The sequence below is a fragment of the Apodemus sylvaticus genome, unplaced genomic scaffold (genome assembly GCF_947179515.1).
Source record: "Apodemus sylvaticus unplaced genomic scaffold, mApoSyl1.1 scaffold_231, whole genome shotgun sequence".
Lineage (NCBI taxonomy): Eukaryota > Metazoa > Chordata > Mammalia > Rodentia > Muridae > Apodemus > Apodemus sylvaticus.
Window position 1 is genome coordinate 54,540 of NW_026263205.1, and position 72,089 is coordinate 126,628.

General features: G+C 42.3%; 1 protein-coding gene across 4 annotated transcripts; it reads right to left on the bottom strand.

The window, feature by feature from the left end:
* Nucleotides 1-1,113: 1,113 nt before the first annotated feature.
* On the bottom strand, nucleotides 1,114-30,447 carry LOC127676129 (cytoplasmic protein NCK2-like). 4 transcript variants are annotated; one of them, XR_007975672.1, is made up of 5 exons: nucleotides 30,289-30,447; nucleotides 12,819-13,060; nucleotides 2,272-2,415; nucleotides 1,840-1,966; nucleotides 1,114-1,625 (listed from the first exon to the last, which is right to left on the bottom strand). XR_007975672.1 is itself a non-coding variant. In XM_052172046.1 (3 exons), the coding sequence occupies exons 2-3, from the start codon at nucleotides 13,042-13,044 to the stop codon at nucleotides 2,408-2,410; spliced, it is 234 nt and encodes a 77-aa protein (XP_052028006.1). In that variant the 5' UTR covers nucleotides 13,045-13,060; nucleotides 30,289-30,447; the 3' UTR covers nucleotides 2,197-2,407. The 4 variants fall into 4 exon arrangements, 1 of the variants encoding a protein (XP_052028006.1); XR_007975670.1 differs by having other exon boundaries at nucleotides 1,840-1,996; XR_007975671.1 differs by lacking the exon at nucleotides 2,272-2,415.
* Between the last annotated feature and the right edge of the window lie 41,642 nt (nucleotides 30,448-72,089).

Here is a 72,089-nt window from a genome sequence, read left to right on the forward strand (position 1 = left end):
TTCTTTATTGTATCTATTTCCATTTTTAGATCCCGGAAGGTTTTGTTCAATTCCTTCCCCTTTTTATTTGCCTTTTTCTGAAAACCATTAAGGGATTTTTGTGTGCCCTCATTAAGGGGTACTGGATGTTTTCCTGTGTTCTGTATTTCTTTAATAGAGTTATTTATGCTCTTCTTAAAGTCCCCTATCGTCATCATGAGATATGATTTTAAATCAGAGGCTTCCTTTTCTTGTGTGTTGGGGCATCCAGGGCTTGCTCTGGTGGGAGAACTAGATGTTGATGATACCAATTTGCCATGGGTTCTGTTGCTTATGATCTCTGCCCTCGTGTCCTGCTCTCTGGTTATCTCTGATCTTAGCTGATCTGTCTCTGATTGAGGCTTGTCTCTCCTGTGAGTCTGTGAGTCAGTACTCCTGAGAGAACAGTTCTCTCCAGGAGAAATTTTTGTATGGAAATAATTGGCACATAATCAGCTACCTCCAAGGTGCAGACAGAATCCAGAAGGATCCTGACCCCAGCTGTCCCTTGGTTCCAGGGTTCTGATATCTCTGTGTGGCTCTCTCATGGTCCGGGGATTTGAGCAGAAGTGGAGCTTACAGGTGTGATGGGATTTCTGGGAGATCAACTCTCTCCACACAGAATTTGGATGTGGAGCACTGAGGCAGGGGATCAGCTCTGGATGCAGGCAGAGAATAAAAGGATCATGGCCCAGGCAGCTGCTCAGTTCTTGCGAACTGAGTGCTCTGTCGGGGTCCCTTTGAGCAGACGTGGTATTCTTCCCTCTACTCACAGGCTTGTCAGAACTAGAATTGTGATGACTGAGGAGGACAGAGATAAGAAGCCTAGAATTTCTGAATTCCTAGTACCCATAAAGGTGTTCTACAGTAAGAGTTTGGGTTATTCCCAGGAAAATGACAAAACAAATTAATTGCAATCTTCTATGATATTCAGAAAGTCTATCAAAGGTGGAATATGACATATCTTTTCATTGTTTTGAAACAGAAAGATGTATGTTGCTTTTTTAAATATTCCTATGTTCACTTGGCTTTTATCCATTGTGACATATAATATACATAATAAAAAATAACAAAAGAAAGATTTCCACAACTGCATTCACTCTTTTTGAATTTTTATTTCTTATAACATGTAGTATATAGATTAATATTTATCCAAAACAACATTCTTGAGTCTCATAAACTGCGCTCTCAACAAATTTAAAAATGCCCCTACAAGAATATTAGCATCACCAACTTTATCATGGACTTTTTGCTTATTAGAAGGTTTTTGATATATATTTATTACTATTCAATGTCAATATGATATCTAAGTAATTTGAGACTGTACAGATTAGCAGTTCCACAGCATGGCTCTAATGGAGCTACACAGCAAATGGATACACAACTCTGATAACTGATTTTGAGGTCCATGGTTTTGTTAGACAATTTTAATCATAGCTACACTTAAAGGACAGATATTTTACCCTCTTGCTTTTCTTTAGAGTTTTAAGAACACATTAAAATTTCCTCAGAGATATATTTGTATCAGCTGGCACAAGAAAATTACCTTTTAAATCTTCTAGAATTTTCAAAATGTTCTTCAATATCATGGTCTTCCCAATTAGAGCCTAAAACACAGTACCAGAAAATTAATGATATACTATTGAAAAACAGGCACAATTCAAGATATTGTGAATTTTCACAGCTCTATGAAAGCTACAGTGGAAATTCAAAGAATCTGATTTATTTAGCTCATTCCTCATTGTTCTCAATTAAAATAACAGAAGATCTTCAATAACCAAGAAATATTTTTTCCTTACTTGAAAAAATTCACAGTCTTACCTAGAGCGTTGAGGTTCAGGAAGGTCGCCAACATCACATTTTTGTAGAGATTCTTCTGGGATGGATCCAACGATTCCCACTCTTCCTCAGTGAAGTTCACTTGCGCATCATCAAAAGTCACTGCTCCCTAAAGCAGTGTACAACCCAAAGCATGATACTGAAATCAATGTAAAGTAAATGTATACTTCATTTACTCGATACTCATACATTTCTGGTGCTTCCTTCACTCATTTTCTGATTCAGAAGTTATTATCTAATTACCATGTCATTTTAGAAGGAACTTGAATTGAAAGATTCACCAATGTTGCTTCTGAACACTTTACACTTTGAACTTCTTCTTGCAAGAGAAATGCCAATGAAGAGGGGGATGCGGGAGAAGCAGATCTACAGAACTGAGCCCACATCTGAAAAGTTGTACAAACAATTACTAACTATAAAAATGCTCGGCAAGCTGGGTGTATTTCCTCATGTCTTTAATCACAGGGTTTCCAGCAGGTGTATGTCGTTGAGCCGGACACCAGCATGGTCTATGTAATGCGGTCCAGGATAGCAGAAGGGATTAAAACCCTCAATCCCCTGAGGAAATCAACCAAGGAAACAACAATGATAGAGAACTCACTGGTCTTTACTAAAGTTCCTACAAAGAATTATACATGCATTGCAGTTCTTTATTCATCTTGTAGAAACATGAAGTCAAAGAGTAAAAACTGCAGCATTAATAAAATTTTACTAAAAGGGAATACATGCTTAAATAGCTACAAATGGACAGACGAAAATAATAGTAATATGAATGTTGATCATAAATAAGCAATTTAGGGCAAGAGAGAGAGAGAGAGCTCAGCATTGAAAAACTCTTGCTGGTCTTCCATATAATGGTGGACAATTTCTCGCAAAGACTTGGGGACCAACAACAACTCATAACTTCAAGATCAGGAGTTCTGAGGCCATCTTCTGACAACAGTAAAGATGAAGCACACATGATATTCATATTCATGCACACAGGCAAAATATTTCTATTCATTCAAACATTTCAGAACAAACACAAGACCGAGACTGAATGTCATACATCTGAAACCCAATGATCCTGAAACCTCAGATAATATTGATGTCATAAACATATGCCATCCTGAGAAATAGAATATAGTTTATATATTTGGCCAAATTTCAATATTAAAGATATGGATGAAAAACAGCACAAAAATATGCTATATTACAAATACAAGACACGTGTCTTTTTTGGTTTCTCTACCTACTTTAAGGACAGACAAAGCTTCACAGAGAAATTTGGTTTAGAAAAGAAAAGCAAAAATAAAAAAATTGAAAAATATAAAGCCACAAGACTTTTACAATAGTTTATTATTGACTAGCAAATGTATCTATTGTATTTTATATGATTTAAGGAAAGAGATTGTAGTGAATGTATGGGAGCATGAGAAGAAAGCTGAAAGGTCAGTTTCAACCACAAAACAGTAGACACCAAGAATACGATGTTTCCACTCTAAAAGAAATGCAGGAGTAAATATGGAGTAGCGACTGAGGAAAGAGCCAATGAAAGTTTCCCAACATGAGTGCCATCCTGTGGACAAACTCCAATTCATGACATTACTAATAATAATACTGTGTTATGCTCCCACAAGGAAGTCTTGAGTCCATGGAGAGGCTCCACAAAGTCTGACTGAAAAAGCTGCAGAGATCCAGAGTCAAACCTTGCATGGACTTTGGGGACTCTTATGGAAGAGTTGGTGGGGAGATTGAAATCCCTGAAGAGGATGGATACTCCATAGGAAGAACAACAGACTCAACTAACAAGGACCCTTGTGGACACTCAGGGACTGAGCCACAAACCAGATACAATACACAGGCTGGACTAAGGCCCCTGGCACATTAGAAGCAGATACTCAGCTCCCTCTTGATGAAGGTCATTCAACAACCGAAGCAGCTTTCCCTATAGCTGCCAGGGGAACAGAACCTTTGGACTCTGTTCTCCTAACTGGGCTGCCACATCTGGACTCAGTGGGGGAGGATGCATTTAACTCATAAGCGACTAGATGCACCATTTTGGGGGGATACATGGGGGCCAAAAAAACTTCTCAAAAAGAAACAAAGGAGACTCTGTTATAGCAAGGGATCTATAATAGTGACAGTGTTCAGGGTGATAATGAATGTATAAATTATTGGAGAAACAAAAATAAAAGAGAAAAATAAAAAGTTTCAGTCTATAAACACTCTCCTCTTCTCTAAAAGCTTTCTGGAAAGGCTCCTCCTACATGATCTTCCACAAGCACCACAAAGAGAATCCGACAGGACAGACAAGTGGCCCAAAACATCATCTTATCTAGAAAGTTTTGATTCAATCAACTGCATCCTGAACCTTGACACGAAAGTCTCATGCTGATCCTGTGATGAAAATGCATTCAGTCTACACTGATCCCAACAGTTTGTAGGAGCTCCTCCACTGTTCAGATGTCTGAAGTCTCTTTTGACACTCAGGCCAAATCTTGAAAGTCACATCTTGTAATGTCAGACTGCAAGTTATATCTTTCTAACTTACAATGGCACAGAATACTCGTTCCCATTCCAATGTACGGATGTGCACATAGGTAGAGAGAATATTAGTCCAGGCAAGAAGCAGAGTGGGGTAAACATCAAATCCTATGGCTTTGTCTGAGACACAGTGGACCTCACTTTCTGAAGGCTTTGATGGCCCTGTTCCTGTAACTTCTCATACATTTCTCAGTCCGGGTACTTCCTCTCCCTGTATGCATCTCTCCATAGGAGATTTTTCAATGCCTCGGGCATCTAACCAAGTTGTGGTCACAAAATGCTACTCAAGCATCATTCTCATAACTTCACTGCAATGAACTCTCACTGAGGCTTCCCTGGGGCTCTGACTCTGCCAAACTGAAACCATAGAGGAAGAAACCATGACCTTAAATTATTAATCTATCAATTTTCGGAAGCAGCACCGTATTAATGATCCTCCTAAGTTTGGCTTCTTAGGTAATGGACTCTGCCTCACTTGGATCATAGTTGCAGCAGGTTTCATTCATAGTTCCTTTTTGGAACTAGGAAACACTTTGCCTACTCCTTCCGTTAATTTATGATCCATCAGGAGGAAGTGTTATACTTAGTGTACACTGAGGGCATCTACCCACTAGAGCATGTGCTTCACTAAGTTCATATCTGTTTTATTTTTAACAGCTAGAAACCGAAAAATATCAAGATGTCCCTCAACCAAAATCTGTATACAGAATCGGTGGATCCCTTACAAAATGGAATAATATTTAGTCTATAAAAACAAGGACATTAGGAATTTTCCAGGCAAATGGAGACGTCAAGATACTATCATCCAGTGTTAGGTATCCCATTACCCAAAGGACATAGATGTATGTACTCACTTACAAATGGATAATAACCATAAGGTACAGGATATCCACACTACATTTCTTGGCCATGAAGAAACTAAACAAGAAGGAAGGCAAAGGAGCTGTATAGATAGCTCAGCTGGTAAGAGCACTAACTGCTCTCATGAAGGTCCTGAGTTCAAATCCCAGCAAGAACATGGTGGCTCACCACCTCCCATAAGTAAATTTGAAACCCTCTTCTGCTGTGTCTGAAGACACCTACAGTGTGCTTATATTTAATAAATAAATACATCTTTAAAAAGAACAAGGAAGGCTAAAATGACCATGGCTGAATCTCACTCAGAAGTGAAAATAAACCAGTCATAGAAGGTAGATGAATGACAGACAACTGGAAGGACAGGTGGTTAAGAAAGGGGAGGAGAGGTAAGGAGCAGGTGTGGTGAGAGAAAAGAAAGGGTCAGAGGGTGAGGAAAATGAATTGAATTCTGCAGCTGTCAGGGAGATAGTTGCAGGCACCTTTAGGATGTGCTACAGACCAGGAATGGGAGGGAAACCAGGAGTCTATGGTTGTGATCTTAGCTGAGATGCATAGCAGTGAGATATGGACCCAGAGGAGGCCAAATCCTGCAGCCACACAGTCCCCCCTGTGGAGAGTTAAGGACACAAACAGAACCAACAACATTTCCACCCAAAATTTATACTGTCTAAAAGAAATGCAGGCAAAAAGATGGAACAGAGAATGAGGGAATGGCCAAATTATACCAGGCCCAACTGGTGACACATCCCGTGGGCAAGCACCAATCCCTGATATTTCTGAGGATATACTTTGTTATACTTCCAGAGAGTAGCTTAGCATATGTCCTCTGATCGTCTCCATCCAGCATGTGACTGAAGCAGATGCAGACACCCACATTCTAACATAGGACAGAGTTCACGGAGTTTTTTAAGCATGGGGGAAAGGACTGAGGGATCTGAAGGAACAGGAAGTTCATAAGAAGACCCACAGTCTCAACTAACATGGACACTACAAGACTCTCAGAGACTGAGTCACCATCTAAAGAGCATGTTCAGGATGGTCTGAGTCCCCTACCATATATGTACTATGTGAGCTACTTAGTCTTCATGTGCTTCCCCCAACAAATGGAGTGGGAGACATTTTTTTTTTATGCTGTGGGCTGTCTGTCAAAACTGTTCCCCTACCGTGACTTCCTATCTTTATCTCAGTAAGAGACATATGCCTAAACATGCAGAGACTTGAAGTGCCATGTTTGATGGATACTCCAGTGGTTTCCAAGCTCCATGGACAGATAGTAGGAGTTACGAATGAAGGGCTCTGTAAGGTGGAAAGAAAACATGGGAGAACGTGGAATTTAAATTAAATAAATAAGTGATAAATAAGTGGGGAAAATGAACAAATACATATAAATAGAACAAAAATATAGAAGGAAGATCAGTATTTTTAAATTTTACTCCACTCAATAATTCAGGGTGTAAGCAAAGGAGAAGAGTTTTTTTTTTTTTGCCAAAATTTCACAGAATCAGACTCTCACTAAAATTTACACTGTCTATTTTCCTCTGAAATGCAATGATTTCAATTTCCTCTGTCTGTGTTCTGTCAACACTCCATTCTCCTAAGTCCTATGAGAACAACTGTTTAAGATCCATGAACAGCTTTCTAGAAATTTTGCCATCTCAATTTCTGATAATCTAAACATTCCTTCAAAAGAGAACACAGATTCTGTGTAGTAGCAAAATCCCGTGTTGATAATTCTTTTGTGCATTTTCTCTTTATCTGGTTGTTGCTCTAAGTTGTTACTCTGCTGCTGAGATGGAATCCTCTGAGCAAAAACATCTCAAGTAATAATCATTTGCTGTGAATGATTCTTCAGACATGTCACAGTTCATCACTATGGGAACTTAGAGTAGAAACCGAAGCTACAAACTGAAGGTAAAAGCATGGGCAACATTGTCTCCTGGCTTGCTCTCCTGCTTGGTCAGTGTCCCATGCTCAGGTAGCTCTCTCATCCAGCCCAGGCCCATTTGCTTATGAATATTGTCACCCTCAGTGGAAGAGCCTTCCCACAACAATCTTGAACACTATTTCACACAGACATAGCAACCAGCCATTCTGATGAGAGCACACACTCAACAGAGTATCCTTCAAATAACTGTAGCTCTGAAATGTTGAAATGTTGACTGATTCACTTCATTCCTTATTATTACTCATTGTGGTTTGCTAAGATTATCTCTTACTGCCCATCTCCTCTCTTAGCTTTCAAAATTAGCTAGCATTCCATCTTGAATATAAATACCAAACAGGTCAGCAAGAGGGCATCACTCAGTCAACACTCTCTGAAAATCTAGACAGCAAACAATAACCCAGGAATAAACACTAAGCCAAACAAGACAAACTGAGAAACCTGTACTTAGAACTATACTCACCACAAACACTGATGCCTAGACACCAGCATAGAAAGATAAGGAATATCATCCAGGAAAATAAGTCACTTCTTAGGACATGTTAGACAAGTAGATAGAAGAAGAAGAGGAGTAGGAGAAGGACGAAGAGGAGGAGGAGGAGGAAAGGAGGACGAGGAGGAAGAGGAGGAAGAAGAAGAACAAGACGATCAATCCGCATAAAGGTCTAGAATATATTTCAAAGGAAACCATAAATGAAAACTTTCCCAAACTAAAGAAGGTGTAAATTTGGTTTTGTCATGGAATGTCTTGCTTTCTCCATCTATTGTGATTGAAACTGGGGAAGACCCTTGAGGACATCGGTACAGGGGGAAAGTTCCTGAACAGAACACCAATAGCGTATGCTCTAAGAGCAAGAATTGACAAATGGGACCTCATAAAATTACAGAGTTTCTGTACGGCAAAGGACACCATCAAGAGGACAAATCGGCAACCAACAAATTGGGAAAAGATCTTCACCAACCCTACATCAGATAGAGGGCTAATATCCAATATATATAAAGAACTCAAGAAGTTAGACTCCAGAAAACCAAACAACCCTATTAAAAAATGGGGTACAGAGTTAAACAAAGAATTCTCACCTGAAGAACTTCGGATGGCGGAGAAGCATCTTAAAAAATGCTCAACTTCATTAGTCATTAGGGAAATGCAAATCAAAACAACCCTAAGATTTCATCTTACACCAGTCAGAATGGCTAAGATTAAAAATTCAGGAGACAGCAGGTGTTGGAGAGGGTGCGGAGAAAGAGGAACACTCCTCCACTGCTGGTGGGGTTGCAAATTGGTACAACCACTCTGGAAATCAGTCTGGTGGTTCCTCAGAAAACTGGGCACCTCACTTCCAGAAGATCCTGCTATACCACTCCTGGGCATATACCCAGAGGATTCCCCACCATGTAATAAGGATACATGCTCTACTATGTTCATAGCAGCCCTATTTATAATTGCCAGATGCTGGAAAGAACCCAGGTATCCCTCAACAGAAGAGTGGATGCAAAAAATGTGGTATATCTACACGAGGGAGTACTATTCAGCCATTAGAAACAATGAGTTCATGAAATTCTTAGGCAAATGGATGGAGCTAGAGAACATCATACTAAGTGAGGTAACCCAGACTCAAAAGATCAATCATGGTATGCACTCACTAATAAGTGGATATTAACCTAGAAACCTGGAATACCCAAAACATAATCCACACATCAAATGAGGTCCAAGGAGAAAGGAGGAGTGGCCCCTGGTTCTGGAAAGACTCAGTGAAGCAGTATAGGGCAAAACCAGAACAGGGAAGTGGGAAGGGTTGGGTGGGAAAACAGGGGGGGGGGAAGGGGGCTTATGGGACTTTGGGGATGTGGGGGTCTAGAAAATGCGAAATCATTTGAAATGTAAATAAAAAATATATCGAATTAAAAAAAATAAAGAAGGTGCGTGTTAGTGAACAACAAGCATCAAAAATACAAAACAGATAGGGAAAGAGTCCGTTTGCCACTTTAATACTCAACACACTACACATATGTATTAAAGAAATATAAAAAAAACTACAGCAGACAAATATTAAATAAACTAAACAAAAAGTTGTAATGTATGAAATCAGAACTATTAGATTCAAAACTGCCTTCTTTTTTAAGGAATCCATTAATTACTTATACAATGTTTTCCCTGCAGGTATTCCTACAGACCAGAAGAGGGCACCAGATCACATTACATATAGATGTGAGCCACCATGTGATTGCTAAGAATTGAACTCTCATGACCTGTCTAAGAACAGCCAGAGTTCTTAACCTGTGAGCTGTGTGTCAAGGCCTATTCCTGCCATATTAATGTATATTATAAAAGACACACAGATCTGGGCACAGGCACTGCATAGTCCCAGAAACCACCCATGCACCTACAACAAAGCAACTGGTCCAGATGTTTTGGACAGAATTACAATCAGCAATGATACTGAAGTTATTAAGAGGTCATTGTCTGAACTAACAAGTAAGAAGCACATCTGGAAACCTCACATGTAGTCACATCTCGCTGATGTTTCCCATCCAACTCCATAGAGGACCCAGCAACGCAGTGCACACAGCTCAGCAGTGTGCTCCTCCCGACTGTGGGCAGGTATCCTGTGCTCCGCCCGATTGTGGGCAGGTATCCTGTGCTCCTCCCGATTGTGGGCAGGTATCCTGTGCTCCGCCCGACTGTGGGCAGGTATCCTGTGCTCATGAGGTCTTGATTTCAGAGCTTCCCTGAGGTCCCCTCACAGCACCCCACAGTAGAGCTCAGAGCAGCATGCGGAGAACAGTTCAAGCTGCACAGCCACAGTGAAGACACAGAAAGCCTCCCGGAAGACCTCACCTCTTTGTCTGACTCTGCCAGCAGACTTGATTGGCCAGGGAGTCTTACCCCTCCTCAGGTTAAAGTGTGCTTCTGGTCTAGGCCCGCCCTTTTCCAGATTTCAGGAGTGGATTGCACTCCATTAGCAACTGAAAGAAGATTCCAAGACAAATCTTACCCTACCCAGTCCTTTGGTAGGACACACCATTCCAGCTCTGGCCAGTTAGCTGCCTGTTCTTTCCCTCTGTGAACCAAGATGTTACCAGGACCTGACTTCTGACATTGCCTGAGCTCTTCTCAAAGCAGTTGTCTTCTTCCCATATTCAAGAAGAATAGCTGGCAATGACTATTACTCAATATGCAATGGTGGTATCTCTCTGACCGACTAATGGATGACCCAATGCTTGACCCAGGGTATTAACATTAAAGATGGAGTTGTAATGACAAGAGTTTTACCCAGGCAGTGGTGGTACATGCCTATAATCCTAGCTCTTGACAAGCAGAGGCAGGTGAATTTCTGAGTTCCAAGCCATCCTGGTAAACAGAGTGACATCCAGGAAAGCAAGGGCCATACAGAGAAAACCTGTCTCTAAAAAGAAACCAAGAAATAAGAAAGAAACAGAAAACAATTGAAGAGTTTTGTTTATGGCTAAATGCTGAGATCAGGAAAACTGAAGCTTCCTTCAACAGAGGATAGGTTGCCAACAACCACAGGAGAAAAGCAAGAAACATAAGGGGATCTCTGTTGAGTACTATTACTAGTCAGCACATTTTCATCCATGTCAAAGGAAAGAAAGAACACAGTTGGATTAGAACAGATTTTAGAGATAAGCCTATATCAGATCATAGAGAAAGTGAGTCTTTCTATGTATATAGAAAGGGTCGTTAATAGAATGTCCCAATAAAGTCTGTAAGCGAAGGAAAGCTAGAAATATCAGATCTTTTTTATTTCATGTTGCAGGATATTACAGCTGATCTTCAGTATATACCAGAATACTTAAGAAATAAGTACTTCCAATGTGAGTTTTAAAATAAAATAATAAAACAAATCACCTTTGTTTTGTAAAATAAAGTAGTACAAATAGAAAAAACAAAAATGACCTTTCCACTTGAAGGTTGCAAAAAGCATCTACAGCCTAGATCAAAGGTGGATCTCAACATCTCAAAAGATCAAGATTAAGAAAGGGCTTTTACTCCCAAAGGTATAATTAAGAAATATTCCCCACAGTAAACAGGGTTAGAGTTAGGGTTAGGGGAGTAGAGTGTTATGGCGAAAATCAGGACAAGGGTTGTTAGGGTTGGGATGCTTAGGAAATTAAGGAGTTAATATAGGATTAGAGATTTAGGATAAGGCCCAGGATTAGGCTCAGGTTTAGGGTTAATGTGGCCATCATTATTCTTGATGGTTTCACTGAATCAATAGAATCCCTATTACACAAAGAATGTGATTTTCTTTTCAGTTTTCACTATTTCCCTCACCCTGCCCCCTCCAATGAAAGGAATCCTCTCCCAGTAACACACAAAAAAGCCGACATACACTTAGCCCAGGTGATGATACTGGCTCACTTCCATGACAGACCCTAAGTGGCAAGCTGGTATTGTTGCCGATATACAACTTTATACTTACCGAAGGAGGCAACAATTGTAAATTATCAGCTCAGTTCAGGTTTCCTTCCACAGAGACCTCCCAGTTATATTCCTAGATAATCTGAAGTAGTAACCATGTTGGTGAGCACAATATGCACACACTCAGGTATGGTTGCCCATCACGGTGGTGGCAATTATCTCCTGTCTGACCAGGTGCTATGGATTAATGTAGCTGAATGCATTTCCTTACCTTGCGATGAATTTAATCCCCACAGAGGCAGGAACAAGAAAAAAAAATGGTTCCTAGCACAGTGGTTAGAGGTGGGGCCTTTGGGTGATAGAAGTTGCATAAATACTGGTGTTTATAGAGGGAAACGTATCAGAAAACACACACACAATACTCGAAATTCTCTATCTCCCCTAGGCTCTTGCTATATGGTAGTTACACCACATTGAAAATCAGCCAAGAAGGCAAATGTGCATACAGTCACTTAACTTTGGGCCATGAGTGTAAACCAAATTAAGTCTTAATCTTTATAAAGTAACCAAACCTCAAGCAGTTTGTTACAGTGACAGGAAATGAACTAATATGACAGAGGAAGAAAAGAGGCACATCTGTGAAGAACGAGATAACCAAACAGAGCTGATGGAGGTGTCCATTTGAGAGGCTTCTGATGTCATGTTGCTAATCACCCCGAGTATACACTTACTGTCTGAAATTGTGGAATAAAATATCCTATCACCTAAGAGGAAGGGAAAAGTGCTTTCTGCTTCTGTGTACACGGAGGTCAGTGCATGGGAGTTTGTGAGATAAAAGGCTGGTACACTGACAGGAAAGGCTGGCGAGCTTGTCATAATTCTAAGTCAGGGTCCTCTACAGTTTGGACACAAGGAGACAGACAACTGTGTAGGGGTCCCTAGCACACAGAAGAGTTGATTTACCCCAGATCCCAAACTGTATAACTTATCCAGAAAAGGAGGAGAGACTTTATCTCGATCTCAATGTAAAACCCAAGTAGGAGGCTATCAACATCAACCCCTGGCCCCAAAATGCACACTACACACACACACACCATATACATATATACACACAGCATGCGTAAACACACACACACACACACACACACACACACACACACACACACACACACAGAAGCTGAAGCAGCAGTACTACCCCCTGGCTGTTCCTGTGGCGTGACCTCCTGTTTCAGGTCAGGTATGGACACTCACCTAGCGTGTCCTTGAGATTCTTCACCAGGGAGCCCTTCTTCAGGCTGTTCTTACGCTCCACGCAGTTGGAAGGCACATAGCCTGTCCTGTTGGCTGCATTTCTCACCCGCCACCAAGTCTTGGAGTCATCCAGCAGCCACAACCGCTCACTCTTCCTGATGTCGAGCTCCTGGTCCTGCTGGGCAGTGTAGTCCCACTTGGCTATGACAATGGCTTCTTCTGTCATCTTTCATGGAGTCCTTCTGCCAGCAAAACATTTGAAGATGCTCATTAGCTACCTGAACACCTCTCCTCTGACAGATTTGAAAGATTGTCGATGACAGCTCCTATTGCCACCAGTTTCCTTCCAGCCTCTTGAAACACTTGCCCTTAAAATGACCTACGCGTAAGCTCTAATGCTGCTGAGAAACAACATCTTGTAATCAAAGCCTGCAGCCCCTCTCAGTGCACTAAACACACTGCACATTTTACGGAAGCTAGATGTAAACTTGGGGGGGGGGAACATTCAAAATAACAATCTCATAACTAGAGTGATCTTTTGACAAGTGACACCATCCCCTTATAGCTGACAAGTTTACACTACTATTCTCAGCATATGCTGGGGATTTTGAAGATATTTAATAAATATAACATACCCAAACTACTCCCATAAGCTCAAATTCAATTAGTGTACTACTAATGCACAGTGGTATCCTGAGTTGGACCGTAAACTACACAAAGGAAATTTGTGACGACACTGTTGAAATGTAAACAAAGCCTAGGCAACAGCAATGTGCCCTGTCAATTAGTTCTGACAATTCAATGTAATATGACAACACTGGAGAAATTAGCTAAGGGCTAATTTTCTGCACAAATAACTACAGCTTTCCTGTAAATATAAAATTACTGTTGAAAACAAAGCAATACTTAGATATTTACCACATCATTCATAATTCCCCAAACTGGAAAATAAACAAAGATATTCTTCAGTAGGTGAACTGATAAACCAACTGTGTACCTGACAGTGGAATATTTAAGTGTTAGGGACAGAGTAGGAGGAAATGAAGATGCTTCCTATGATTGAAGGCAGACAGCAAGGCTACAAAGGCGAGGCGTGTGGATTTGGACATGGGGGGTCTCCTGGGAGCAACCTTTACTGACATCCTGCAGCCCTGTTCTCTGTAGCTTTTGTGCCCATCACTGGGTCACACTGGGTCACACTGGGTCACTCAGTGTTAGCAAGAATCATCCGCCCTGACACCTGCCCAGGCTCCAGGAATCCCACCATGCTGCACGTGATGGCTGGCCGCCTGGCCTCCTCCAGCGAGAACCCTGTTAGGTGGCCTCACCCAGGATCCTCCACAGCGCGGTCCTCCTCTCCTCGGGCTGTGAACTCCCGCTTATCCTCACATGGGGAGCTGAACTCTGTCTTCCTGATTGTAGAATTCTGTCGTAGGACCAGTCTGCCTTGCTGTCTCCTAACTAGCTCTTGAATAGCAATTTCATCATATGACATGCTAAGAAAGGCAAAGATCTATGGAGACACAGGACCAGTGGACACAGAGGAGGGGGAGAAGCACGCAATGCAGAGAGATGGTGAGCACGTGTAATTGCAAATATATATCAAGACGTGTTGTGTAGACCAAAATACATAATAAAACTACTCCAAAATACAGCTTATTAAAACAAATGGCACAAATCTGATGAAGTCAGTCTGGGACGTACTAGATAGGAAAGAACACAAAACACACAGGTTCACCTATTTCAGCAACTGTACCCTTCTCAGGTACAAAATGCACAAGTGTTCTTGAAGTGCAAAAATCACACCCAGCCCCTCTACTGACTGGATATGCCCCTCAGTTATAAAAGGAGTGATGACAAGATACTTGACCCAAACTCCTCTTGACAGAGTTCTTATGATCTTACTTCATGAGTTCAGAGTCACAGGAAACCCATGCATCTGACCCATGGAGGCACGAATATGACATGTTGTACTGTATTTGGGCACATGAATAAAGAATAATACATGTCTTCTCACTTATGAGTTACCACATTAGATAAAAATCATTTGGGAAAAAGAATATGCTTGTAAATTGTACACATAATGCACATAATATCCACGAAGGTAGAGTTTACACAAAGGTCTTCTCAAAGCCAGAGACGATAGCTAACTGCCGTCAGAAGGCCACAGCTTGTAGCTCAGACACCTGATTTCTCTACCAGATTAGACCCAAAAAGCAACGAGATAGGCATCTCTTTTAAAGTCAGGGAGAGGAACAAAAGTAGTAATAAAAATGAGGTTCAGAGGGGATTCCATTTAAATTCCATGCCTGCTGCCGAGTTATATAATTTCCAAAATGAATTTCAATAGGATCAGATCATCATTTAAATCAGTTGATATCCAGCCAACCAAAGCTCTCTACTGAATTTCCTTCTGCATCAACAACAGTTATGAGAGGACTTGGATGCATTTATTACAGTGCACGCTGAAAGCATGAGGCTTACAAAAACACAGCTTCCTGCTAAGCCACAGAGCAGGGTGTTGGAGAGGCCACAGTGTGCAGCTAAGGGATGCAGCAGGCACCAAGTGCATCTGGCCAAGAAAAAGCCACATGCACTGCAGGAAGCCAGACTGGGGGCAGAGGAACCAGATACCCCAGATGCAGGATATGGAGGCTTGGTGTTTTTCTGGCTAGGAATCAGTCTTGTTTTAGTGGATCTTTCCTTGTTATGCCCTAAGATTTGCCTCAGGTCTTGGAAAAGACTTTGGACTTCTAACACTCTTGAGATAAAGAGTAAGAAATCTTTCAAAGTTATAATGAATGCAATTTGCATTAAGAGGTGGCCACAACCCTCTGGGGACCAGGGGTAAAATGTTACAGTTCAAGTGCTGTGTTTGGATGTCTTGTGGTGTTTGTCAACCTGACTGGAATAAAAAACCCTCAGGGCATTAATGAGACACAAGAATGTAGTGGGTATATTTATGCGGGTGCTTCCAGAGAGGTTTAGTTGAGGAACAATTTATCTTAAATATGGGTAGCACTGCTCTATGGGCGAGCACCCTGGACTAAATACAGAGAAAAAAAGGAGTAAGGTAGCTAAACCCCAGTATTCCCCTTCTTCCTTCCTGATCTGGCCACAAACCAAGTTGCTTCCAGTGCCCTTCCTTCCCTGCCATGGTGAACCACCTTCTTCTGAACTACAAGGTCAAACAAATCCTTCCTTCCTTTATGGGCGTTGGCACTGCTTGGGAGCACGTCCTCTACCAATCATATCAGAACCTCCAGGAAAGGGCCAGGTCCCAGGACCCCTCTTATCTTCTCTGGTGCTCCCACCCGGTTCAAATCTGTGAACACAGCAAAAACCAAAGCAAAAATCTTCTATCTAGGACCCAAGTTTTAAAACTATCAGTTGGAAACATAAGAGAGACTGCATAAAGTATGAAGGTCATGACCCATCTGGCAACAATAAAAGATTTATGAATGTGTAAGCAAAGAGTAATTCAGAATCAATGACTCACAGCTCCCTGCAGGAAACTGTATGTGCAACACACTATACAAACCCAAACACCTCAGCTCAGATTCCAGACTAGACTTGGATCCTCCTGTCTACACAAAATCTTCTGCTTTTGAAGTAATAGAATGGAATAATTATGGGGCAGAAGCCTTAACAGTTTCCTGCAGTTGGTTTTCTCTCTCCACGAAGTTCCAAATTAGTACAAATATGAGTTTCATAGAAGTGTTAAAAACTCAGACTTCGTAATCCCAACAGAATCTCAAGCAATTTCAGACATGGCCCTACATACCCTTCTGCGATTTTGTACAATGTATGTCAAGCACGGAGCTCAGCACTGATGATTATAAAACAAAAATATCAACTTTGAAAAATGTTCTTTATCAAAGGATGATCTTTATCATGTAGAAACAAACACTAAGTAGAGATTTAATTCGTGAGAAACAAAGGAGCTTATCTCATCAGTATGCAGACTTACTCTCCGGGGCAGGAGGCTATAAATGGACATGTTTAGAAGCCTTGGTATGAGAACTAAATTCTGATATGGGATGGGCACATGATGCCATCATTTAACACAGAGAACAGACACCATTCTGGGAAGCATCTTTTAGGAGACTGAGAGTCAGGGAGAGTGGTATGTGTAGCTACAGAGCCAGGATCTTCACCAGGACTATGATTACCATATTTGTCAAACAAAACAAATTGAAATCCATGGGTAAAGAGGAGCAGGAAGAGGAGGAGGAAGAAGAGGATAAAAGAGAAGAAGGAAGAAGGGGGAGAGAAGGAAGAAGAGGAGGAGGAGGAGAAGAAGGAGGAAGAAAGCTGGAAGTTACATGAGAAAGGACTGGGGGATGGAAAGGGTTGCTGGGGTGGGAGTGACTATATTCTGAACATATATGAAAATCTGAAAGAAAAAATAATTAAAAAAATAATAACATTGATTTAGTTTGTTTCAATGATTAATAAAGGTCTTAATAAAGATTAACTATTGGAGGACTGTCAATCTAAATGTGAGAAGGAAGACATAGAATTTCACAAACAAAATTAAAAATATTCACACAGACAAGCAGGAGGGAAAAGCAAGCCTACCACTTTTACTGGCAAAAAATGCATCTATGTGCATGTGTCTACACCCATACCAGAATGTGTGTCTGTGAGTAAGACAGAGAAAAGAGGGTGGAGGATGCAAACTGAGACCAAATGGGGACAGGTTTCACCCCAATGCCAATTCTCAACAAAAACTGAATCATTCAGATTATGTAACAACTTCACAGAGGGTCTCTAGAATGTTTTTTTCTATGTAACATATCATGACTTGAGTGGTGGAAGAGTGCAACTGATCAGTCAGAAAAACTCACTCAATACAGGCTTTGCAAGATGTGGCGAGCATGTGTCTGCATTCTACAAAGAGCACCTACAGATTTGTTGGGTTACAAGACCAACACGGTCACTAACTGCTCCCCCTGCTCTGAGGACGTAATCCTGGATGGTCCAGCAGACTCTGGATAGCTACAAACATCCTTGCTAATCTAAGGGAAGAAAATTAGAGAGAGAATTATTGATGCTATGCTGTAGCCAAGAGATGTCTCCAGAACTAGAAAAGAGAGTTCTCCTAGAGCCTCCAGCAGTGTAGCTTTTGGTGACACCAAGTGATGTCCCCTAGTGGGACTTGTGAGGACTTTGAACTTAGAACCACAAGTGAAGTAGGTGGACACTGTTTGGGGGCATTTGCACTGTGGGAATTTGCTCCTGCAGCAACAGGAAGCTGATCTCAGTGAAGAGTTTTTCTTTGGAAACAGGAGCATTCTATATTCTCTTTTTATTGCTGTATGCATGGTCCTTGATTCATGATTTACAAAAGTCCATTTGCATTACAGAGACTGACTCATGAATGGATTTTAGAACCAACTAAAATTCTTGTTTAACTTCAAGATGTGTGTAGATAGACCTGTCAGATGTCAAAGCATGTGACAGCACTTGGCAGGACCCTGATCTCCTGTGGGGGAACAGAAAGGCCAGTTGGTGGGTTTTTGCAGCACCGTTACTAATTACAGCCAAGTAATTCTTTAATCCTAACTAGGATATAATATGGAATCTAGTGGTTGTTCCATCTCTCACTAAATTAATTAAGTTGTGGCAATAGGCAAGATCTCACCACCTTCCTAAAACAGAAAAACACACCACACATAAAAGAGAACACACATAACAGCCCTTTCCATGTGCAGCTGCAAGAGGTGAGAACCCAGCACCATCTGCATGGTCAAGAAGCGCATGGTGACAGTCAACTGAGACCCATGTCATAGTGCTTCATAAGGATGAGCACATCAAATGTTCACAGGGACCTTCTGACGTCGATGTTATCTACAGGTGTATTTAGAAATGATGAAAGGGGACTGGAGGTGTTGAGTGACTCACCTAAGTTCACAAGTTAGAAAGCAGAGGATCTGGGGTGCAAATTCACCAGAAGGCGCTTTCCACAAACCCACGGCTTCATTTACTATTCTTCACTTGGAAGCAGAGTTTTGCTGCTGTTCTAAAAAAATAAATCCTAGGGGGAAGATGGATGTTGATGAAAAAAAAAAAAAGCCAAAGCCAATTTACTTTTGACAAACAAACAGGTGGTATTACTTAGGGAGAAACACCAGAGGATGACTTGGGACAGGATTTGTGTTTTTAATATTTCATTAGAGCGAGGCAAAGTCTCCTGAGAGAGAGACTCAGACTGGATACTGCAAAGCAGAAGCCAGCTTGCCTCCGTGGGTTATCACAGAGGGGTTCTTTCTGTGACTTGTTTTCTGGCATTGTTGGCGATGATGGCCTGTGAGGTGGTGAACAGTTCGTTTCATAGTAACCAGCATGATGCCTTCTAAGTTATGTTTCTCTGGTAGAGAAAGTCAGGGTTTGAAAGCCAGCCTGGACCACCAGGTTGGGTGGCTTTTGTGGGAAGGTGGTTGATGACCGACTGCGACTTTTTTTTCTTTTTCCTCCTCAGATCTCCTCATCTCCTCAGTTTCCTGTACATGGTTCATGCATTTATGTGCATGTGTGCTCATGTGCAGGCTCACGCTCCCATGTATGGCTTGAGCGAGCCAGGAGGATTATCTTCCTCAGTCACCCTGTCTTCACCTAGTTTTTTGAAACCTAAAGTGCTCAGGTCACTGAATCTGGAGCTGTCCATCTCAGCTACACTGGGTGCTGAGCTCCTGGGATCTGTTGGTCTCCACTGGGGTTGCAGGCACGTGCACCCAGCAAATGCACAAGTACTAGGCTTCCAAATTCAGGTTCTTCAGCTCCCTTCACCCAGTGCTGCCACCATGGCTAACAAATGGCGACAAGCTTCTATCTAGGAAATTTACAATTACCTAGAGCACTTAACCAGTATACATTTCACAAAGAACTGTAAGTTACTATTAAAACCAGAAAGTTAAAATACAACCAGAGGCACTTAGCACCTGAGAGAGCTGAGCATATTCAGCTTCTCCAAATACACCCAGTGTCTCCACTGTCCTCCATCCTTCAGAAGCCCATGAGCCCTTCCAACTGGTGATGGGTTTACATTCTCATGCCTGTTTCCATGACTTACAAAGGTTCAATATCTTCTCATTCTTGCCAACATTTATGTTTAATAGTAGCCATCCTACTGGGTATGAGGCACTCAGAAAATCACTTATGAGTCTTCTATCTGTATTCTTTTATTAAAAAAAAATGTATTTTATGTACATTGATGTTTGCCTGCACGTATGTCTCTCTGTGAGGGCATCAGATCCCCTGAACTGGAGTTTCAGTCAGTTGTGAGATGCCAGGCAGGTGCTAGGTGCTGTCAATTGGACCTGGGTCCTCTGGAAAAGATGTTAGTATTCTTAAATGCTGAGACATGTCCAAGCCCCTTTCACTGCATTCACACAAGAATTATTAACACATAATTATCTCAATAAAAAGAAAAATTATATAGACAGTAACAGTTCTGGTTGCAACTTCCTCCCTCATCATTTTAGTTTTAAGTGAATTTCATTCACTAATCCGCCTCTACCGTCAGGATCATGCTCCCCTCCCCTACAAGATGAAACAGTAAATATGAAAACTACCTTAACTTGTGGGTCTGAAATGCTTGCTACATGTGCATCCCTGAGACTAAACTCAGTCAACAAAACCCACAACTGCCAGTACAGGTGAGGAGACATGAACTACCATAGCTGACTCGCACACATCTACAAATAACTCTGGAGACTTGCAACTGCATGTGTCATTTAAAAGGATATTATTCTCTTATGCCCTGGATGGTCAAAGTCCCCAGATGCTTAGATATTAAAGACCTGGCCTCACTGCAGCAGTATTCAGAGGTAACTTGGGATGGATCACAAGGGCCCACAATATAACGGGCTGGGGAGAAGCTTTCCTTATAAGAGAATGTAGAGTTCTATCACTGATGTGCAGTCTCACACAGTCCGAGAAACAACTATTGGTTGAAAACCTAAAACTGTAAAATAAACATTTTAGAAAATATGTCTCCTCAGGTATCTTGTCACAGCTACAGAAAGACTTAAATGCTAATTTAAATTATAGTTGTCTTTCTAATTAATATCTGACAGTAAAATGTAATTACTACAAGTAATGAACCCACATCCATACTATTGAGATTGGCAGTTCCTCCCCAGTGTCCTGTTTCTGTCTTTGCATCCTATCCAGGATACTAGATTATGCGTTGTGGTTTCTTAGGGGCCTCTGACTGGGACACTGCCCAGACTTCATGCTTTGAGGAGTGCCAGTCAGGAACTCTGTAGAATGACCTTCCATTACAACTTCCACAATATTTTTTCTCCTTTTGAGCCCTGGGTGGTGAGCTAGGAAGAAAAGCACCCCTCTTGCTCACAGTGTGCCGTGCACACAGGATCAACACAAATATGGCTGGTGGTCTGAACCTTAAGCACTTGCCACCTGTGGCTGCCAGGAGCTCTGGAAGGCAGTCCTTCTGCCTACCAGAGCATCCCATCATTTTGAGTCTGTGTGTATTTGCTTTGTTTTGCTTTCTATGCGCAATGCAAGCAGCTCTAAGCTCATGACACTTTCCACTGCAGTAACAGAATCTGTGTAGTTGATCCCATCCTACCCGGCACTGTCGATTCCTACTATCATACACACATTCTTGACATATTAAAGATTCCTCTTTTGGTGACAATAAGGCAAAAATACTTTCAGACTTGTGTGCTACTTCCGGCCAGCTCATGGGTCACGGCCTTTACTGTAGATAGTAAAGGACTGTGCCGTGAGCTTGACTCAAGTGCCCAGAACTCTAAACGTTTCTTCTCATCTACTGTCTTTCTGTATTCTGATGTAATGGGTGAGGAAACATCAGAACACATGACCATTGTTGTGTCTGAGAACACTGGAGTCTCTTTTGCTAGTAGGATAAGCGGCCTGTGCCCCGATGAAGCAGTCCACCTCCTAAATGGAAGCTACTTGTCTTAGCTCCCCTGGCCAAAGTATCTTTCTGAACCATCCCTTATTGCACAAAATAGTATCTTCGACCCCAAACCATGTCCACAGCATCTCCTTTCTATACAGTAACACAACCACAACATATTTTCAAATGCCATTTACTCTGCCAACTCTACCTGCACTTTAAGGCTACTAAAGGCTTTTATCCCTTCCACAATTCCTCACTCTTATCCAATGGTCTCCATTACAGAGGTCACTATGATCAGGCCTTCTGTAACGCCTCCTCTCATACTGGGACGCCCTGCAGGCTTTTCTCCTTACTGTTTCTTCTTAATCACCTGTATTTCTGGCCTAGGGGAAGCCTTTCCTCCATCCACACTCTTAACTTTATACCATCGCATGCTGTTTTCCAGCTCTATATGCCTACTGCTAGACTTCTTACATTTAGCTGCCTAGAGAATCTCCATGTGGATGTGCAATGCACGCTTTAAATCTAGGATGTATAAAAGCATTCGGATTCTTTCACTCAAACAAAAGAAAATCAATACAATAAAAAACAAAAACCCTAGTGTTGTTTGCACAGGAATTCCCATCCTGGCAAATGAAATGGCATGAACCACTCACCCAGTGTCAGACCAAAAATGTGAGACTCCTAACTCAGACTCCTTATCTTCCAAGCCACTGTACTAGCAAACCCTGCAGGCAGGCTGGCCTTGAAACTGGGCCTCAAATCCAAGGACGTTTCTCTTCCTCTACTACCCCGCCCTGCAGATCTGCTGCACCTCTCCTGGCCCTACACAGTTCCCATAATTCCATTTCTACCTCTCCTATAATTCACAGGCTGTTCCCAAGGTTCTCCAGCAAAGGATTGTGATTATCGTGGAACAGATTTTTTAAAAAAGATTAAAGGTAAATAAATGTCCAAGGCACAGCCTGAGACTCGGTGTCTACCTGATTTAAAAAAAAAAAACAATCTATAGATAGCCCATGGAACAATGAAACAATAATAAAGGTGCTCAGCCTTTGGCAGAACCATTAGCACACAGGATCTTCTAACATAAAAATGCTGATGTTTACAGAGTAGCCGCCCCCCCCCCCCCCAGTTGGTTCAGGAAAAGATCAAAGACTATTCTAGTTAGGTGGAGGGTCTAGCATAAGAATCTAACCTTCTGACAACATGACACAATGCTGTCAACCAAGAAGCTCAAGATTCAGAAGGGTACAATCCAAAAAAAGAAAAAGAAAAAAAAAGAAAGAAAAGGTTTTTTTTTAAATTGAAAATTTCTTTTAAAAAGTTGTATGTGTGTATATATATATATATATATGTGTTTTTGTCTATGTATGCATGTAGTTTGTGTGTAGTAGTACCGACAGAGGCCATAAAAGGGTCTTTAATACCCTGGAGCTGGAAATTACAGGTGGCTGTAAGCCAAACTGTGGTCCTCTGAAGAGCAGCTGAGTTGCCCCCCAGCCTCACATGCTCTTTAAAAGCTTATCTTGGGCCACATCTGTAACTCTCCTAACGCAATCCATCATCATGCCACAGGCTGAACAAACCTGGTAAAGCCACAATATATTTGTACATAGGAATTATGGTTATAGAGATCAAAGGATTGAATATCCTCGCTTACCAATGGTTGCAAACAGGTGATTAATAACAAACGGCTGGTGTCGAGAATAATGGAAACCCTACAAAGCAGAGAACGAGAACAAGACAAAAGAAAAGACAGCAAAACACAGTCACTGCAGAGAGACAGCACAGATGGTGAACAACCATAAAGATCATTCAAACTATCCATCTCCGAAGACCACAGTAAGAGTCCGCTTAACACCAGCGGGGGAACCAGAAAAGGCTGCGAGTGGAAGTGAGTCCACGTGCTCTGCTAGTGAATAAATAGGATATGCTCCTTAAAAAAAAAGAAAAAAAAAACCAACTCAGAATGACTCTACGGAGCTACACGTGCATGACTGCAAGTTTCCACACCCACAACATTCTGAAAAGACGCTTTCACTGTGCTGAGGAGTGTATGAAGTCACAACCGGATGTCTATCAAAATGTCACTTCACTGACCATGACTTCCCCAAGGATGCGGCCAATAGGAGCAGGCTGTTCCCACAGAACAAGATCTACCTCAAGCTCACTGGGTGCCTAGAACTCAGCCCCTTGGGGTGTGTCAGATCTAATCTACAAACAGGGAGATTGAAACTATGTGAGCCAGTGACCTGCTCAAGATGTCACAGCCAATCAAAATCCCTGTGAGCCCACAGCCTGGGTCTCCTGATCCAGAGTCTGTAGATCTATAAAAAGAAGGACCTCATTTGCAATAGTGGCACAATCTGCAAAGCCACTGTGTACAGCCTTGTGTGTTAGACTTATTAGACTTAGCAGTCAAAACTGAGAGTAAACACTGCATCATTCCACATTGGATGGGTGTGTTGACTGGGCCTTGAAGTTATTTTATAGTCAGTACACATGGCCTACATTTTACTTACTTGATCAACATTAGTTTTATGGTAGATTACAACTATGAGCAGCAATTGTGAGATGAGCCCCACCCTACCCCAGCCTTATTTCCTCTGTTCTGTGAGTCACTTAGTCACGTAAACTGAACATTCTTAAGTATCCAAACTATTGGCTCCTGAAATAAGGGAAAATGAAATGGCGTTTTTCCTCTGCAACTTTTAAACTTCCAATCTGTAGTAAGTGAAGATGCCCAGGAAAATCTGAGGACGGTTCAGAATTATTTGTACCCAGCACCTATTCCTCCCAAGGGTTAAATGTGACCTAGCTAAAGACACTAATAGCGAGACTGTATAAGCAGCTCTGTCAGTTCACTATGTAGATAGCTTCTTGTGGCCACCATCTATCAAGAGACCTTTCTCTTACACAAGCTCACGGCCACACTCATCTGTGGTGTGCTTGCTTGACCTCTATGAACCTATGCAAAGCAGTTTCACAATAGCCAGAATACAGAATAGAGGAGGCTCCTTAGCGCATGGCGGACAGGCAGCAGAGGACAAGTCACACCAGACTCTAACTTCTAAGTTTCCACCACGCCCAACAGTGGTAGCAACTAGGGACAGAGAGAACAAATGAGCCTCTGGGGAGATTTCCTAGAGAACATTAATGTAACTCCTCCCTTGCTTTATTTTGATCAGCACTTAAACCATCATTCCATATGCAACATATATGCATAAATTTGTATACATATATACTAATACAATGACTCTACAATGTGCCAAGATAAGAAAGAAGGAGAAGAATGATTTCGGAGGAACAGACAGTGCCCAGGACTTCCTTTGATGGATAGTAGTCCTGTGGGACTAATGAGGATCAGCTCAAATATGAGGATCTAGAAGTTCTAAGCCAGGCCCTTTATCATGCAATCTACCAAAACTTGGATCTAATGTGGGTACATGAAGGTTATTAGTTTTATTTTTTAAATAGAAAACACCTGATTGATAAAGTATTCTGTATCCACAGTCAAAATAACATGTCTCTTCACAAGCAATATCCAAACTGTTAGGCAAAACTCTTGAGGAGACAGGACACAGAATCGGCCTGCTAAAGAGTTTTTGGGTTCTCCAAAGTTCCAGCAGGCTCTCATAGAACTTGGAGTTCCAATTCTAATCACCAGGGCACAGTGACATAAGAACTGCAATCCTGAAGGCAGCAGGGTCTGGTCAGATCATTTTCTACTGTCTTGAGAAAATGACATATCTGACAGCCATGAGGTGTCTCTGTCACTGTTCTGTTGCTGTGAAGAGACACTGTGACCAAGGTGACTCTTATAAAAGAAAGCATGTGACTGGGGGTTTGCTTACAGTTTTGGAGGTTTGGTCCATTATCATGGCAGGGAACCAGGCTGCACAGATGGTACTGGAGCAAAGATAAAGGGAGAGGGAGGAGGAAAGAAGGAGAAGGAGGGAGAGGAAAGAGGGTCAGAGGCAAGGAAGGAGGGAGAGAGACGAGAGGGAGCGAGGGAAGAGAGGAAAGGAGGGAGGAGAAAGAGGGATGGAGGGAAGAAAGGGGGAGAGAGAGAGATCACCAGTACAAAGCACCCCCCACCCCACCCCACTCCACCCCACCAATGCCATACTTCCTAATCCATGACTTCAAATATATGAACCTATGGGAAGCATTCTTATTCAGCCCACCAGTGGTTACTGCCCTTAGTAAGGTCAGAACAATTTTTCATACTCAGTGCTCTGTGGTGGCCTAGGAAAAGGTCCCAATTGGAATTTATTAAAAAACAAAACAAAACAAAAACAGAAACAACCCTTGTTTTCACATACAGGGATCCATATTTATGAGTTGCAATGCTATCCAGGTGTTCAAGTGGAGGTCTCTGAGCATGTCCCATCTGCTAGGAGGCTACTGCCCATGAAAAGAGGGCTTCTGCGCACTAAGCATTCCTCCTAGGATCAGTAGAAGGGGTAGGGTCTGCCGCTTACACACTGACAAAAGGGAGCAATTATAAACAACCCCGGATGAAACACATTTTGCAATCACTTATGAAAAGAAGATGGATATGGGAAGACTTGATTTTTAAAAAATATGTTTCTCTAGTTTTCTAGGAAGCTGTAGTATGTCAGTGAAGATAAGCATAAGAAAATGATCATTTTCCTGACCATACAGAAAAAGCTGGTTTCACAGGTTAAAAAGCTGTGCTTTTAATGTGAAAAGCTCTACTCCTCAAAAGGGACCAGGGGCAGTACTAGCATACAAGTGGCTACTGAACACCACAGCCTTTGTTGCTTCTGTGGGTAATCTTTGTCAGGGCGTGTCTGACTGTAAGTTGGAATCACTGGTCTAAGGGAACCCTGAGCACCTAGGCCTATGGGCTTAAGCAGCCTTTACAATTACCTTGGCCCAACTCAGATCTGCCATTGCTGCCTCCCTCCCACTGTCTATCCCCCCTTTCTTCCCCCCTTTCTTCCCTCCCTTCACACTACTTTCCTTCAGTCTCTGAAAGGACTCTTCAACTCTTACTTACTGGCTAGAGATTTTCCTATGAAGGTAGGGATGAGGGGGAAAAATCAAAGTTGATGTAAAAATGAAAGGTTTGGGGGTAAGGGAGGACACTACCCGTCTCCTGAGCTCCCTATGTTTTTATCTCTCAAAGCCAGGTTCAAGGAAAGTACACAGTTGTCACTGTCATCTCCAAGACATGGGGAAGGTAATGTAGCATCAGGAGAGGAAGGAAGTCCAGTTTTTAAACAGCAGACCTTGGTCCCAATGCTAACTGCAGACCTATCATCTAGCAAATGAGGTAATTCATCTGCAGTGAAAGCCAGAGACACACCAGAGAGGGCAAACCCCATACCAACCCCACCAGGATTCCACAACCATTCCATTATGGTAACTATAAGAGAAGGCAATGCCATAGGGCTTTTTATACAGCTCCAAATGTTTACCATGCAGTCATTTAATCAATTATTACAGATCTATTGACTGTAAGACCTAAGGTATCAAATGCTGTTGTCCTTTCTTGGCCCTAGAAATCACCCTAGACAGGAAGAAATTGGTCCAAGCTGAAGAGACTGGCCTAGAGTCTCTTCTGATTCTGCAGACGCTCAAGGAGTTATTTCCAGATATGCAGAGACCTCCAGCCAGAGAGAGACCACCAGTCATCTCCCTGAAGCAGCAGGTGGAACCCTAAAAACTTAAGTATCCATCAACCAACTTCATTTGCAAAGAGCTTTTCTGCGTAAACCCTGGGCGCTGGGCAAAGACACTTAATAGAAACCTCCAAAACAACAAATGTGGGCCCATGCTAAAAATAAGGAACAAACCAATCCAAGGCTCATTTTTTAAATATATTGCTATGGTTTGGATGTGGGCTGAGGCTCCTCTAGGGCTCATGTGCTGAAATCCCTGTTGTGAGGCACTAAGAGGCGTCAGTTTCATCTGTGACACTTAGGAGGACTGATTGGGATAAGACATCATCATTGAAGTACAGATCTACGCATGAACGCTGCTGGCTTTTAACAGACATACTGTCTCTTACATGCCCCATGTGATAGTGTGCACAGCCTTGGACTCTGACAGCAAGGTCATCACAGCCTCTGGAATTTTGTTGCAACAATATAAAACAGACTGATATGCATTAAAGTCGAGGAAAATGTTAAAGCTCAATATAATCCTCGCAGCCACGAGAAGCTGGTGAAACCCCGTGAAGGTGTCTCCCCCTTCAGTATAGCAGAGGAAAGCCTCACAGCACCTACCCCACTAAGCAATCAACATGAAATTTCAGTTTTCAAGTAAAATGCTGAGAGTGATCATGAGAGTGTGACAGGGTGTGCGAGCGTCCTATCTCCATGCTCTCCATTCTCCTAGTGGGCAGGCCAGAGGTCTCCAAAATTTTGTGCCTTTACTTTAATGAAATAAGACCATTGGCCAGGAAAACAAAGCCCTAGAAAAGAGCTCTGAGACCCCACTACCCTCTAACTGCTCCTCAACCCAGTCCATTTGTAGGCCTAGCAACTTGGTATATTCCTTGGGTACCCAGTAACGAGGGAACACACCCAAAACCACCATCCCAGTCACCACTCCTCTAGACAGCATTGCACTGGTGTCCCTCTGGATGATGCTGTCCAGTCACTGCATTTCCTACTGGTACTTCAAAAGATCGCTGACCAGAAAGCACATGGCTGCCCCGGACGCCACGCCCTCTAGCACTCAGACCCAATCAGGCTACCAGACCTGCGTTGTGTCAAGTAGACTATTACGTCTCTACCCATGTGTCTGTCCTTTCATTCCTTCAAATTGGTTGCAGTGTAACATCCCCAGGGCCTTCCTAGACTGCTTTCCAAAGGGCAGAGCTTCCTCCGTGCCCCAGACAGACTGGCTATAGACAGAGTACAACCCTGTGTAGTCTAACTGGTCCTACAAGAGTACCAGCCCTAGCCAGCCAAGACGCCTGGAACCATATTTTATGTTTTTGAAGCTACTATAAGACAGTGCCAAAAGATTCCTGTGTTTCAGTGATCACTTTAGACCAAATGAAAGAGAATTCTAACTCACATAAAAAAAAGTACATTCACAGAAATCATTATTCCAAACTCCACAGACCAAATAATAGATTCAAGACTATCTTAAGACAATCGAAATGACAGAAATAATATGAGACTTGTGGGAAAGGGAAGGATTGTGGGTAGGTGTAACTCCTTCAATTCTGAGGTGGTACTCTACAGATGACAACACACATTCCACAAGGTGTTTCTCACTGTTAGCCAGAGGGAACACTGCATAAGCCGCCACACCCAAAGTCAAAGGTCACAAGCTATCAGTCATGAGTGAGATATATTTGTGAGTTGGGGATATAGTTCAGGTATGGACTCCCCATCTTTCATGTATCTTTCCCACCACCACCACCACCACCACCACCACCACCACCACCACCACCCACCCACACACACACACACACACACACACATACACACACACACACGCGCGCGCACTGCTTCTGTGTGTGTGTGTGTGTGTCTGTCTCTCTCTCTCTCTCTCTCTCTCTCTCTCTCTAATACATTACTGTTATACAACCACATCTTTGACCACCAATATCACTTTGGGGACTCCAGCTGCACAAGGTCAGAATTTCCTTCTATTATAGCTCAAACATATCTCTCATACAAACTTGTGAAACTGTCCTAGGAATCTTTACTTATCTGAATTTCCTTCTCATGAGAACTTATCTTCTCAGCACTAAGCTGGACTTGAACTTGACCAGCCTAAAGACCACTCTTTTCTCCCTGCTGTAAGCGTTTGGTCCCCAGCACATAGGCAACCTCAGCTCAGAACAGGTTCCAGAACGTCACTGCATAGAAGGGAGTTGTCTCCTGGTCTGCATACTTACTTCTGTCTAAATATTCTCAACCAACTACTCTCAGGTTGGAACAGTGATAACCTGGTGTTTGAACTGTGTCCCTTAAGAGCTTAAATTTATTGGACTTCAGTAAATCAGGGACATTCCTACTGCCATTATTACTAATTTAATAACTACTATGCAGGGGCTGGAGAGATGGCTTATTGGCTAAGAACAGGTGCTACTCTTGCAACAGACCTGCGTTTGGTTCCCAGCACCCACACTATGACTCACAACCACCCATAACTCCAGGTCCAGGGCATCTGACACTTTTGACCTCCAAAGCATTAGCGCATTAGAGCATATGCATGGTACATATTCATTCATATACATACAGGCAAAACAACCATACACAAAAGTTAAAAAGCAACTAGGCGGTGGTGGCGCGCGCCAGTAATCCCAGCACTCTGGGAGGCAAAGGCAGGCAGATTTCTGAGTTTGAGGCCAGCCTGGTCTACAGAGCTTGTTCCAGGACAGCCAGGGCTACACAGAGAAACCCTATCTCAGGAAACAAACAAACAAACAAACAAAAAGATAAAAAGCTTAATATTTTTTTAAAAAAACTACTAGGCAAATTAAGTATTTAAAGCAAGGAAACCAAAACAAAAAACAAGTAATCAAAGAAACAAAAACCCAGCCAAGTCTCTTTTATGCAGAAATGTATATATGCTTACCTTTGGCATGCAGTTATAAGAGGTGACTGGAAAAATTGTAGCACTCTTCAAAAAGATGATGTTTTCTGCTGTCTGAGGACACCTTAAATGTGACAGAGCTACAGTGATCCTCCAAGCTCTTAAGCCAGCTGGGATGACACTGTAGGAGTAGAACCTGTGGGATCTGTAGAGAAATGAAAAGGAACAGGTATTAGGTGTGCTTGTTTATTTGAGTTCAATTGTCCATTTCAAAGAAAAAAGAAAAAAGACACTGGAGCTCAGCAGTTAAAAGTGTTTACAACTCGTGCTGAGGACCTGAGGTTGTTTCCCAGCACCAACTGCTTGTAACTGCAACTCCTAGTTGATTCAATATCCTCTTCTGGTCCTAGATACCTGTTTTACACAGGCAGAAGCCCGCGCGCACACACGTGTGCGTGTACACACACACACACACACACACACACACACACACACACACACACACACAGGCACACTGACACTGCATGAGCAGCAGATAAGGAAATCACAATGGGAGAAAGGCTCTCAAGTATCTCCAGTCCTCTCCTCTACTCCTACACAACGCCACAAACAGAAGGAAAGCCTCCAGAGGCAACAGAGGCCAGGCCATAGGAAGAGGGGCACACAGCGCCCTGTCTACAACTCACAGGCTCTTGCACTGCCATTTGTCCAGGTGTCGTCCACTGAGTCCCCAGCACGAAGGCTCAAAGCACCCCCTGTCTATACCAGGGAATCTGAGACGAGCACTCAAATTTACATGGTAGTTAAGAGGCAAGCAGCTACCACAGGTGCCCATCCTCCGTCCTGCGTGTGGCACTGGCAGTGCATTCGCTGTGCACACACTTGGGCAAACACGTCTGGTTTCCTCTGGCATTTTCAAGACGATTCTGGTGTGCTCTGCAGATTCCCAAGAGAGTTCACGGGCATCTTTAATCATTTCAAGCCCAGAGGGGATCTGTCCTGACAGTTCGATTGGAGGAGATCTATTAATTCATTCCTAGGATGATTGTGTCCTCAAAATGTTAAAAGCCTCACAGAAAAATTAATTCTATTTTACTCAAATAGGAAGTGATAATTCAAGCAGGACTATCGTGAAATGTTACAAGGCAAGTCCATAAATTTTGATTTAAAAATGAATCCCTCTGTATGCATTCTCTATCTCAAGAGTCGGATGGTTTTAACAATTTGAATTATTATACGGAAAAACCTACAAGCAAATACAATGAGAAGACTTAATGTCTTTCTGTAGGTGTTTACTGTAAGATAAAACAAAGTGCTGGTATCTAAACTCAAGTTCTTATTTCTCCTGCTGAAACCACAGTCTTTATTACCTATGTGACTTTGGCCATGACCCGACCAACCACCTCTACGTTTCTAAGTTCCAGATTTGTGCTAGAAGAGAGTTAGATTTTTAAAGATTTTAATTAATAGAGAACTTGTCTCAACTCAGGCTTTCTAAAGAATACTTGTACGGCTACTGGATCTAACAATTTTCGAGGGCATACATGAATGACTGCTTTTACAAAGCATTAATTCACTTGGGGAGTGTGTAAGTCAGCTTTCTATTGCTATAACAAAATACCCAAGGAAAATAATTGACTTAGATAGAGGAAAGATTTATTATGGCTCAGCGTTTTAGAGCATTTAGTCCATAGGAGGCTGGCTCCATTGTTTTGGGGCCTATGGCAAGACAGAACACCATGGAAGGAATACATGATATAACAATGTTTGCTAACCTCACAGCGGATGGAAAGTGAAAGAGAGAGAAAGCAGCCTGGGTTCCAATATCCCTTCCAGATATCAGGCAAGGGGGCCTAACTTCCTTCTTGGAAACCAGTAGTTCTCACCTTTCCTAATGCTGCAGCCCTTTAAAACAGTTCCTCATGTTGTGGTAACCCCAACTATTAAATCTTGTTGCTACTCCATAAGTATAATTTTGCTACTGTTATGAACTGTAATGTAAGTATTGGTGTCATCCTCCAACACTGCCATATCACAACCATGTTTAAACACATGCATCAGTAGACACAATATATGTCCACCACGTATGCACTGTCACCCAGACTCAGCAATCACAGGCTCATATACAGCCCTCTCCAGGTGAGAGTAAAGCCAGACACACGTACAACCTCATTGGCCTAGACAACTCGGCACACCCCAAGACAACCACGTACAACTGTATTAGCACATCAAAGTGACTATTAGTTCTTTGATATAAATTTCCCACCTGCAATGTGTGTAACAGTGCTTTTATAGCTAATTCATTACAATAAGGGTGCAAGTCATGTTTACAAAGTACAAACTACAATTTCTGATCTGCCGCCTAAGGCTACTTTAACTCTATTTCATTGAAATGATGGCGCTACGGTCTCTAAGCTGTCCATCCTGCAGAGGCAGGGCATTCTGCACCCATGGATTCAGGCTGGTGTTTTCCACACAGTGACAAATCCCTGACATTCTAGTAGGTTAGTAGTTATGCCTAAAGACCTCTTAGATGGGAGAGATTATCTCGAGGGAAAACGCGTGGCTCCCAGAGCTAGACATAGAGAACTGCCTGTTTATTTGGTGCTTTAGCAAGAGGGAGCAATCCACCCTTCCCCAGCCCTACCCTAGCCCTGCCCCTCTACCCTTACTGAAGACTTCCCTGTGGGCCAAATCTCTGTTCTTTCCTCCCTCTTGGATTAGAGTCCTTCGAGAAAAAAGTAAGTGTGTATATTTTTCTGGCTGGGTAAAGGCACATGAGGTCAAAAGCTAAAAATTACAAATACCTGAAACATCGACAAAGTCAGGTTTTTTCTGTTTTTAGCCATACCAAGGGGCCAATGAGCCTCTGCAGAGGCTGGAGAACTAGAGAGTGATTCCATGAATGAGGGAGATGCCTACAGAAAATGCACACTACCTTAGAAAAGCAGGATTTTATGTCTCCAAATGACCTTACTAAGAAACACAAGACCGTTTATACCAAATTATATGCTGGAATTATCTGTACGCTGCAAAATTACTGCCTTCCCTTTCCTCTTATTCTTAAAAGACAGCCTCCCCAAATGGCTCAGGTTTGCCTTGAGCTCACTATGCAATGAAGACTGGCCCCAAACTCACGACCCTGATTCGGACACCCTAGTTCAAGGGTTAGAGGTACACCACTGTGCCTTGCATTCTCTGCGGCTTTTCTATGAATGAAAAATCAAATACTTTTTTTTTTCCACACAGGGAATATTGTATTGTCTTATATAAACCCAAGAGTTTCCCTATAGCCTACAGTTAAACAAGAAACCTCACAAACCTTTTCAGTACATGCACCTGCATGTTATTTGAGAGCATGTATTAATTTAGCCAGGCAAACAGTGAGCCTGTGAAACCCGCCAGCCACACAACTGTGCACCCCAGGATGGAGAGATCCAGAGCCCTATGCTGGTCAGGACCCGGAGCCTCATTAACTCGGGAGTAAGGCCCCGAGCCTCCAGGTAGAGGGGCTAGGAAGTGCTGCTAGGCCTCTACCCTTTTCCTACATCACACTGCTATGTGAGCTGCTCTGGTCTAGATCAGGCCTCTGTGTCAAAAGCTTGCCTTCAAGTTTGCACTACCAAGTAGAAATAGAACCTTTAAAATCCTCAAGACTAATAAAAATAAGAAAATGGTGTCCACTGAGAGATGAGTGTGCAGTGAGGCATGAGGTAGGTGCACACTGTAACATCACTTAGCCGGGCAAAGGGAGGGCTCTCTCCACGTGCTACCACGTGGGTACCTGGGAGGGCTTCATGCCTAGTGAAAGTCCCAGGTGCAGGAAGCCAAGCACTGCAGTCTCAGTGCACAGAACAGCAGGAAGCTGGCTGCCCAGGAAGTCTGGACAGGGATTTGTGCCAACAGGTAACTTTAGTAAAAATGAGTTCCGCAGCTCTAAATTAAATGAAGTTTTAAAAGGCTAATGGGTATAAAAATTTAACATGGAGGTTTCTAATTATTATAACTGAATTAAAAGTTAACACATTGTGCTTATATTTAGCTGTTTTAAAATATTCCGGATATTGGCCGAGCATGAGGGCCCACATTCTCTTTTCCACACCAAACCTCTCAGTGTCTGCAGTGTTTTCTCTCTCTTGGAAACATCTCTGCCTTCAGTTCCCAACATCACTGTCCAACCAAACCCACTTGTGGAGGCACAAATTCCAAGAGGCTCTTCTGGAAGATCACCTTCAATTCCCATTAAAAAATCATAGACCACAAATGCGTAACATTTACACAACTGTCCAGGGAGGAAAAGTCACCATTAAGAGAACTAACTCCGCCTGCCCACGTGGCTCCAGACAGAACCTCACAGCATGCTCACCAGTTAATAAACTTTCAGGTTTTTGGTTTTGTTTTTAAGGGGGAGTGCTGTTGTTTGGGGTTTTTTTTTGGGGGGGGTGCTGGTTGGGAGGGGGGATATTGTTTGTTGTCTGCCTGGTCTGGTTGTGTTTGCTTTGGAGACAGGGTCTTACTTTAGTCCAGGCTATCCCAGAACTTACTATATGGCTTAGGCTGACTTCAAACTCAGTCCTACATCAACCCCTCCAGTGCTGCTGGGCCTTACAAGCATGAGTCACTATACTCAGAGAACGACCATTTCTCAATTACATCCGCTGTTGATATCCAAATGGCAGTGTCACTTCAGGCCCTAAATCTTTTTCTTTCAAAGGTTCAGTCCCATGCAGACTACACTCTTGAACAAGGTTCTCATTCTCTTCATCTCTCTCCCCACTTTGAGACGTGGTCTCACTAAGTGCTTATGGCTGTCCTGGAATTCACTATGTACTAAGCTAATCCCAAACTCAGATCTACCTGCCTTCTGATGCTGGGATTAAGATATGCACAACAAATAGATGCTGGCCTATTTATTGTTCTCTAGTATGCCTGGAATTCACTCTGCAGCTCAGAGTGGTGTCAAATGCACAGCAATGGTTTGGCCGCAGTTTCCCTACACAGATGAGCTCCCACATCCTAGAATATTTCATTTATTATAGAAATTAGCAACAAGCCACTGAAAAGGATGGAATCATAGCACATCTATGTCTCTCTCTCTCTGTTCCTCTCTCCCTCCGTGTGTGTGTGAGTGTGTGTGTGTGTGTGTGTGTGAGAGAGAGAGAGAGAGAGAGAGAGAGAGCGAGAGAGAGGGGGGAGCATGGGGTGGGGGAGGATTTCCTATGGCAGTAGCCCAATTAATGGTTCATAAAGAACCATTCAGATACTGTGTCTGGGCTGAAATCCAATTAAGCCATTTCTGTGTGAATATCCCCAAAGAGACATCCTCTGAGTTTCAAGTGGTAATAGGCATAAATACCCAGATTAGCTGTGTCAGCACTTCTGAAATGGAAATCAGACAAGAACACAGAGATCAACATGGTGAGCCTTTTAGCAGACACAAAGGACCAACAGGCATGTCAAAATCCATCTGGCACAGGACCAAATCCCATCCTTGGCCATCCAGATAATCCTCATCCCATGTGAATCCATACATTTATTTACACATTCTGAAATGATCAATGCCAACTCCACACAGCAACGTGGTGTGCTGGAGAAACGGTCAAGAATAGATTTTGAACTCTCTCTGAATTCATAATTTTATTCATCAACCTTATGAAGGATATCCTTGAAATTAGTCTCACAAGAAAATATTCGAGCAAAGCCAAAAAACAAAAAACAACAACAACAAAAAAAAAAGCCAAAAAACAAAAAACAAAGAAACAAAGAAAACCCCAACAAAATCAAAACCAGAAAAACCTGGGGCACAGATTTGGGAAAGGGTCCAAAAATGAATTAAATTACCCCTTTGCTTTGCCATCCACCTTAGAACTGGCAAAGCAGAGTATCTGCAGTTACAGTAGGAGGAAGAAGAGTGCTGGAAGCAGGCATTCAAAAGGCAGCAACATTCCACTTGCAGCCATCTTTATCCCAAGCAAATCCTACCTGAGACCGACAGAATTAGAATAAACACATGCTGCTGACTAAAGGTCCCAGTGTTCACCAGTGGGTGGGGCAAAGAAGAGGAAATAGACAGAAGCCAACTAGAGACACCTCAAACTATGAACAGAATGACTGGCCTGTGTGAGGCATGGGATGTGGAGGACGCAAACGGTTCCACACTGGAAGCAAACCCAGGTGTACAGCCTGCAGGTATATATCATGGGGAGGCTACTACTTAAGTAGAAAGCCAGGTTAGTCACCTTGTTGGCAGAACTGCATGAGAAGTCTTACTTATTAAGGGGAAAGTACTGCATGCCCGCCAAGCGAAAACACTGCAGAAAAGGCACATCCCAGACACTGCCCCACCCTTCTGAAATAAGCCCAGGAGTGGGGGGTCAAAGTGGATTACAGGAACACACAGCCTAACTTCTCAATTTTATTTGCTTTAAGAAAATTTGTCTACTAGAAAAAACAAACTAAACTTTTAGGTTGCTTCTAATACTGCTCTGTGTTATACAAACTATCAGCCTTACAGTAAACATCCTATGAAGACAACCCCAGTAACTTTATTTTATATTAAATATTGGTTATTTTAGATAAAAATCTATGAAAGTGAATCTAATCTTCCTTTGCAGAGACTAACATCTAAAACAAAAGATGTCCATGACATTTCCTAGAGCTTCTCACAGAAAAACTTTCCTAACTTTCCGAACAAGTGAAAATGAGGTTTCCCAAGTGTCATCATGCTAACACTAGTCTTCCATTCAACAAGCATATGGAACAAATACCAGAGACTGGATGCTATCAACCTTCACGTGCACAGATGCAGAAGGACGAGGCTGCTAACTGATACTGACTGAGACTTCATCAGTCATGTAAGTTTAAAACTCAGCTAGAAAGTAAACTTTTCTCATGTGATATGGAGAATGAAGAGAAAGGATTGTCTTGCTTTTTTGTAAACATTAAATAGCGTAGAATGAGCCCAGTAAATACCATGCATATAGGGGCTCTATTGCTGCAACACAACACTATCACCAAGAGAAATTTGGGGAGGAAACACAGAAGTTCAATAATTTGCCAGATTGAACTGTTAGAAAATGCTCTCCAGTCTCTTATCTGATTCTGTCTTTTTTTTTTAAACTGAGCAAAAGAGAACATTTACAAGGCTGTATTCTCCAGGCACTCTTCTCCAAGGTCCCTCAAACACCACCAAAAGGATGCCACCCTGCCCCTGAAGAACACAAACACAACCCCCTCCCCCTGGAATTTCTATTCCTTCTCCATACTCTGCTGTGAAGATCACTCCTACCCACAGACAACAAAAATCCAGATGATTTGCCACACTCCTGCAGCAGCAGATGGTGTAAGTCTGCTTTCTGTTACTGTGTTAAAATATCTGAGAAAAGGAATGTCAAAGAAGCAAAGGTTTATTCTGGTTCACCGTCAGAGCTCAGGCCTTGGTGAGTTGCTTTCGCACGATACAGCATGTCATAGTTAGGGCTACAATCACTATGTTGAAACACCATGACCAAAAGCTAGCTGGAGAGGAAAGGGTTTATTGGGCTTCCTTCCACATTGTAGTCATCACTGAAGGAAGTCAGATGGGAAATCCACCAAGGTCCAGACCTAGAGCCAAGGCCCGATGCAGAGGCCATGCTGGAGTGCTGTCTACTGGCTTGCTCAGCCTACTTGCCTAAAAAAACCAGGACCACGAGCCCAGGGATGGCACCACCCTGGCAGGACCCACCCACAGTGGACCAGGCCTTTCCCCATCAGTCACTAATTAAAATGCTCCACAGCAGGATCTTATGGAGGCATTTTCTCAATTGAGAAATTGAGAAATTTCACAACTGTAGTTTGTGTCAAGTTGACATAAACTATCCAGGACACAACACCACAACGAGAACGGAGGTGAGACAAGGCCACTCACACCATGGAATCAGAAAACTAAAAAGAAAATGGAAGAGTTTGGAGTTTGTGTCCCCATGTCCTCTCCAAGGGTATGCCCCAATAACTTAACTTCCTTCCTCTAGAAGGTTCTAACACTCTAAGGTTTTACTCTAAAAGGCTCTATCACTTCAAGTAGCACAGATCAACGGCAGACAGAACTTCCTCTCAGAGCTGAGCTCAGTTTCAACCTTCTGCACGTTAATCACATACATATATGTCCTGGTTTGTGGTACTGGGGTCTCTCATACATAACTCTAAGTGCACTGGTGCCCATTATCCAAGGATTCACGTCCTGTAGTTTAAGTCACTTCCAATTAACCACAGTTTAAAAATATTGTCTTGACTCAAGAGAAACCAGTTTTAATATAGAATGAGGTTATAAAGGTTCTATCTTATTAGCTACTGCTATTAATCTCTTACTGTGAATAATTTGTAAGTTAACTCTTATTGTATGATGCATACATGCAGGGAAAAAAAAAACATAGTATACATAGTGTTTGGAACTAGCCAGTTTCAGATGCGAGCTGGGTTTCTTAGAAAATATCGGCTGAAGACAAAGCAGATGTTCTCCTTGCCATTTGGCACTGGAGTTCAATCTTGGGAACTATGTGCCTCAGGGTCCACAGTCTAAATAGAAGAAATAGACCTTGATGCTGACAGTCACTTCCTGGGCATGCCTGGGGTACCATGGACATATATTATTACTGCATTCAATCCTAACAGCCATGTGACACCTCATTACACCCATTCACAGCACAGAACTTAGATAATTGCACAGGGCTAACAGAAACAGGTGACTTCACAGTCTGTGACCTTTAACCTTGTTCACAGCCCTGGTGTAAACCTGTAGATAAAATGGGACAGATCACATAGATGGCCACCATGCTAACTCCTCCAGTCACAGAGTGCATCAGAGGAGGAATCACAAAAAGGAGCCCCACAAACACTGGTGCAGAGACACATCTAACGACATCTTGCAAACAGTGTTCCCAAATGAGACCCTCTTGTGCCCGCTGCCAAACTCTGCGTAGGAACAGCAGGGATTCGTGCGGCCTTTGTACAATGTGTCTGGCTTGGCTTTTAGCTTCTGTTCTTTAAAATGCCATTTGAAGTTTCTAATCACATTTCTCCCAGGTATCCTTAAGGTCTTCTACAGCTATGAATATCGGAGAAGTAGGCAAGGATGCGTACGGGTAGAGACCAATGGCTTCCAGAGGTGAATGTGCGTAGCCTGGTAGACGGGACCAGAAGAGAGCCATCTGTTCCCTTTCCGATGCTGACTGACTCAGGAGCCTTCGGGCTACTATTATCTTGTTTTCTCACAGGTCATCAGGGTACAGCTGGCCCTTAGTGTTCACGGAAGGCTGTTTTCAGGAGCTCTTGTCTATCAAAACTATGACATATTGAAATTTTACAAGATGGGTAAAATATAGTGTCATATTTACATGTAACATACATACATTCTCCATACATAGACTGAAGTCATGCGTTTAATGGTACTACATAAGTAATGAAACTATTTATGGAAATGAGAGGACATGTGTTCAGTAGATTCCGTTTTTTGATCCAAATATTTTACATCAATCTGAGGTTGGTTGCAATGGTAATATAGTGAGGAAATCAAGAAAACAATGGCAGATGAAACAAAACTCACGGCTGCACAACCGAGAGAAGAAGGCTAGCCTCACAACAGAGACATCATGTCAAGGGTCACCAAGATTCTCTGTCCAGCCATCAACAGAACACACATAGGAGGATGGCAAGGAGGACCTTGAGGTTTTCTGAGCATGACATGGCTGCTGAACAAGACTGGATCTACCAACATTCAATCACAGATAACAGAGGGGCTCATGGGAGCCCCAACCACTCCCCAAGGAGGAGGCAGAGGTGGGGGCTGTCATTGTTACCTATGCTTCAGTGAGTCACAAAACAAAGAAAAAAAAAGTCTGGTTGGTGGCATATGCCTTTAATTTGAGCACTTGGGTAACAGGTGTGCAGATCTCTGAGTTCAAGGCCAACCTGGTTTATTTAGCAAGTTCAGGGCCCCGGGCTACATAACAAGACACTGTCTCAAAAGCAACAAAACAAACCAAACAAACAAAAGAACAAGGCCCAAAAGACAAGATAGTAGGAAGACTTGGTGAGAAAATGGAAGATTGGTATACAGGGATTAAAAAGGGCAGGAGTGGTAAATGGAACCAGAATGTATTATATGCATGAACAAACTTTCAAAGAATAAACTAATGAAAAGAGGTATCAGCTCTCGCCTGTCAAGCTGACAAAGATGAGGCACAATGGCCATGGCCTGCACCCCCTCCAGACGAGCTTTGTTAGGGCAAGTGCTGATATTTAACAAAGCAGGAAGGGAATAGTTAGGAATTCTCTCATGTATTCCAGCAATGTTTTTTTTTTTAATATATAAACTTATTTCAAAAGAAAAACATAAAATAAATAAAATAAAAATTAAATATAAGGAAAAATGCTTCAGGCACAAGAATGCTATGGTGCTCAGGCTGGAGAGACCAGTCTCATTTGTGGGATATCAGCAGCGCAGACAGGCCGGGGCAGTCACAGGCTGAGCTATGAGAGAGACGGGAGCAGAAGTAGCAGGATGCCTGTGAGCAGGTGGCAGCACTGGGACGCTGGAACACTACCCACCCTAAAAGTGTCCCGGTTGCTAAGCAGGAGGCCTCCCGAAGGCAGGCTAATTGCTCTTGCTTTCCTCTAACAAATCTGCCCAGGAAAACGTAGCTAGCGCTGCACGCGTTGCTTGAGCAACATCACTGTGTTCCCATCGTTTCCTCATCCAGATTCATTAATCCCCGAGCACGTAATTACTGTAGTGTTAATGGGCTCACTGCAGGCTTCCTATGTAGGCAATACATGAAAACATAATTTTTAAACCTAAAATGGACAGATCTCTTGGGAGCCTCGAAATAGACTTTATTTACTCTCCTAAATTGGTCTTCAAATTTTGAAGTTACATTTTATTGACTTGAAGTGTACTTCACATAGCATTAAAAATGTTATTTGAAAAAGGAGCAGGGCACGGTGGTGTATCCCTTTAATCTTGGTACTCAGGAGGCAGAGGCAGAGGCAGGCACATCTTTGAATTCAAGACCAACCTGGACTTATGGATCAAATTCAGGACAACCAGGGCTACACAGTCAGACCCTGCCTTTAAAAAAATAAAAGAATCGTTTCTCGGCCTTTTGGCTAAGATCAAGTGTAAAAAAATAAAAGAGTGTACAATTCCATAATCGTATTTATTTATTTATTTATATATGTGTGTGTGTGTGTGTGTGTGTATAAAAAAATAAACTCTGGTGTACAAAAGTCTTTATAAAAAGAGATCAGAGAGTTGTATATAAGAAATAGTGAACTTGGCCTCTGGTGCCAGGAACAGGAAGTTCAAAGTGGACCTTCTATTATTACATTATTCTTTCAAATAAAATGTTTTTCAGCAAAATATCCACCTTAGGCAGAAGAGAATAAACCCTTCAAACTCCCTTTGATGTCCTAAGGACGTCTGTGTTCACTGTTCTCCTGGAGGCCAAATGACGCTGAAAAAGACAAAGCACCCATAAATGAGTTTGTTATAATTGTGTTCTAGGAAACAGATTGAATCAGATTAACACCACTGTCCCTGTAGCCCTGTTCAGATGGCTACACTGCTTAAACCTGCAAGTTCTGCTAGCTTAGGAAACTCGTGAAACAAAAAAAAAAATCAACGACAAATTAATAATCACACCACACCACCAAATTTCTGAGTAGCAGATTCACAAGTGGCTTCTTCTTGTTGAAAGAGCATGTTGTTTCTACAGAAAAACAAAGGCAGACAGGAGGCCGACATGCGGACACTGTGTCTCATCCGTTTGTGGCTCGGAAAGATTGGGCATCTGTTTGCCTCACTGCTGGGAATCACAATGAAGCAGTGTGTGTTGCAGTCTCACAAATTCAAGGACTTGTAGCTTCCATGCTAGGACAGCCCTCTCCTAAAGGCATCACCAGAAGCCACACAAAGAAAGCATGGCTACCTGGCTTCCCTCACACAGTCCACCAAAAGCCCTGAAAAGGTCTTTCATTTGTCCGTGTCACGTTCTCTATTCACATAGACCCTTCTGCATACACAACTGAGTGTCACGTTCTCTATTCACATAGGCCCTTCTGCATACACAACTGAGTGTCACGTTCTCTACTCACATAGGCCCTTCTGCATACACAACTGAGTGTCACGTTCTCTCTCTATTCACATAGGCCCTTCTGCATACACAACTGAGTGTCACGTTCTCTCTCTATTCACATAGACCCTTCTGCATACACAACTGAGTGTCACGTTCTCTATTCACATACGCCCTTCTGCATACACAACTGAGTGTCACGTTCTCTATTCACATAGGCCCTTCTGCATACACAACTGAGTGTCACGTTCTCTATTCACATACGCCCTTCTGCATACACAACTGAGTGTCACGTTCTCTATTCACATAGACCCTTCTGCATACACAACTGAGTGTCACGTTCTCTATTCACATACGCCCTTCTGCATACACAACTGAGTGTCACGTTCTCTATTCACATAGGCCCTTCTGCATACACAACTGAGTGTCACGTTCTCTATTCACATAGGCCCTTCTGCATACACAACTGAGTGTCACGTTCTCTAGTCACATAGACCCTTCTGCATACACAACTGAGTGTCACGTTCTCTATTCACATACGCCCTTCTGCATACACAACTGAGTGTCACGTTCTCTATTCACATAGGCGTTCTGCATACACAACTGAGTGTCACGTTCTCTCTCTATTCACATAGGCCCTTCTGCATACACAACTGAGTGTCACGTTCTCTAGTCACATAGACCCTTCTGCATACACAACTGAGTGTCACGTTCTCTATTCACATACGCCCTTCTGCATACACAACTGAGTGTCACGTTCTCTAGTCACATAGGCGTTCTGCATACACAACTGAGTGTCACGTTCTCTCTCTATTCACATAGGCCCTTCTGCATACACAACTGAGTGTCACGTTCTCTAGTCACATAGGCCCTTCTGCATACACAACTGAGTGTCACGTTCTCTATTCACATAGACCCTTCTGCATACACAACTGAGTGTCACGTTCTCTAGTCACATAGGACCTTCTGCATACACAACTGAGTGTCACGTTCTCTATTCACATACGCCCTTCTGCATACACAACTGAGTGTCACGTTCTCTATTCACATAGACCCTTCTGCATACACAACTGAGTGTCACGTTCTCTATTCACATACGCCCTTCTGCATACACAACTGAGTGTCACGTTCTCTATTCACATAGGCCCTTCTGCATACACAACTGAGTGTCACGTTCTCTATTCACATAGGCCCTTCTGCATACACAACTGAGTGTCACGTTCTCTAGTCACATAGACCCTTCTGCATACACAACTGAGTGTCACGTTCTCTATTCACATACGCCCTTCTGCATACACAACTGAGTGTCACGTTCTCTATTCACATAGGCGTTCTGCATACACAACTGAGTGTCACGTTCTCTCTCTATTCACATAGGCCCTTCTGCATACACAACTGAGTGTCACGTTCTCTAGTCACATAGACCCTTCTGCATACACAACTGAGTGTCACGTTCTCTATTCACATACGCCCTTCTGCATACACAACTGAGTGTCACGTTCTCTAGTCACATAGGCGTTCTGCATACACAACTGAGTGTCACGTTCTCTCTCTATTCACATAGGCCCTTCTGCATACACAACTGAGTGTCACGTTCTCTAGTCACATAGGCCCTTCTGCATACACAACTGAGTGTCACGTTCTCTATTCACATAGACCCTTCTGCATACACAACTGAGTGTCACGTTCTCTAGTCACATAGGACCTTCTGCATACACAACTGAGTGTCACGTTCTCTATTCACATACGCCCTTCTGCATACACAACTGAGTGTCACGTTCTCTATTCACATAGGCCCTTCTGCATACACAACTGAGTGTCACGTTCTCTAGTCACATAGACCCTTCTGCATACACAACTGAGTGTCACGTTCTCTAGTCACATAGGCCCTTCTGCATACACAACTGAGTGTCACGTTCTCTCTCTATTCACATAGACCCTTCTGCATACACAACTGAGTGTCACGTTCTCTAGTCACATAGGCGTTCTGCATACACAACTGAGTGTCACGTTCTCTAGTCACATAGACCCTTCTGCATACACAACTGAGTGTCACGTTCTCTAGTCACATAGGCCCTTCTGCATACACAACTGAGTGTCACGTTCTCTAGTCACATAGGCCCTTCTGCATACACAACTGAGTGTCACGTTCTCTAGTCACATAGGCCCTTCTGCATACACAACTGAGTGTCACGTTCTCTAGTCACATAGGCCCTTCTGCATACACAACTGAGTGTCACGTTCTCTCTCTATTCACATAGACCCTTCTGCATACACAACTGAGTGTCACGTTCTCTAGTCACATAGGCGTTCTGCATACACAACTGAGTGTCACGTTCTCTAGTCACATAGACCCTTCTGCATACACAACTGAGTGTCACGTTCTCTAGTCACATAGGCCCTTCTGCATACACAACTGAGTGTCACGTTCTCTATTCACATAGACCCTTCTGCATACACAACTGAGTGTCACGTTCTCTAGTCACATAGGCCCTTCTGCATACACAACTGAGTGTCACGTTCTCTATTCACATACGCCCTTCTGCATACACAACTGAGTGTCACGTTCTCTATTCACATAGGCCCTTCTGCATACACAACTGAGTGTCACGTTCTCTAGTCACATAGACCCTTCTGCATACACAACTGAGTGTCACGTTCTCTAGTCACATAGGCCCTTCTGCATACACAACTGAGTGTCACGTTCTCTCTCTATTCACATAGACCCTTCTGCATACACAACTGAGTGTCACGTTCTCTAGTCACATAGGCGTTCTGCATACACAACTGAGTGTCACGTTCTCTAGTCACATAGACCCTTCTGCATACACAACTGAGTGTCACGTTCTCTAGTCACATAGGCCCTTCTGCATACACAACTGAGTGTCACGTTCTCTAGTCACATAGGCCCTTCTGCATACACAACTGAGTGTCACGTTCTCTAGTCACATAGGCCCTTCTGCATACACAACTGAGTGTCACGTTCTCTAGTCACATAGGCCCTTCTGCATACACAACTGAGTGTCACGTTCTCTCTCTATTCACATAGACCCTTCTGCATACACAACTGAGTGTCACGTTCTCTAGTCACATAGGCGTTCTGCATACACAACTGAGTGTCACGTTCTCTAGTCACATAGACCCTTCTGCATACACAACTGAGTGTCACGTTCTCTAGTCACATAGGCCCTTCTGCATACACAACTGAGTGTCACGTTCTCTATTCACATAGACCCTTCTGCATACACAACTGAGTGTCACGTTCTCTAGTCACATAGGCCCTTCTGCATACACAACTGAGTGTCACGTTCTCTATTCACATACGCCCTTCTGCATACACAACTGAGTGTCACGTTCTCTAGTCACATAGGCCCTTCTGCATACACAACTGAGTGTCACGTTCTCTAGTCACATAGACCCCTCTGCATACATAAGTCGTATTGCACCTGCTTTTGTGGAAGAGAAATGCTGACCAGGTGGGATTTGCTTCGTCTGCTCCTCTCTCCAGTCATCTGTCTGCAGGATAGAACAGGATGAGGAAAGCAAACTTCTCTAATAGCATTAAAGGAACCAAACACTCCTCGTCATTCCTACACCCAGGGGAGACATCACAGGGAAGCCATCAAGCTCCCAAGGGATGGCCAACAGATCAGACCTGACACGTGCACTCGGCTCATGCCTACCATGCCCAGACATGATCTGTGCAAACAAACTGAATTGCCACTGTTCCCAGCAGGCCTTCCATCCATGCTTATATACATGATTAAACTACTGACTCCGTTTAAATGGTACTGAGTACAATCACTAAACGGTGGGGACAGGATCTGAGAAAAATCACATGAGGTGATTTCCTCACCAAGTGAAATGCCTACCACCTAGGTAATGTAACCCAGTAAATGGGTCCACAATCACGTATGTGGCTTCTTACTGATAGTAAAAGCCGGGGAGCAGGAGAGGGAGAGAGAGGGAGAGAGAGGGAGAGAGAGGGACAGGGAGGGGGAGAGAGGGAGAGAGAGAGAGAATGCAAACCTCAACCAGAGTTCCCCAGGCACTCACAAGTGCAGGTCACACGCACTGCGACTCTGAATGAATTCCAGGGGAGAATGCCTCAGAATCAGACCGAAGCCACACACCCTACAGTGCTGCCACTGATGACACAGCGAGCCTCCCCTCACCCGATGTGTGCACCCAGCTTAGCCTGCTTCTGTGAGGCTGGGATCAACTGAAATCAGCTTTCCAAAACCGCTTGTTTGCATACATGGCTTATCTCAAAAGAAACCAGCACAACTCGTGTGATAATCATACTTCTGTTTATGAACCTGGGCAGAGAAGACCATTGATTTTCTCATGACTTTCCATTTCAAATGCCCGGTATCTTTGAACAGTCTTAGCTGTAAACATCTGGTTTTGCTGAAAAAGCAGCAAAGGGAAGAGGGAGGAAGACAGGAAGGAAGTAGGGTGAGGGGTAGGTCTGGAGGGAGAAACACAAGCCCTCAAATGCCTGCTGGAACTTGACAGGTTTGCTCAGCGTCACCACACCCGCACTTGGGAACAAGTGGTGTTGTGTTAGAGGCTGTCCTAGCATTATAGGGAACTTAACAGGAATTTCCACCCTCCTTTGAGTGTGGGCAACCAAAAATGTCCCAGATGTTGCCAACTATCCTTTGGGTCTTAAAATCATCCCAGTGAGCACTGAACCCGATGACATGTAAATTACAGAAACAGAAATAAGCAGACAGGGATATTCATGTAGTTTCTAACTATCTTGGCATATGATTAAAGTATTTAGACAGAGGTCACTGTAATTATCCCTTCTAAAATAACTGAATAAGTAGCACGTTCAGTGACTCAATATCAGGATTAAGTCAATTACAATATCCAGAGTTAGGAGCATGTCTTGCAATTCTAGATTGGGCATACTTTGCCAATGAATGTTAGTATACTTTTAATAAAAATTTAGGAAATATATTTTTATATTTAGGAATATTGTATATTACCACTATATATTTAGGAAATATACAATTAGGAAATAAAGACTTAAATTAGGATAATATATATTATTTTCTAGAAAACAAAATGTCCAAATACATGAAATGTGCCACACAGAAAGTGAGCCTCAAAGTAGACTTGGTTCCTGGGTTGGTGAGGTGCATCTGCGTAGGTTCAACCTCTTCACAACAATGAGCCACCTCAGCATTGGTTCGAGGAGAGAGGACAGAGCGGCTCAGGTCCCTTACAGAAAAAAGAGCTATGGATGTGTCCTATGCACATCTTCCTAGATTCTAGTTTAACTTCCTTCTAACTTAAGAGTTAATTTGTGTGTGTGTGTGTGTGTGTGTGTGCGTGCGCGCGCGTGTGTACAGCTGTTAAAATACAATGCCTAGAGAATCACACAAAAGTCTTGAGTGAGTATAGGTTAACACCATACACCCAACTGCGTACACATCAGCAGAAAATGTGCACACACACACACACACACACACACACACACACACACATACACCGATAAAGAGCCCACCGATAAAGATGGCTGTTTGCTATAGTACATGAAAGCTCTCTGAAAACACCTTGTTTGGCTTTGGAACCACACAGTGAACATAATGACTGGGTGAATGTCTGAAATCTAAAAGCAGAATGAAATAAGTAAATTAGACGTTGAGTTGGTAGCATAAATACAGAGACATCATTCTGAATAACTGGGAAGACAATAATCTGGCCATGCTCCCTAGTGAGATAAATCATAAAGACAAAAGTATTTCCAGCTATTTTTGGTACTCACTTGTTAGCAGTAACATTGATAGCTACTTGAAACATTAATATGTAGTATGTATAAATGAAATGTAATTATCAACCCAAGAAGTAATCACGTAAACATACCTAGTTACTATCTCCAAGAGGAAGCACATACAAATATAAAACTAAGAATTTATAATTTTAATTTTGAATTAGAAATGTCAAATGAATTTATAATATATTTCAAAACAAACAACAAGTTTTTAAAAGTCCTTTGTCAGCTGAAAAGGCCACAATGGCCAAACAGGGGCAACAAGAGCCTCAATTCCCAATGTGGTTCCAAATTCTAGTTTATAATTCTACCCCACCATTGCTCTTTTGAGGACTGCAGCCTGTGTCTGAGGTGGGCTCCATCTGCAGGCCCCAGGCCCACTGACCTGCGACTAAGGTAACTTTAGAGCCATTGCTACCTTGCAGCTCTCACTGCCAAAACTGGGGCACTCTGAACAGGGGTCAACCTCAGTGGATGAAAATACTTCAGAAGTATCAATTCATAATTTCTGATTCTCTTTTTATTTGAGGTTATACTGCAAATAAGCCCCCTATAAAATACACATACTTCAAGTTAAAAATGTAATCACCATACCACCACAGCACACCCCACCTAGCACCTCAACACAATGCACGCCAGGGTCTCCACAAAAAGTCCCACAAGAGTTCACATTCAGTAGTCAAAGTACAGTTTCTCCTGACTGTGTGTCACTTTTGTACTACCCTAAAGCCAAGAGTCAGTCCAATACTATCTGGAAGAGTGTCCTCCAAAAAGCAGACATGACAGGAGACACTGTAAAGCCACGATCATAAACTGAAATTTTTTAAGCCAAGTACAAGACTTTCCTGGGTATCTGTATGTTCATTATCCTCCAATTCTGAGTAGCAAATATGGAAGGAGCACATCACCATGAATGCAGGCCCTGTCACCCAGGCTATCTATAGGGGCCACTTACATAGGCACAGACCACACACACACACACACACACACACACACACACACACACACACACACACTCCTCACACACTGGAAGATATAGTCATGATTGATAACCACTCAGATCAGCTTAGATGAGCTTTAGATCTGGTCAACAGTTTCTAAGAAAAACCAGTGAGCAAACGCCAGCCTATGGGAAAGCCAAAGAATAAATTTCTCAAAATAAATCAATGAGCTCTGCCAGGAAAATTGTACTGGAAAAATCAATGGGACATTCAATTAAAATCAATGGCTTCTATTTGCATCTTGATTTGAACTATACATACATCTTTGAAGACGGTAGAGAAAATTATTACTGAAATATCAAAATATTTACAGATGACATGAATTGGCATCTGAATTCCCTTTAAAAATTACATGCAGAGATTACAAAAGAAAGAAAACTAAGTAATGCTAGCCATAACCGGTAATTGCTGACACTGGGAGATTTGTTCCATGATTCAACTTTCAAAACTAATGTTAGATGAGATACTAATAAGCCAGAAATCTCAAGAGTCAAAGTCACCATATATTGTGACAGCGTAAAGGGCTTAAAAAAAACCAAAACCAACCAAACAAAAAACTCCACCAGGCTGCAAACCACTTCCTACAACCAAAGACCTGCAGAACAAAACCAACCTAGAGCAGAGTCACAGCTGATGGTGAGGTTAAACCAGGAACCCAGAGCTACCACGACCTCAGGCACCTGCAGCTGTAAAGGCCTAAGGCGTGGCTGGGCCTGGGAAGACACGAGGGAAGGCCTCAGGTGAGTCTGTGCGAAGCCAAACACATTGTGCCTTCGCTGGCTTTGTAGACTCAGTTTACCAGGATAAGGACAAGACATGAAGGCCTCTCAAGGCCTCGTAATCTAAACTGCCCTCACTAAAGATAGAACAATGAGTCCTGAGACTTTATTCTCATAGTACACATAGCTGATACACAATCATTCAGTGTCCCAGAAAAGCACACTATCAGTAACAACCCAGTCATGTTTTATAAGGATCAAAGGACACCCATAGTTCAAAGGTTGTAAGAAGAATGATGCCAGTTCAATTCAGTTTTGCCTAAATTACGGAATGGGAAAATTAAAGCCCAAATCAGATCAGTTACCACAATCAACTGTATTACAACAGGTCAACCAGAAAGTTCCTTACTGTAGAAAAGGTTGCTTTAGGAAACCTGTCAGTGCACAGCAGGAACATACAACAAGCTTCTGTGTGCAGGAATAAAGAAATATTAAGGACAGCCCAAGGACCAGAAGCAAGGACCAGCCACAGGACCACAGCTGGTACAGATGTGCTAGGACAGGGGCATGCTCTGGACTGTTTTTAAGCACTCTCTACCCTTTGCTCCTGCCTGCCCATAAGACCATGCAGAAGCTTCACTCAGGACAGGCCTTCTTTCAAGTAAGTAGAAACCATGAGCTGACAACCTTTGGGGTAGGAGAAGAACGACCCATTTCAATGACGTCACTTCCTGAGTTTGAACCCTGAAGGGAAGGATTAAAGGGCTTCAGCTCCAAGGTCTTCATTTAACAAACAAGAAAATGAAGGGGCTGGAGAGATGGCTCAGCAGTTAGGAGCACTGACTGTTTTTCCAGAAGTCCAGAGTTCAATTCCCGGCAACCACATGGTGGTTCACAACCATCTGTAATGAGATCTGATGCCCTCTTCTGGTGTCTCTAGACAGCAACAGCCTTTAAGAAAGAAAAAGAAGAAGAAGAAGAAAAGGGAAAAGAAAATGAAGGTGCAGAAGTGGTGGAGCCCAGGCCACTGCAGTCAGGGTGGCTCCCCTGTACACTAACTGCTCTTTCAGTCACATTAGCCAATATACATCCACTTATAATTCCAGAGCCCCAAAGCTTCCTGAGCTGTGGCTAGAAAAACCCTCAAGTACCACAAACTCTTACTATCTAATTCTTACCAAGTTCAAATGCCAAAAGCACGGCCTGAGAGGGTTCTATCTAGGGTTGATAAAAAGAGACTGAAATGAGGTGACTTTTAAAATCCAGTCCTGTGGTCACAGGAACAAGTGGGCAGCCATGTGGGGCACTAGCTGACTAGCCCACACCTTCTTCTGACACACCTCAGAAGTCAACACTCCAATCAGGTGTTTCTTCTGGGCATCTGCTGGCCTTCAAGGAGGAGGCAGAGCCCAGCATCCACTGCACCCTCTGCATCCTTCTCCCTGGGTGTGCGGAGGGCGGAGGCTGGAGCCCAGGTGTTGTGTAGTTCGCCCTGAGACGAAGACAGACAAGGAGTCACTCGCACGTCCTATGAATGAATGGCGTCGTCAGCTGAGGAGCACAACCTGTCTTATTTCTCAGGAAAACAGAGACTACGTTTGCGGTTCCCCTGAGGAGCGTGGAGGGAAGCAGAGGCTCTCGAGCTCTCACAGTGCCAAGGCCTAACCCTGCCAGCCTGTGATGCTGAGTATGTGATGCTCACCAGCCCCTGCTCTGAATCAGTCATGCAAGGTGACCTAAAAATATGTAGAGAGCAATTATACAAGCTGCAGAAGTTCAGAAGGCCCGGCACAGCCATCCAGGCAAGGAATTCTACAGCATGGACAACCAACTCCTTTCCTTCCCTTTCCTTCCCTTTCCTTCCCTTTCCTTTCATTTCCTTCCTTCCTTAATGGTTTTATTGCCTAAATTCCTTTTCTTTTCCTTTTATTGAAAATATTTTCTTTCTTCTACATGACATATCTTGATGATGGTTCCCCTCCCTCTTCCTTCTAGTTCCTCCCTTCCTGCCTCCTACTTGGATCCCCTTCAAGATGGCTCAGTGGTTTAGAGCACTGACTGCTCTTCCGAAGGTCCTGAGTTCAAATCCCAGCAACCACATGGTGGCTTACAACCATCTATAATGAGATCTGACGCCCTCTTCTGGTTTGTCTAAAGACAGCTACAATGTACTTACATATAATAATAATAATGATAATAATAATAATAAATATATGTTTAAAAAAAGAAAATTAGAAAACCAGCTTTGAAGGCAGTGGTTCTCAAGCTGTGGGCTGAGACTCCAGGGGGTGCTGACGACCCTTTCATAGTTGCCTGAGACCATCCTGAATATCAGATGTTTACATTATGATTCATAGCAGTAGCAAAATTACAGTTATGAAGTAGCAACAAAAAATAATTTTATGGTTGGGGGATCACCACAGCCTGACGAACTGTAGTAAAGAGTTGCAGCATGAGAAAGGTTAAGAGCCACTGTTCTAAGGGATAACAATAACATAAAATAAGAGAAAACAAAAACTAAGACATCAGAAAAGTAAGATTTAAAAAAAAAAAATTCCTAACAGTGCAGTATGCGATGGGGAACCTCCCAACGTGCCGCTGAGGTCCTTTTGTTTTCTGTTGGCGTCTACTGCTGGGCATCCACCTATAATTAAGAATAATTTGTTTCCCCAGTGAGATTCCCTTTGAGAAAACCAAATTTTCTTTGGGAATCTATTTTGCTAACTGCTGGAGATTGCTGCTGGGTTAAGAAGAGGAGCTTGAATCTACTTCTCCTTTCAGCCCTAAGCCTCCATCTGGGGACTCGATGCAAGTCCGCCCGGTGCGTGCTGCCTCAGTCGCTGTGAGTGCGTGTGTGCTGTGTGTGCTGCCTCAGCCTGTGTGAGTGCGTGTGTGCTGTGTGTGCTGCTTTGGTCTCTGTGAGTGCGTGTGTGCTGTGTGTGCTGCCTCAGGCGCTGTGAGTGCGTGTGTGCTGTGCGTGCTGCCTCAGGCGCTGTGAGTGCGTGTGTGCTGTGTGTGCTGCCTCAGTCGCTGTGAGTGCGTGTGTGCTGTGTGTGCTGCCTCAGTCGCTGTGAGTGCGTGTGTGCTGTGTGTGCTGCCTCAGTCGCTGTGAGTGCGTGTGTGCTGTGTGTGCTGCCTCAGTCGCTGTGAGTGCGTGTATGCTGTGTGTGCTGCCTCAGTCGCTGTGAGTGCGTGTGTGCTGTGTGTGCTGCCTCAGTCGCTGTGAGTGCGTGTGTGCTGTGTGTGCTGCCTTGGTCTCTGTGAGTGCATGTGTGCTGTGTGTGCTGCCTCAGTCGCTGTGAGTGCGTGTGTGCTGTGTGTGCTGCCTTGGTCTCTGTGAGTGCGTGTGTGCTGTGTGTGCTGCCTCAGTCGCTGTGAGTGCGTGTGTGCTGTGTGTGCTGCCTCAGTCGCTGTGAGTGCGTGTGTGCTGTGTGTGCTGCCTCAGTCGCTGTGAGTGCGTGTGTGCTGTGTGTGCTGCCTCAGTCGCTGTGAGTGCGTGTGTGCTGTGTGTGCTGCCTCAGTCGCTGTGAGTGCGTGTGTGCTGTGTGTGCTGCCTTGGTCTCTGTGAGTGCGTGTGTGCTGTGTGTGCTGCCTCAGTCGCTGTGAGTGCGTGTGTGCTGTGTGTGCTGCCTCAGTCGCTGTGAGTGCGTGTGTGCTGTGTGTGCTGCCTCAGTCGCTGTGAGTGCGTGTGTGCTGTGTGTGCTGCCTCAGTCTCTATGAGTGCGTGTGTGCTGTGTGTGCTGCCTCAGTCGCTGTGAGTGCGTGTGTGCTGTGTGTGCTGCCTCAGTCGCTGTGAGTGCATGTGTGCTGTGTGTGCTGCCTTAGTCTCTGTGAGTGCATGTGTCCTGCGTGTGCTGCCTCAGTCGCTGTGAGTGCGTGTGTGCTGTGTGTGCTGCCTCAGTCGCTGTGAGTGCGTGTGTGCTGTGTGTGCTGCCTCAGTCGCTGTGAGTGCGTGTGTGCTGTGTGTGCTGCCTCAGTCGCTGTGAGTGCGTGTGTGCTGTGTGTGCTGCCTCAGTCGCTGTGAGTGCGTGTGTGCTGTGTGTGCTGCCTCAGTCGCTGTGAGTGCGTGTGTGCTGTGTGTGCTGCCTCAGTCGCTGTGAGTGCGTGTGTGCTGTGTGTGCTGCCTCAGTCTCTGTGAGTGCGTGTGTGCTGTGTGTGCTGCCTCAGGCGCTGTGAGTGCGTGTGTGCTGTGTGTGCTGCCTCAGGCGCTGTGAGTGCGTGTGTGCTGATCCTGTTGATTTACAGGGCCTTGCTGTCTTCCATGCTGTCTGGCTCTTATACTCAAGGTTAGGGTTAGGATTCGCTGCCTCTTCAACAAGGCTCTCTGAGCCCTGAGGGGAGGAATTTGAGACATTGAGTGTAGGGCTTAGGCCTCTGTGTGTGTGTGTGTGTGTGTGTGTGTGTTCCAAAGTCTCTCTCAAGAACAGTTCCTTAAATGTCACTGTCAGGCCCACATGCTCATGTCTACAATGAGCTTTAAGAAAGAACAAATGGTTTACTGTATCTGGGACTCACAAATCAACGTTTAATCCTTCCTGTCCTACAAAAAAAGAATCAGCAGTGTAGCAGGGGAGGCAGCCAGAATGTTAGAATGTGAAAAAGAAGTAGACTCTGCTCCCTAGCAGAAGAAATGCAAGACCATCACGGTCCTTCCCTCATTCACGCCCTCCTCTCCTCCAAGGCGAAGGCGTGGCTCGCGCTCACTGTAGACTTCTGTTAAGGACTGTGCCGCACTCTGCACGTCTGTGTATGAGAGGAAAGCAGTGCTGTGGCATTTCGGCCCCTCTATCACCTAGGGAGATTTCAAAAATACAAATTACCAGGGACCACACCCAACACTAAATGTGAGTACGCGGTCAGCAGACAGTGTTTGTAGAAGACCTTCTGTGCAGGCTGGTGAGGTGGGCTCATGGGCAAACGTGCTGCCACCAGACCTGAAGACCCCAGGACCCGGAACCTATGTGGTGTAAAGAGAGAACTGACAGCTGCAAGTTGTCTGTCCTCAAACCGTCCTGTGCACAACACAGCACACGGACACACATACACACAGAAAATAAACTGAGAAGTATGTGTTAAAAGGAGGAAGAGAACAAGAAGAAGGAAGATGACAATGAGAAGGAAGGAATGAAGGAAGGAAGGAAGAAAGGAAAGAAGGAAGGAAGGAAGGAAGGAAGGAAGGAAGGAAGGAAGGTAGGTGGATGGGTATGATTTAGAGAAAACCATCTTTTAGAATCCCAAGTAAAGGCCACCCAGACTGCCCTACCTGGGGATTCATCCTATAAACAGTCACCAAACCCCAACACTACGACAAGAAGCGTGTACACAAAGGAGCAGCCATGGCGGCCTCCAGAGGGGACCTGCCAGAGCCCTACAAATACAGAGGCAGAAACTAGCAACCAACTATTGGGCTGGGCTTGGGGTCTCCCATGGAGGATCTGGAGGGTGGTCTGGAGGAGCTGAAGGGGTTTACAGCCCCATGGGAAGAAGAATGACTTCAGACACCCCAAGACTCTCAGGGACTGAACCATCAACAAAGGGGCTCACATGGTTCCAGCCAAAAATGCGGCAGAAGAGGGCCTTGTTGGGCATCAGTGGGAGGAGTGGTCTTTGGTCAGGTAAAGACTCAATAGAAGCCCCAACAAAGGAAACGGACTGGGGGGTGGAGAGGTGGGAATGTGTCGGGTAGAGGGGCATAAACATGGAGGCAGGGGGTGGGAGGAGGGGTAGGGAATCTTTGGGCTTTGGGGAGGGGGAAATTGAGAAAGGTTTTACCATTGGCAATGTAAATGAAGAAGATACTCAATAAAAAAATCAATTAAAAAAAAAGAGAGAGAATCTCAAACTACAAGGTGAGTCCTCACAGCAAACTGCGACCCGGATCTCACGTTTGTTGCCACTCGTTGACTCTCACCACACCTTACTGCTCCTGTTAGGACTTCATCGTGCAAGAAAATCATTGCCACCATTAAGACTCGATATTTTCTCAGATGAAAAGAACTCCCTTACCCAAAGAAACAAGGCTTTCTCCTTACATGAATGTTTGGGAGACACCTGGCCTCTCACTGTCCAGAGGTAGAAGAAGCCAGAGATAAAGTCCTTCTTAGTCACCTGAGATATTATTGTAATAATAGTTCATAACATATTCTAATAACAAAGGGTCTGTATCCATTTAGAATTCTAAAACAATGAGTGTAACTGGAATAAACAAACACTCACTGGCATGAACGAGAAAATCAAAGATTTCCTTTCCTGCCCTTGATAATCTCGTCATAAACAACAGAATTAGTACAGATGGCTTTCAATTTAAAGCCCAGAGCACTCAATTACAGTGGCTGGTGGCCAAGTTAATTTAAGAATAAAGACAGGGAGTGAAACTAGAAGTGGATAAATAGCATTGAAAGAAAACAAACAATGAAACAGAAAACCCCAGGAGGAAGCACTTGAGGGAGACCAGTAAGCTCTACAGGCCAACTGCAGCATCCAGTAGCTGTAAGGCCTGGTGCCATGTTGGCACGGCACCCAGATGCAGACATGTAGGGCATTCTTCAAGATCTCTAGTGCTTACACAACTTGTCAAAGGGGATTGAAGATAACAGTAAACCCAGCAAAATCTGTCCCTGTAATAATTACAAGCACCAACAATTCCAGCTCAGCATAATGACTTTGACCTTTGGATGTGGTAACAGTGACCGTACTGACAGGAGGAATGATACATTAAAGAGAGAAATTAAAGTCAGTCTTTTAGCTATCAACTATTGACACCACAGATTCCAAGAAACTGGAATTTCTCCAGGAAGTGGGCAGTGAAGCTCCCTGCCAACCATCCAGGAGAGAACTCCTGTCCCAGGAGGTCTCATTGTTCTGACAACTTTATAAGACAAACCAGGAGCCCCGGCAATGGTGGGCAAAACTGTGCCTTGGTGAAGACTGCTTAACTACACATACCTCCTGAAGTGTGTTCCTATCTAAACCTTCTTGTATCAGGCCCTCAAGATAGACTCGGGGATTTCCATCTCTCTTTATGTGTTCCTTTTACCAATGTGGCCACTGAATAACTCTTTCTCTGCTTTTTTTACTACTTCTAATGTGTCCAAGTGGCCTACTAAGGATGGTGTCTGACCCCAGCCACTTAGGGTTACCAGGGTTCCTCTGCGATCTCACAACTCCTGTAAGAAAAGCAATATGCACTGAATAGAAACCAAACTTCAGATACAGAGCTTTCCCTAAACTAGCAATATGCAATAGGACCCTGGGGAGGATGGACAATGGTCATCACCTAGGGAAACCCCCAAACTAGGACACTATTGCCAGAATTATTTCAGACATGGGAGTTAAATTCTAATTTAAAATATAAATTTAAAAAATTCCATGAGATGTATAACACAATAAAACTAGCTTCCTGTTAGACAGGTCGGTCCAATAGTGCAAGAGTTATTAGCTCATTTAAGAAAATGTACGCTAAGATATTCAGTATGGCAGATGTGTTAAGTAAATTTTAACTTACATAGTCTCTCAACTTCAACTTAGGATGGGCTGACTGAGAAGCAACACCATAAATCGAAAAGCATCTGTAATCAACCCAGAGGAGTTTCAACTGTGACTGATACACTCCCCTTCCATGACCTTTGGCCTTACTTTTCACAGTGGGCTTTGTCCCACCAAAGAATGTTTTATGGGTGAGTTTTGGGGTGGTGGGTGTCCTTTAAATCAACCAATGACAGCTACAGTGTCTACATTTTCTAGCTTTTGTTTCCAATTTGCATAACCAATTAAAAGACACACATTATGAAGAACTGCCTCACTCTTCCGCCCGCCCCGCCCTTTCCAGTAATTCAGATAACTTTAGAAACTTCCAAAGCTCCAGTCATCACTTCTTCATCCTAGAAGCAAGAAGAGCCTCAGAAAAGACTTCGTCCCAGCTGTGTCAGGCCTAGTGGCAGATGGAGGACAGGAAAAGTGGGAGAATAAAGAACCAGCAGAAAAACCCAGGTACATTTGTTCCAACAGACCCTGGAATGGTGCGTGTCAGGGGTCTGCATGCATGATTTGATTAGAATGAGTTCAGCTTACAACATCAACGCAGATCAAAATTAAAACAAAACCGATGGCCTTATTAGTCCTCCAATCCAACCTCCTCGATAACATCAGGGAAAGGGAGCAGAGTTTTGCTCCCTGGCCTGAAGAAGTCTAGCCCATAGGGACACCTTTGTGGGTAAACTTACTCGTACCCCAGCAACTCCTAAAATGGCATCTTCACCACAGCAAAACTCAAGCAGGGCTCAATGGTTTACACATCTAAGGCTCTATAAAAAGTGACAGACCTTAAACAAAAGGCATTCCTAGCTCAGGTTTGTGTAGAGTCTGCAAGTCCAGGGTCAGGCTGCAGGCGGCTCCTGGGGGTTTTGTTTTGTTTTGTTTTCTCATCCTGGTTCATGGTGGCCTTTTCCAGTATCCTCACATGGTACAGCAGCAAAGATCAACACTCTACTCCACAATGTTTTATTTAAGGCAGGCTCTCACTATATAGCTCTAACTAGCCTAGAACTCAAAAATCTACCAGCCTTAGTTCCAAAAGTGCCAGGATTACAGGCTTGCACCACCATGCCTAGTTAGTATGACTTCTGAAAGGCTCTAATCTCAATATCTGAGCTTCACTATTTAACTTTTGCCAAAAAGGCCCCATCTACATATAAAGCCACTCACCTCCTCCATGTGGTGAGCTGTGAGGACTCTAACATTTTGGTCCACTGCATTCACTGGTAAAGGATTCTGCACAGGCTCTAAATGCAAGCTCCGTAGAACTGGGTCTGTGCTTTACGCTCTGCTAAGCTAGTTTTGTTCAGTTTGACAAGGAAAAAAATCATCCAAGATGAGAGAGAATCAAGTAACTCGGGGCTGAGCATAAGGGCAGAGAACAGCTGCCTTGTGTCCCTGCTGCATCAGCCCAGAGCAGGACCACGGAGGAGTTCAGATACAACACCTTCCTACCACGAGTCTCTGAGCTGCTGAGGCTGGTCATGCATCAACACTTCACAATTTTAAAGGATGGTATTGGCATTCCCAATAATAGAAACAAGGGACTGAACCACAGATGGCAGAGATGTAAGATATGCTCACGGCCAGGCAATACCTCGAGGATGGAGGTGAAAATGGTCAGAGGCATCTGGGCCGCAGCAGGAAGAAAGGAAGGAATCCAGGAGCATGGTGTGAGGGAGGCCAAGTCCACAAAAGAAAGAGCCATGAACATGGCAATGATAGACAGGAACCAGAACTCCAAACCACACAGGAGGGAAATCAGGCCACAGCCGCCACAGGCAGACATGGAGCATTGCCAAGTCTCCATGAACTGACTCCTCTCAACATTTTACAAAAAGATTTCAGGTCAAATTCCCATGGCCTGTGGTTTGTCTTCATTCTTGTTCATGAATATATGGGCAAGGCTAAGCTGGGGGCTGGCTTGATTCATCACACACAGGGAGGAACAGACAAGGGCCCAAGAGAAGACCAGGGCCAAGTCTAAGACTGAGGCAAAGGCTCCAACGGAGACCTATCCTGACTGTGCCCAAACAAAGGGGCCTGAATTTAGAAAACCATTCACACGAGTGCTCAGGTCCTGCAGACTCCAACAAGTGGCACCTGTCTTACATTTGTCATTATTTCTGCGCTGGGTGCTAATAATGGACTGTTCTGTCTACAACACCAATCACAGTGCCCCAAACAAGAAGAAATCAATAAAAAAAGCTTGTTCTTTTATCTTTGCTCCCCCCCCCCCTCTCTCTCTCTCTCTCTCTCACACACACACACACACACACACACACACACACACACACACACACGTGCCCCTTCCACTGACATCTAGCTCAGCCTTCCACAGAGAGTAAGAGCGTAAGTCGCACTCCTCAGGCTCTTTCTGAGGCCGTCCCCATCCACAGATAGGAAGGGCACCCACGACACCATGACAACTTGAGCAACCCCATAGGACAGGGTTAAACCCAGAACCACGAGGCCAACCCCCTGCGTGAGCCTCCTGGAAAGATTCCCAGGGCAAGCAAACCTTCAGATGATCTCTACTCAGAAGTCTCAAGACTTAGATCAGGTCCTTGCTGTTCCCTGAGTAAATGACCAAGAAACCTAATTAATTAAAATATTCCTGGGCACACACCCAGAGGATTCCCCAGCATGCAATAAGGACACGTGCTCCACTACGTTCACAGCAGCCATGTTTATAATATAGCCAGAAGCTGGAAAAACCCAGATGTCCCTCAATGGAGGAATGGATACAGAAAATGTGGTATATTTGTGCTATGGAATACTACTCAGCAATTAAAAACAATGAATTCATGAAATGCTTAAGCAAGTGGGTGGAACTGGAGAATGTCATCCTGAGTGAGGTTACACAATCACAAAAGAACACACATGGAATGCACTGACTGATAAGCAAAAACTACATGTTGTATCTCGAAAAGAATTGTTGTGGCGTGTACGTCTTAACATGTAGCATCTAAAGAGAACCAAAAGGAGAATTTTCTTTCGTCAAAATTTTTCAGAAAATCACGTTTTAAGGAAATCCCGCATCGTGCGAAATTATCTTGTTTTTCCTAAACAACACGTTGTAAGTCGAAAAGCTTTCATGTTGCGTGTATGTCTACGTGTGTAGCCTCAAAAGAGAAGGCACAGGACAGTTTTCTCTCGAAAGGATATGTAAGAATACCACTTCATAAGGAAATACAGTTTTGCAGAGTAAAGACATATACGTACGCATTGGAAACTCTTTACGAGAAGAAATAACGCATAGTACAAAATTAGCTTGTATCTCCAAAACTACATGTTGTATCTCGAAAAGAATTGTTGTGGCGTGTACGTCTTAACATGTAGCATCTAAAGAGAACCAAAAGGAGAATTTTCTTTCGTCAAAATTTTTCAGAAAATCACGTTTTAAGGAAATTCTGCATCGTGCGAAATTATCTTGTTTTTCCCAAACAACACGTTGTAAGTCGAAAAGCTTTCATGTTGCGTGTATGTCTAAGTGTGTAGCCTCAAAAGAGAAGGCACAGGACAGTTTTCTCTCGAAAGGATACGTAAGAATACCACTTCATAAGGAAATACAGTTTTGCAGAGTAAAGTCATATACGTACGCATTGGAAACTCTTTACGAGAAGAAATAACGCATAGTACAAAATTAGCTTGTATCTCCAAAACTACACGTTGTATCTCGAAAAGAATTGTTGTGGGATGTACGTCTGAAAATGTAGCATCTAAAGAGAACCAAAAGTAGAATTTCCTTTCGTCAAAATTTTTCAGAAAATCACGATTTAAGGAAATCCCGCATCGTGCGAAATTATCTTGTTTTTCCTAAACAACACGTTGTAAGTCGAAAAGCTTTCATGTTGCGTGTATGTCTAAGTGTGTAGCCTCAAAAGAGAAGGCACAGGAGAGTTTTCTCTCCAAAGAATATGTAAGAATACCACTTCATAAGGAAATACAGTTTTGCAGAGTAAAGACATATACGTACGCATTGGAAACTCTTTACGAGAAGAAATAACGCATAGTACAAAATTAGCTTGTATCTCCAAAACTACACGTTGTATCTCGAAAAGAATTGTTGTGGCGTGTACGTCTTAACATGTAGCATCTAAAGGGAACCAAAAGGAGAGTTTTCTTTCGTCAAAATTTTTCAGAAAATCACGTTTTAAGGAAATCCCGCATCGTGCGAAATTATCTTGTTTTTCCTAAACAACACGTTGTAAGTCGAAAAGCTTTCATGTTGCGTGTATGTCTACGTGTGTAGCCTCAAAAGAGAAGGCACAGGAGAGTTTTCTCTCGAAAGAATATTGTAGAATACCCCGTTATAAGGAAGTACAATTTTGCAGAGTAAAGACAAATACGTACGTATTGAAAACACATTACGAGAAAAAATAACTCATCGTACAAAATTAGCTTGTATCTCCAAAACTACACGTTGTATCTCGAAAAGAATTGTTGTGGCGTGTACGTCTTAACATGTAGCATCTAAAGAGAACCAAAAGGAGAATTTTCTTTCGTCAAAATTTTTCAGAAAATCACGTTTTAAGGAAATCCCGCATCGTGCGAAATTATCTTGTTTTTCCTAAACAATAGGTTGTATGTCGAAAAGCTTTCATGTTGCGTGTATGTCTAAGTGTGTAGCCTCAAAAGAGAAGGCACAGGACAGTTTTCTCTCGAAAGGATATGTAAGAATACCACTTCATAAGGAAATACAGTTTTGCAGAGTAAAGACATATACGTACGCATTGGAAACTCTTTACGAGAAGAAATAACGCATAGTACAAAATTAGCTTGTATCTCCAAAACTACACGTTGTATCTCGAAAAGAATTTTTGTGGCGTGTACGTCTTAACATGTAGCATCTAAAGAGAACCAAAAGGAGAATTTTCTTTCGACAAAATTTTTCAGAAAATCACGTTTTAAGGAAATCCCGCATCGTGCGAAATTATCTTGTTTTTCCTAAACAACACGTTGTAAGTCGAAAAGCTTTCATGTTGCGTGTATGTCTAAGTGTGTAGCCTCAAAAGAGAAGGCACAGGACAGTTTTCTCTCGAAAGGATATGTAAGAATACCACTTCATAAGGAAATACAGTTTTGCAGAGTAAAGACATATACGTACGCATTGGAAACTCTTTACGAGAAGAAATAACGCATAGTACAAAATTAGCTTGTATCTCCAAAACTACACGTTGTATCTCGAAAAGAATTGTTGTGGCGTGTACGTCTTAACATGTAGCATCTAAAGGGAACCAAAAGGAGAATTTTCTTTCGTCAAAATTTTTCAGAAAATCACGTTTTAAGGAAATCCCGCATCGTGCGAAATTATCTTGTTTTTCCTAAACAACACGTTGTAAGTCGAAAAGCTTTCATGTTGCGTGTATGTCTAAGTGTGTAGCCTCAAACGAGAAGGCACAGGACAGTTTTCTCTCGAAAGGATATGTAAGAATACCACTTCATAAGGAAATACAGTTTTGCAGAGTAAAGACATATACGTACGCATTGGAAACTCTTTACGAGAAGAAATAACGCATAGTACAAAATTAGCTTGTATCTCCAAAACTACACGTTGTATCTCGAAAAGAATTGTTGTGGCGTGTACGTCTTAACATGTAGCATCTAAAGGGAACCAAAAGGAGAATTTTCTCTCGTCAAAATTTTTCAGAAAATCACGTTTAAGGAAATCCCGCATCGTGCGAAATTATCTTGTTTTTCCTAAACAACACGTTGTAAGTCGAAAAGCTTTCATGTTGCGTGTATGTCTAAGTGTGTAGCCTCAAAAGAGAAGGCACAGGACAGTTTTCTCTCGAAAGGATATGTAAGAATACCACTTCATAAGGAAATACAGTTTTGCAGAGTAAAGACATATACGTACGCATTGGAAACTCTTTACGAGAAGAAATAACGCATAGTACAAAATTAGCTTGTATCTCCAAAACTACACGTTGTATCTCGAAAAGAATTGTTGTGGCGTGTACGTCTTAACATGTAGCATCTAAAGAGAACCAAAAGGAGAATTTTCTTTCGTCAAAATTTTTCAGAAAATCACGTTTTAAGGAAATCCCGCATCGTGCGAAATTATCTTGTTTTTCCTAAACAACACGTTGTAAGTCGAAAAGCTTTCATGTTGCGTGTATGTCTACGTGTGTAGCCTCAAAAGAGAAGGCACAGGACAGTTTTCTCTCGAAAGGATATGTAAGAATACCACTTCATAAGGAAATACAGTTTTGCAGAGTAAAGTCATATACGTACGCATTGGAAACTCTTTACGAGAAGAAATAACGCATCGTACAAAATTAGCTTGTATCTCCAAAACTACACGTTGTATCTCGAAAAGAATTGTTGTGGCGTGTACGTCTTAACATGTAGCATCTAAAGAGAACCAAAAGGAGAATTTTCTTTCGTCAAAATTTTTCAGAAAATCACGTTTTAAGGAAATCCCGCATCGTGCGAAATTATCTTGTTTTTCCTAAACAACACGCTGTAAGTCGAAAAGCTTTCATGTTGCGTGTATGTCTAAGTGTGTAGCCTCAAAAGAGAAGGCACAGGACAGTTTTTTCTCGAAAGGATATGTAAGAATACCACTTCATAAGGAAATACAGTTTTGCAGAGTAAAGACATATACGTACGCATTGGAAACTCTTTACGAGAAGAAATAACGCATAGTACAAAATTAGCTTGTATCTCCAAAACTACACGTTGTATCTCGAAAAGAATTGTTGTGGCGTGTACGTCTTAACATGTAGCATCTAAAGAGAACCAAAAGGAGAATTTTCTTTCGTCAAAATTTTTCAGAAAATCACGTTTTAAGGAAATCCCGCATCGTGCGAAATTATCTTGTTTTTCCTAAACAACACGTTGTAAGTCGAAAAGCTTTCATGTTGCGTGTATGTCTAAGTGTGTAGCCTCAAAAGAGAAGGCACAGGACAGTTTTCTCTCGACAGGATATGTAAGAATACCACTTCATAAGGAAATACAGTTTTGCAGAGTAAAGACATATACGTACGCATTGGAAACTCTTTACGAGAAGAAATAACGCATAGTACAAATTAGCTTGTATCTCCAAAACTACACGTTGTATCTCGAAAAGAATTGTTGTGGCGTGTACGTCTTAACATGTAGCATCTAAAGAGAACCAAAAGGAGAATTTTCTTTCGTCAAAATTTTTCAGAAAATCACGTTTTAAGGAAATCCCGCATCGTGCGAAATTATCTTGTTTTCCTAAACAACACGTTGTAAGTCGAAAAGCTTTCATGTTGCGTGTATGTCTAAGTGTGTAGCCTCAAAAGAGAAGGCACAGGACAGTTTTCTCTCGAAAGGATATGTAAGAATATCACGTTATATGGAAATACAGTGTTGCAGAGTAAAGACATATACGTACGCATTGGAAACTCTTTACGAGAAGAAATAACGCATAGTACAAAATTAGCTTGTATCTCCAAAACTACACGTTGTATCTCGAAAAGAATTGTTGTGGCGTGTACGTCTTAACATGTAGCATCTAAAGAGAACCAAACGGAGAATTTTCTTTCGTCAAAATTTTTCAGAAAATCACGTTTTAAGGAAATCCCGCATCGTGCGAAATTATCTTGTTTTTCCTAAACAACACGTTGTAAGTCGAAAAGCTTTCATGTTGCGTGTATGTCTAAGTGTGTAGCCTCAAAAGAGAAGGCACAGGACAGTTTTCTCTCGACAGGATATGTAAGAATACCACTTCATAAGGAAATACAGTTTTGCAGAGTAAAGACATATACGTACGCATTGGAAACTCTTTACGAGAAGAAATAACGCATAGTACAAAATTAGCTTGTATCTCCAAAACTACACGTTGTATCTCGAAAAGAATTGTTGTGGCGTGTACGTCTTAACATGTAGCATCTAAAGAGAACCAAAAGGAGAATTTTCTTTCGTCAAAATTTTTCAGAAAATCACGTTTTAAGAAATCCCGCATCGTGCGAAATTATCTTGTTTTTCCTAAACAACACGTTGTAAGTCTAAAAGCTTTCATGTTGCGTGTATGTCTACGTGTGTAGCCTCAAAAGAGAAGGCACAGGACAGTTTTCTCTCGAAAGGATATGTAAGAATACCACTTCATAAGGAAATACAGTTTTGCAGAGTAAAGACATATACGTACGCATTGGAAACTCTTTACGAGAAGAAATAACGCATAGTACAAAATTAGCTTGTATCTCCAAAACTACACGTTGTATCTCGAAAAGAATTGTTGTGGCGTGTACGTCTTAACATGTAGCATCTAAAGAGAACCAAAAGGAGAATTTTCTTTCGTCAAAATTTTTCAGAAAATCACGTTTTAAGGAAATCCCGCATCGTGCGAAATTATCTTGTTTTTCCTAAACAACACGTTGTAAGTCGAAAAGCTTTCATGTTGCGTGTATGTCTAAGTGTGTAGCCTCAAAAGAGAAGGCACAGGACAGTTTTCTCTCGAAAGGATATGTAAGAATACCACTTCATAAGGAAATACAGTTTTGCAGAGTAAAGACATATACGTACGCATTGGAAACTCTTTACGAGAAGAAATAACGCATAGTACAAAATTAGCTTGTATCTCCAAAACTACACGTTGTATCTCGAAAAGAATTGTTGTGGCGTGTACGTCTTAACATGTAGCATCTAAAGAGAACCAAAAGGAGAATTTTCTTTCGACAAAATTTTTCAGAAAATCACGTTTTAAGGAAATCCCGCATCGTGCGAAATTATCTTGTTTTTCCTAAACAACACGTTGTAAGTCGAAAAGCTTTCATGTTGCGTGTATGTCTACGTGTGTAGCCTCAAAAGAGAAGGCACAGGACAGTTTTCTCTCGAAAGGATATGTAAGAATACCACTTCATAAGGAAATACAGTTTTGCAGAGTAAAGACATATACGTACGCATTGGAAACTCTTTACGAGAAGAAATAACGCATAGTACAAAATTAGCTTGTATCTCCAAAACTACACGTTGTATCTCGAAAAGAATTGTTGTGGCGTGTACGTCTTAACATGTAGCATCTAAAGAGAACCAAAAGGAGAATTTTCTTTCGTCAAAATTTTTCAGAAAATCACGTTTTAAGGAAATCCCGCATCGTGCGAAATTATCTTGTTTTTCCTAAACAACACGTTGTAAGTCGAAAAGCTTTCATGTTGCGTGTATGTCTAAGTGTGTAGCCTCAAAAGAGAAGGCACAGGACAGTTTTCTCTCGAAAGGATATGTAAGAATACCACTTCATAAGGAAATACAGTTTTGCAGAGTAAAGACATATACGTACGCATTGGAAACTCTTTACGAGAAGAAATAACGCATAGTACAAAATTAGCTTGTATCTCCAAAACTACACGTTGTATCTCGAAAAGAATTGTTGTGGCGTGTACGTCTTAACATGTAGCATCTAAAGAGAACCAAAAGGAGAATTTTCTTTCGACAAAATTTTTCAGAAAATCACGTTTTAAGGAAATCCCGCATCGTGCGAAATTATCTTGTTTTTCCTAAACAACACGTTGTAAGTCGAAAAGCTTTCATGTTGCGTGTATGTCTACGTGTGTAGCCTCAAAAGAGAAGGCACAGGACAGTTTTCTCTGGAAAGGATATGTAAGAATACCACTTCATAAGGAAATACAGTTTTGCAGAGTAAAGACATATACGTACGCATTGGAAACTCTTTACGAGAAGAAATAACGCATAGTACAAAATTAGCTTGTATCTCCAAAACTACACGTTGTATCTCGAAAAGAATTGTTGTGGCGTGTACGTCTTAACATGTAGCATCTAAAGAGAACCAAAAGGAGAATTTTCTTTCGTCAAAATTTTTCAGAAAATCACGTTTTAAGGAAATCCCGCATCGTGCGAAATTATCTTGTTTTTCCTAAACAACACGTTGTAAGTCGAAAAGCTTTCATGTTGCGTGTTTGTCTAAGTGTGTAGCCTCAAAAGAGAAGGCACAGGACAGTTTTCTCTCGAAAGGATATGTAAGAATACCACTTCATAAGGAAATACAGTTTTGCAGAGTAAAGACATATACGTACGCATTGGAAACTCTTTACGAGAAGAAATAACGCATAGTACAAAATTAGCTTGTATCTCCAAAACTACACGTTGTATCTCGAAAAGAATTGTTGTGGCGTGTACGTCTTAACATGTAGCATCTAAAGAGAACCAAAAGGAGAATTTTCTTTCGTCAAAATTTTTCAGAAAATCACGTTTTAAGGAAATCCCGCATCGTGCGAAATTATCTTGTTTTTCCTAAACAACACGTTGTAAGTCGAAAAGCTTTCATGTTGCGTGTATGTCTAAGTGTGTAGCCTCAAAAGGGAAGGCACAGGACAGTTTTCTCTCGAAAGGATATGTAAGAATACCACTTCATAAGGAAATACAGTTTTGCAGAGTAAAGACATATACGTACGCATTGGAAACTCTTTACGAGAAGAAATAACGCATAGTACAAAATTAGCTTGTATCTCCAAAACTACACGTTGTATCTCGAAAAGAATTGTTGTGGCGTGTACGTCTTAACATGTAGCATCTAAAGGGAACCAAAAGGAGAATTTTCTTTCGTCAAAATTTTTCAGAAAATCACGTTTTAAGGAAATCCCGCATCGTGCGAAATTATCTTGTTTTTCCTAAACAACACGTTGTAAGTCGAAAAGCTTTCATGTTGCGTGTATGTCTAAGTGTGTAGCCTCAAAAGAGAAGGCACAGGACAGTTTTCTCTCGAAAGGATATGTAAGAATACCACTTCATAAGGATATACAGTTTTGCAGAGTAAAGACATATACGTACGCATTGGAATCTCTTTACGAGAAGAAATAACGCATAGTACAAAATTAGCTTGTATCTCCAAAACTACACGTTGTATCTCGAAAAGAATTGTTGTGGCGTGTACGTCTTAACATGTAGCATCTAAAGAGAACCAAAAGGAGAATTTTCTTTCGTCAAAATTTTTCAGAAAATCACGTTTTAAGGAAATCCCGCATCGTGCGAAATTATCTTGTTTTTCCTAAACAACACGTTGTAAGTCGAAAAGCTTTCATGTTGCGTGTATGTCTAAGTGTGTAGCCTCAAAAGAGAAGGCACAGGACAGTTTTCTCTCGAAAGGATATGTAAGAATACCACTTCATAAGGAAATACAGTTTTGCAGAGTAAAGACATATACGTACGCATTGGAAACTCTTTACGAGAAGAAATAACGCATAGTACAAAATTAGCTTGTATCTCCAAAACTACACGTTGTATCTCGAAAAGAATTGTTGTGGCGTGTACGTCTTAACATGTAGCATCTAAAGAGAACCAAAAGGAGAATTTTCTTTCGTCAAAATTTTTCAGAAAATCACGTTTTAAGGAAATCCCGCATCGTGCGAAATTACCTTGTTTTTCCTAAACAACACGTTGTAAGTCGAAAAGCTTTCATGTTGCGTGTATGTCTACGTGTGTAGCCTCAAAAGAGAAGGCACAGGACAGTTTTCTCTCGAAAGGATATGTAAGAATACCACTTCATAAGGAAATACAGTTTTGCAGAGTAAAGACATATACGTACGCATTGGAAACTCTTTACGAGAAGAAATAACGCATAGTACAAAATTAGCTTGTATCTCCAAAACTACACGTTGTATCTCGAAAAGAATTGTTGTGGCGTGTACGTCTTAACATGTAGCATCTAAAGAGAACCAAAAGGAGAATTTTCTTTCGTCAAAATTTTTCAGAAAATCACGTTTTAAGGAAATCCCGCATCGTGCGAAATTATCTTGTTTTTCCTAAACAACACGTTGTAAGTCGAAAAGCTTTCATGTTGCGTGTATGTCTACGTGTGTAGCCTCAAAAGAGAAGGCACAGGACAGTTTTCTCTCGAAAGGATATGTAAGAATACCACTTCATAAGGAAATACAGTTTTGCAGAGTAAAGACATATACGTACGCATTGGAAACTCTTTACGAGAAGAAATAACGCATAGTACAAAATTAGCTTGTATCTCCAAAACTACACGTTGTATCTCGAAAAGAATTGTTGTGGCGTGTACGTCTTAACATGTAGCATCTAAAGAGAACCAAAAGGAGAATTTTCTTTCGTCAAAATTTTTCAGAAAATCACGTTTTAAGGAAATCCCGCATCGTGCGAAATTATCTTGTTTTTCCTAAACAACACGTTGTAAGTCGAAAAGCTTTCATGTTGCGTGTATGTCTACGTGTGTAGCCTCAAAAGAGAAGGCACAGGACAGTTTTCTCTCGAAAGGATATGTAAGAATACCACTTCATAAGGAAATACAGTTTTGCAGAGTAAAGACATATACGTACGCATTGGAAACTCTTTACGAGAAGAAATAACGCATAGTACAAAATTAGCTTGTATCTCCAAAACTACACGTTGTATCTCGAAAAGAATTGTTGTGGCGTGTACGTCTTAACATGTAGCATCTAAAGGGAACCAAAAGGAGAATTTTCTTTCGTCAAAATTTTTCAGAAAATCACGTTTTAAGGAAATCCCGCATCGTGCGAAATTATCTTGTTTTTCCTAAACAACACGTTGTAAGTTGAAAAGCTTTCATGTTGCGTGTATGTCTAAGTGTGTAGCCTCAAACGAGAAGGCACAGGACAGTTTTCTCTCGAAAGGATATGTAAGAATACCACTTCATAAGGAAATACAGTTTTGCAGAGTAAAGACATATACGTACGCATTGGAAACTCTTTACGAGAATAAATAACGCATAGTACAAAATTAGCTTGTATCTCCAAAACTAGACGTTGTATCTCGAAAAGAATTGTTGTGGCGTGTACGTCTTAACATGTAGCATCTAAAGGGAACCAAAAGGAGAATTTTCTTTCGTCAAAATTTTTCAGAAAATCACGTTTTAAGGAAATCCCGCATCGTGCGAAATTATCTTGTTTTTCCTAAACAACACGTTGTAAGTCGAAAAGCTTTCATGTTGCGTGTATGTCTAAGTGTGTAGCCTCAAAAGAGAAGGCACAGGACAGTTTTCTCTCGAAAGGATATGTAAGAATACCACTTCATAAGGAAATACAGTTTTGCAGAGTAAAGACATATACGTACGCATTGGAAACTCTTTACGAGAAGAAATAACGCACAGTACAAAATTAGCTTGTATCTCCAAAACTACACGTTGTATCTCGAAAAGAATTGTTGTGTCGTGTACGTCTTAACATGTAGCATCTAAAGAGAACCAAAAGGAGAATTTTCTTTGGTCAAAATTTTTCAGAAAATCACGTTTTAAGGAAATCCCGCATCGTGCGAAATTATCTTGTTTTTCCTAAACAACACGTTGTAAGTCGAAAAGCTTTCATGTTGCGTGTATGTCTAAGTGTGTAGCCTCAAAAGAGAAGGCACAGGACAGTTTTCTCTCGAAAGGATATGTAAGAATACCACTTCATGAGGAAATACAGTTTTGCAGAGTAAAGACATATACGTACGCATTGGAAACTCTTTACGAGAAGAAATAACGCATAGTACAAAATTAGCTTGTATCTCCAAAACTACACGTTGTATCTCGAAAAGAATTGTTGTGGCGTGTACGTCTTAACATGTAGCATCTAAAGAGAACCAAAAGGAGAATTTTCTTTCGTCAAAATTTTTCAGAAAATCACGTTTTAAGGAAATCCCGCATCGTGCGAAATTATCTTGTTTTTCCTAAACAACACGTTGTAAGTCGAAAAGCTTTCATGTTGCGTGTATGTCTACGTGTGTAGCCTCAAAAGAGAAGGCACAGGACAGTTTTCTCTCGAAAGGATATGTAAGAATACCACTTCATAAGGAAATACAGTTTTGCAGAGTAAAGACATATACGTACGCATTGGAAACTCTTTACGAGAAGAAATAACGCATAGTACAAAATTAGCTTGTATCTCCAAAACTACACGTTGTATCTCGAAAAGAATTGTTGTGGCGTGTACGTTTTAACATGTAGCATCTAAAGAGAACCAAAAGGAGAATTTTCTTTCGTCAAAATTTTTCAGAAAATCACGTTTTAAGGAAATCCCGCATCATGCGAAATTATCTTGTTTTTCCTAAACAACACGTTGTAAGTCGAAAAGCTTTCATGTTGCGTGTATGTCTAAGTGTGTAGCCTCAAAAGAGAAGGCACAGGACAGTTTTCTCTCGAAAGGATATGTAAGAATACCACTTCATAAGGAAATACAGTTTTGCAGAGTAAAGTCATATACGTACGCATTGGAAACTCTTTACGAGAAGAAATAACGCATAGTACAAAATTAGCTTGTATCTCCAAAACTACACGTTGTATCTCGAAAAGAATTGTTGTGGCGTGTACGTCTTAACATGTAGCATCTAAAGAGAACCAAAAGGAGAATTTTCTTTCGTCAAAATTTTCAGAAAATCACGTTTTAAGGAAATCCCGCATCGTGCGAAATTATCTTGTTTTTCCTAAACAACACGTTGTAAGTCGAAAAGCTTTCATGTTGCGTGTATGTCTACGTGTGTAGCCTCAAAAGAGAAGGCACAGGACAGTTTTCTCTCGAAAGGATATGTAAGAATACCACTTCATAAGGAAATACAGTTTTGCAGAGTAAAGACATATACGTACGCATTGGAAACTCTTTACGAGAAGAAATAACGCATAGTACAAAATTAGCTTGTATCTCCAAAACTACACTTTGTATCGCGAAAAGAATTGTTGTGGCGTGTATGTCTTAACATGTAGCATCTAAAGGGAACCAAAAGGAGAATTTTCTTTCGTCAAAATTTTTCA

Bases quoted from the DNA above. Each gene is read 5' to 3' on its own strand.
- LOC127676129 (XM_052172046.1), bottom strand. From the start codon at position 13,044: ATGACAGAAGAAGCCATTGTCATAGCCAAGTGGGACTACACTGCCCAG.